This window comes from Ornithorhynchus anatinus, chromosome 11, assembly GCF_004115215.2.
Source record: "Ornithorhynchus anatinus isolate Pmale09 chromosome 11, mOrnAna1.pri.v4, whole genome shotgun sequence".
NCBI lineage: Eukaryota > Metazoa > Chordata > Mammalia > Monotremata > Ornithorhynchidae > Ornithorhynchus > Ornithorhynchus anatinus.
The window spans coordinates 8,919,947-8,989,645 of NC_041738.1; the positions used below are offsets into that span (position 1 = coordinate 8,919,947).

At 47.3% G+C, this 69,699-nt stretch overlaps 1 protein-coding gene and 1 long non-coding RNA gene across 2 annotated transcripts; one reads left to right on the forward strand and one right to left on the reverse strand.

The window, feature by feature from the left end:
• Window positions 1–25,791: 25,791 nt before the first annotated feature.
• On the reverse strand, window positions 25,792–41,654 carry C11H16orf78 (chromosome 11 C16orf78 homolog). Its single transcript, XM_007669427.3, has 4 exons — window positions 41,292–41,654; window positions 39,125–39,263; window positions 31,126–31,459; window positions 25,792–26,106 (listed from the first exon to the last, which is right to left on the reverse strand). Exons 1-4 carry the CDS (start codon window positions 41,448–41,450, stop codon window positions 25,959–25,961), a joined length of 780 nt encoding a protein of 259 aa, XP_007667617.1. The 5' UTR covers window positions 41,451–41,654; the 3' UTR covers window positions 25,792–25,958.
• A 97-nt stretch (window positions 41,655–41,751) lies between these two features.
• Window positions 41,752–50,656, forward strand: LOC103170617. The gene is made up of 4 exons (XR_486300.3): window positions 41,752–41,999; window positions 42,732–43,022; window positions 43,605–43,636; window positions 50,473–50,656. It is a non-coding gene; the product is annotated as an uncharacterized LOC103170617 (long non-coding RNA).
• Window positions 50,657–69,699: the final 19,043 nt, after the last annotated feature.

Genomic DNA, 69,699 nt, shown 5'->3' on the forward strand with positions numbered 1-69,699 from the left:
TTGTGTCAAACAGCTAAGGTTGTGTGGAGAGGCGCATACAAACGAAGAGCGGCAGTTGAAATCTCTGAAGAAGCTTAACACTGGCATTTGAGGCTTTGTTTTTCTTTTTGAAGAACCCAAGAGTGGAAATTTCACCCTTCTTTTGGATTTCTTTTTTTATAATGCCTTGAACATGGAGAGTGCTTTCATTTTTCCAAAGTGTGCCCACATAACTTACCTCACTTTGTTCCTCTAGTACCCCTGTGAGGGATGGAGAGGCAAGCCTCGTTCACCCTGTTTTATAGATATGGGAACTGAGGACCAGGAAGGTTAAGTTACTGGCCCAGCACCACTCAGCATCTCCTGACTCTCAGATCCTCATCTCACAACAATTTCTGTCAGACGACAAGCTCTGAGTTTTTTAGGGTTTGGGAAGGGATCTGCACAGAGTAGTCACACAGTGACTACAGTCCAATGGATTGAAGTGTTTTTTCAGACATTTGAATTTTCTTTTTGGGCTTTGTAATCCCCAAAATGGTTTGGAGGGATTTTTTTGTTTGTTTTGTTTGCAGTTCAATCCCTTCTAGTTTGATGAATGTCAGTCATTTCTTTGGAAGGCAGATGTGCCAAGCTGAAGCTTTGATCCTCCGTTCTTTGGTCAATCAATCAATCAATCAATGGTATTTATGGAACACTTAATGTGCATAGAGCACTGTACCAATTGCTTGGGAGAGTACCACACAATAGAGTTAGTACACATTCCCTACTCACAAGGAGTTTGCATTTTAGAGGGGAAGCCTCAGCAATATTTAGTGGAAAAAGAATGAACCTGGGAGTCAGAAGACCTGGGTTCTAATCCTGTTGTGTGTCCTTGGGCAACTCACTTCACTTCTCTGTGCCTCAGTTTCCTCATCTGGGGATTGAGACTGTGGTCCATTTGGGCCAGGGACTAAGTCCGACCCAATTTTCTTGTATCTACTCCAGTGCTTAGTTCAGTACCTGGCTCATAGTAAACCACTTAGTGAATACCACAACTAGAGGGAGAGACAGTGTCTTCAGAAGAAAGACCAAATTATGCAGCATGGCCTCATCATGTTTAAGCCGATTCCAGGGCTATATTTCACTCCTTCCACCAGTCTGCCTTCTCTTTCGGCAGCCTTGGCCATCTGGTGTAGAGGGAGAGCATTCCACATGCATTTTCCACCTCTCTCGGCTTCATTCAAAAGCAGTTTGTAGGTCAGGGGATAAACTAAGCATCAAAGTCGACTCGTGGTGTATTTCTTAAACAGAACCACGTTGTCTCCCGGCTGTTCCCTTAAAAGGAATTAGGTGACACGCCATCACCTGCAATTTTCCTGTCATTGTCCACAAGCCATTTTGAGAATGTTTGATATGGGCAAAAGTCGTGGCACAATGATAATTAACTTGTTAGTGACAGTGGCTCAGAGCCAAATTCATAGCTGGTCTGGGGTCTCAGCTAATAAATCAGAGATGACCATAAAGCAAAATAGCAGCAATGGACTCTGAAATCTCCTAGGAATACTCTCATTGAAGATGAACCGACCTGATTCCTAGTTCCTCAGACTGTAATTCGGGTAACTACTCTATCCTGGTCGGATTTTCCCCTCCGCTGGGGTCAAGAAAGTGCGTCTGATATTTTCGGCTCGGTTACTCTCCTGCCTTGAAGCGCTCAGTTCAAGCTTTATTGGTTGGACTCGTCTCCAGAGGAGCTAATTTTATTTTTATGACTAGTTAGGGCTGGCTACTTCTCTCGTTTTCTCTCACGGTGTCCCTTTCCGGTTTCATTAAACCAAGAAGTGGGCTAGGATTTGAGGCAGCTGAGCCGTGGGCCAAATCAGAGTGAAATTACTTTTGTGTCAAGTCGGGTGAGGAAGATGTTGACTTGGCAGTCCTCGGGGGTTTGGCCTGGTCCTTCAACAGACATTTCCCCTGGAAAATTCTGTTTGTTCCTTTGGTGTGGAGGAACAGGCTCCACCCCCTATGTGTCAGTAGCCTGTGAAGGACTCCTGACAAAAGCTGCCTTTTTGGATGAGCAATAGAATACTGTTATCAATCACACCTAATACTTTGGGGTTTAGAGGCTGGCAGGATCTTCACCGACTGCAAGGATTCTGGTCGGGGGCTCAAACTCGACCTGGTATTTTTCTTTGCTGCTACTGCTGCTGAAATCTCTGGGGAAGTAGTTACCCATAGGCTGTAAATTCCTCCTGAAGAGTGGAAGCTTCCTGTGGGCAGAGATCTTGTTAGTGGTATTGTATAATAAATGCAATATGGTATTGCACTGTACTTCTCCAAAGCATTCATTTAGTACAGTGCTCTTCACCCTGGAAGAGCTCAGTAAATACCATCGATTGACTAATTAGCCTGAGACTGCTCTGACTTGCCTCTTTCTGGTCTCTTCAGGGAAGCAGCGTGGTCTGGTGAAAAGAGCACAGGATTGGAAGGTGGGAGGCCTGGGTTCCGATTCTGGTGCCGCCACTTGTCTGCTATATGATCCCAAGTAAGTCATTAAGCTGTCTCCTCATCTGTAAAATGGAGATTAAATACCCTTTCTCCCTCCCCCTTAGACAGTGAGCCCAATGAGGAACCAGATTGTGACTCATCTAATTGTACTGTACCCACCCCAGCACCTAGCACGTTGTTTTGGCACATGGTAAGGGCTTAGGAAATATCACTGTCTTTATGATTGTCAAGGCTGTTCTTCATCTGTTTGGTTCATTGTGATTCAGACTCCAATATTCTGGAGGAGAGGGAAAGGGAGAAAGAGAGGAAAATGGAGTTGGAGGGGGAGAAGGAGGAGGAAGAGAGAACTGCCTTAAAGAGAAGAGGTGTTGGGCAGATCCTAGAAGTAGTCATTGCAAATTTGAAAGTGTCTGTTAAATCCAGCTCTCTGACACACTACTTCATGGTTTCTGAGCATGTCACGTCAAAGACATGTCCAATAACCTCCCTGATCCAAGGTTGCATTACTTCAGTGACATCTGGACATTGCCTGGAAGATAGGCTGCCCTTTTTGAGTTTTCTTCAGAGGTGGGGGTAGTTATCAGAGGCACCTCTGACCTGCCCCTGCCCCCGCCCTCCCAAAGACATCACACAGGGTATTACCGATCCCCAGAAGCCTCGCCTCCGGAGGTTATATGGCCTACTATTCCAGGAATTTTCCCTGCCCGCTGATCGAAGTAGCTTGACCCTACTCCCATGCAAAGGTTGGGAAGTTTATATGTAGAAACTTTCTGAAAACATACTCTGAACCAGCAATGTCACTAGCTATTCCGTGGCATCAGGGAGATCAGTATTGAGATCTGAAAGCTGAGTCCTAGATTCAGGGCCTCCGGGTAGGGTGGCCACCAGAGGCCCTCATGAATATTGGGCAAGGAGAGTCACATGAACACACACATCATCTGTTGGGAGTATGTTGACTTTGTGTGACCCTGGAGCGTTTCTCAAGGAGAGACTCCTGATTTGCTGCACAGCCATTGAATTTGTCTAGCACATCCTCTGGAACTCCAGTGTTACAACCAAGTTTTGAAACTTGGTGGCAGAAGCCACGGCAGAGGGAGGCTTTGCTGTGGAAAATTTGTAGATACAGACGAGTATCTGAAACCACAGAGGGGGAGACCAGCTGAAAACCGTCTATGCCTTCTCTGTGCCTCAGTTGCCTCAGCTGTAAAATTGGGATTAAGACAGTGAGCTCCATATGGTACATGAACTGTAATCAACCTGATTAGCTTGTATCTACCCTAGTACTTAGCAGAGTGCCTGGCACATAGTAGGCACACAACAAATACCATAAAACAAAAACAAAAGTGGGATTGTCCTTTTGTAGAACTGGATGATTGGTCACTTTACCTCCATTCGTTTTATTTGTTTTGGAGCGGGGGATGAGCTGGATGTTTATAACAGTGCTTTACAAAGAGTAACCACTCAAAAAATATCACTGGTTGATTGATTTGCATGACCCTAAAGTATTTCTCACAGAGAGACTCCTCAGTTGCTCCAGAGTCATTGAATTTGCTTACCGCATCCTCTGGAATTCCGATGTTGCAGCCAAGCTTCGAAATTTTGTGCCAGAATCCATGGCAGAGGGAGGTTTTGGTGTGGAGAATTCGTAAAATTTGTTAAAATGGGGGTGTGTGCTTTGTCGGTGGAAGCATCCAGGTGTAAGCATGGGTTTCCTGTAGAGGCCTATTCTCTGAGTACTTAATGGTTTTAGAACATTGGGCAGCTTTGTTTCTGACTGGACTCTGGATGACCAGGGTGGCCCCTGCAGATGCCCTTTACCTCTGTACTTGTGGGACTTTGAGCTTGGTCTTTGAAGCTCTTTTTGCATTAATATTTTTCCTACTGTGCCTACTGGCAAACTCCTCTCCTCTTATCTATAGGCTGTGCACCCTTGGAGGGCTTCCATGTGTTTTTCCCAGTCTTTAGTCCATTTCTCTACACCCAGGAGTCAATTAGGAAATGCTATTGCTTACTACTGGGTCTCTTTTGTATATCCTAAGTGGACATAACTCTGAACTTGGGGCTCACACTGGGGAATAAAGTTGGTGAAATGAAGACTCAATGCTTCCTTATCGTTTAGACTATGAGTCTCAAGTGGTTTCAGGACTATGTCATAACTGCTTGTCTTGCATCTTCTCTAGTGCTTATTATAGGGCTCAGCATATAGTAAGCACTTAAATGCCACTATAAGTATTATTATTACTACTATTACTTCACAATGTTGGCAGTTACGACGAGAAAGACAGGCACACATCCCCACAAGATTAACCGCTTCAAGAGATACAATCACTGCAGGAAGGAGTTGATGAGGGAGGAATAAAATCCAAGGATTGTGCTGGCGGTTTGGGGAACAGATGAGGTTCTGTCCACCTCAAAAGCCCAAATCCCAAACCCAAGCCACGTGGGTTCTCCAGGAGTGCCTGGCCTGAAACTTCCCTTCGAATGGCGACTTCAGCTCAGATGAAGTGAGACATCTATGCGGTAGCTGCCAAGACAGAAAGACGGGACTTCCGGATTCTATTCTTGGCTGTCATTCTTTGAGTTTGGCCTCGTAATCCCTCTGTAACTTGGAGCGCTAATGATTCTCTCCTGCCTGCTTGGGAGTCAGGGCTGCTCAGTGATTGAGGAGATGTAATCTCACGTGGGACAACCCGATTACCCTGTATCTACTCCAGCGCTTAGAACAGTGCTCTGCACATAGTAAGCGCTTAACAAATACCAACATTATTATGTAGACAATAATCAATCAATCGTATTTATAGAACACTTACTCTGTGCTAAGCATTTAGAGAGCCCAATAGAGGAGAATCTCCAAGGCCACTTTGAGCTCTCCTAATGGAAGGTGCTAGATGAGAGGGAAATGTTAAGTGGCTGCCTATAATGCTGGTTTGCTGCTGAGCCCTGTAACAGCCTAATAATTAACCTACCAATTAGACCAATAATAAAGACTCAATTACCTAGCCCGTTAGTAATGAGGCTTGTTCACAGAAAGCCTTTAATTGCGAGCCCCCCAATCTAAGCCACAACAAGGTCACCCATTTCTGCTCCCAGCCGCAACCCTGAATGACTGTAGGATGAAGCCAGGCCGGGGAAGATTCACGGTGGGAAAGGTTGGAAAAGTCAGAAGCCCCCCAGCTGCCACTGCGACCCTCTCCCAGCCGATTCCTCTGGATTCCTCTAGGATTTCCAGTGTGGCTGGGCTGCCCTCCCCACCCCCCATCGGCCCAAATGCTCCTGTTCTCATTCCAGTTGCCACCCCCGCAATGTGGCTATCCTGGAAACCATTAAGTTCCTTCTGGTCAGGGATCGCATCTACCAATTCTCCTGTGTTGTACTTTTCCAAGAGCTTAGTACAGTCCCGTGCACACAGTCAATCAATCAATGGTATTTAGTGAGCCCTCACTCTGTAGAGGGCACTGTACTACGTGCTTGGGAAAATACGGTACGATAGAGTTGGTTGACATGATCCCTGCCCACAGAGAGCTTCCAGTCTAAAGGAGGAGCTAACCCAGTAAGTACTCAGTAAATACCACTGACTGATTTCACCAGAGAAGTTGCCACTCAGTGATGGTTTAAGACTCAGAAACCTGGAACCTTTTGACTCCGTGCGATTCACGGACGTACCGTCCCCTAAGCTAGTTGAAGCCTTCTTCAGTAGCCCTGAGTCCTTTCCTATTATGGAAACATAGAAATTGGCTCGTCCTATAAAATCCTTCAGTTTCAGAAATGTAAAACTTAATTGCCTTATGGACATTCAGAGAATGGAGGCACAACTCTCGGGAGAGCTCCTTCTCTATTCCCCCGCTGAACCGAGAGCTGACAGAGGCAGCGTCTGATTAAAATGAGAAGCCGCGTTAACCTTTTGTTGCCGGCTAACGGGATTTCCCCCCCGCCCCCATTCTCTCCCCAGACTTTCCAGTACCCGCTTGTTGTTAATTGGGCTGTTCTCAGGGCCCGAGAACTTTTCTGAGAAATTACATATTCTCTGGGTCCACAATCGTTTGGCATGCTGAGGAGGGGCTGGAGGAGGAAGGGGGAGAAAGGAATTACCTCTTCGTCTAGCCCACTTTCCTCTTCGGCTTCAGGGCTCTTTTCTGGTCCAACTCCTCTGGAGCATGAAGTGTTTTCGATGAATGACAGTAAACCGTTTATGGAAAGAGCCCAGGGCTGCAAGTCAGGAAACCCAAGTTCTAACATCAGATCTGCCACTGGCCTGCTGTGTGACGTTGGATAAGTCACTTAACCTCTCAGGGCCTCAATTTCCTCTCCTGTAAAATGGGGAAAAGATACCTGTTCTCTCCATCTCTGAAATTAGGAGTCCTGGGTGGGACAGGCATGTGCTGATCTGATTACCTTTTCTCCACTCCACTGCTTGACACATAGTAAGGGCTTATAAGTACTATTATTGTTATTAATAAAAAAAACTGCTTTGGGAAACTGATCAAGCCTTTCCCAGCGCTTTCCCAGGAAATGATCCATCTGGTCCCAGCACTAATGTTCTAGTTTAAATATCATCCTGCCTTAGGCTTCTGCCAGTGTCTTTTTGGTGTGTTGCCGGTGATAACGTGCCGTTTTGAAACCTCCTTCATTTTCAGATCGGCCCGGTGTGTCCAGGATAATGAATCTGCTTTAACATAAATAATTTGCTTCGAAAATGTAACAAATGGGGAATATTTTTAGAAGGCCTGACTCCCTAGGGAAAGTAAATGACATATAAAAACGGGTTTTTCAAAGAGGCCGTCTATAGAAAAAAGAGCACTGTGTGATGGCCAAAATGAAATTCTGTGAATTAGTGCCACTCATTATTCGAGCCATATACACTTTTCCTGCCTCACATTTCCTGTTCTTAGCTAGAATCTAAAATAAAACCCGGCAGCCCTTCTCCCCAGTCCTCAGCGGCGACCTGTCTGATTGGATCCCTCCTACGGACGGGCAACAGCATCAAGGAGCCGGCAACCGGGAAACACGCTGAGTAACCGTTTCTTAAAGTGTGCGCCCTAAGTTCCCTTTAAATGTTTTTTTATAAGTATTTTAGGTTAAACAGACCCTCCGATTCCTGTGAACAACTAATTTAAGGAGAAAGGAGAGAAAGAAAGAAAGAAAAAGAAGCACATTCAGATCAAGGGCACTTTGACGACATGTGCCTCCGTACTTTGAATCCTTATCACATTGATGGGATGAAAGATTTCAGAAGATGCTCAGATTGGTCAATTTGAAGGAAGGGGGTAAGGGGCAGGATTAGCTAGGGAGTCGTCCTTGGCCACCAAGATAGGAGAGCCAGGAAGCTGTGTGTCAGTGATTCTATAATCTTGTCATTTTCGTGGGGAAGAGGGGCTGGGGGATAGGGCAGGGGAGGGGAGAGGAGAATCAAGATACACAAAGTACTTTTCTTGCCATTATGTGTCAGGCACGCTATATGAAATGAATAGAGATGGGCTTCTGGGGAAAGAGGGTAGTTAGCAGTGGATCCACTCTGGGATCCCACACTGCCTCCACAGAGCTTATCTAGGGGTGGGGTTTTGGCTGCCATTTTACATCGTCAAAGGCTTTAGTCTTTCTGCCTTCTGGGCTTCTGGTCCTCAGTCTGAGGAGCGAGATCAAATCTCTTTCAGTTCTTGCATGAATCTTAACAACTGGTCTCAACCTAGAAGGATCCTCTTTGTGGCTTTTCCTTCATTTCAGTTCAACCCGCTCGTAGGTCACAGGTAGCACCAAAGAATTCTGGACACCCCACTGCCAACCCCCGTCTTGGAACCTACGTTTCGGGATGTGAGTAACAAGTAAGCAGCGTTCCTTAGTGGAAAGACCATGGGCCTGGTAGTCAGAGGACATGGGTTTTAATCTGGGATCTGCCACTTGTCTACTGTGTGACTTTAGGCAAGTCACTTAAGTTTCCGGTGCCTCAGGTACCTCCTCTGTAAAATGGGGATTAAATTATCCTCCCTCCTACTTAGACTTTGAGCTCATGTGGGACAGGAAATGTATCCAACCTGATCATCTTATACTGACCACAATGCTTTAGGCAGTCCTTGGGTCATAGTGAGCACTGAACGAGTACCATTAAAAAAAAAATAGTCAGGACCTACATGGAAAGGTTCTTTGCGAAAGTTGGCAGGACCTAGATCATCACTGAGTTTGCCATTGGGTGGTCCCTGACTCCCTTCCCCCTTCTTTTTTTTAATGGTATTTGTTAAGCACTTACTGTGTGCCAGGCACTGTACTAAGTACTGAGGCAGATATAAGTCCTTCTAACTCTCAAGCCCATGCTTTATCCACTGGGCCACACTGCTCCCTTGCTCCGGAACCATTCTGTAGCCCCTCTTAGTTGCCCTTAACCATGGGCACCGCTTCTGAGTTGCAGAATTTGGTCTCGGAAGCCAAGGAAGAAAGATTCTGGGCACTTTGAGGACATAAAGGTACCTGTGCTGTTTCTTTACTAGAGAGGAGTCAGATGAACTGAAAGCCAGTAAAGGTCCAGTAAAACGTTAGATGCCTGGCCACCTTAGAAACGGACCTCAAGGAAAACCTGGGCCCACCTGCCTCTTTGGGTCATCCTGCAAGCTACTGGGAAGGTATGCATTGGAAACAGTCACACAGCAGTCAACTTGGGATCTCTCAAAATCCTCAAAGTTGTCCAAAAACCAACCGGGATCCTAATGGCATGAATACAGCAGATTCCTGAAGTTTATACTGTGTCAGTCAGCCATGCAACACGAAGGGTTTCCCCTCTGCCTTTTCATCATCATCATCATCGGTATTTATTGAGTGCTTACTGTGGGCAGAGAACTCTACTAAGTGCTTGGGAGAGTACAGTACAACTTTCCACGGAGAACAACCCTGGGAGGGAGGGAGCAGGGATTATTCTTCCCAGTTTACAGATGTAGAAATTGAGGCCTAAAGAAGGTAAGGGACTGGCCCAGAATCCCACAGAGTGCGTCAGAAATGGATCTGAGCTTGGGTTTCCCATCTTCCGTCCTCTGACCCCACTCTCCCACCTGAAGCCAGATATTCCATCCATGTGGGGTAGAAGGAGGAATATGCCTTCAATCAATCAATCAATGGTATTTATTGAGTGCTTACTGTGTGCAGAGCATTGTGCTAAGCACCTGGGTGAGGACAATGCTACAGAGTCGGTAGACACGTTCCTTGTCCACAATGAGTCTAGAGGAGAAGACAGACATAAATATAAATAAATAAATGATGGATATGCACCTAAGTGCTGTGGGGTTGAGGGCGGGGTGAGCTCCAAGAGCGGCAGAGAGGAGAAGCCTCATGGCCTAGTGGAAAGAGCACCGTCTCGGGAGACAGGAGACTTGGCTTCTAATCCCGGTGCCGCCACTTGCCATCTTGGGCAACGCACTTAACTTCTCTGTGCCTCAGTTTCCTTATCTACGAAATGCGCATTAAACACCTGTTTCCCCCTTCTTAGCAAATACCACAACTATGTTTACATAAGGGAGGATTTGAAAAATTGAAAATGAGAGAATAGGCAAGTCCCAACTTTGACGTCCGGGCTGCAGGGAAAACTCTGAGAACCGGAAGCCGGAGTTGAGGCTCAGGAAACTTGCCTCAAAACTGCACCTAGAGCCGCCCGTCTGCTCAGAGACGACTTCAGACGCGTGGAGGCCAAGCCAGGCGTGGGCCTAGCCGTGGGCCCCGGCAGCCAAGGGGTTAAGCGTCGGTGCCTTGCTGTCTGGTCCCACATGCCTGTGAACAGCTTTTGCTTAGGGCCACATTCTGCCATAGTGCAGCTGTTAGCTGGCACGGACCCGACTCCAGCCTCCTCCATATTAATGACGCGCCGGGGTGGGGGTGCGGGGGAAGGGAGGGATGCTGGGCCGGCTGCACTTTCGGATCACAAAGCCGATCCCGCCTCTCACCTGCTCGGAGCCGCTCCGGCCAACCGGGTTCGCTCCTGCAGCTCGGCTCCCTTCTGCCTGGCCAATGGGGCGCCGCCCTTCCCGCCACCCTCTGTCCGAGAACCAAAGTTCTCTCCGTGGTGGCATCCGAGGCACTGGGGGAGACACCCCTCTTCCACCACCTCGTCTTCGGGGGCCTCCTTCGCTAGCCTCCCCCGCATCGGAACGGCCAGATGCCCTTCCTGCCTTCTCTTGATTTTTCCTGTGAGAAACATCTCTCCTGGCTCTACAAGACTTGAAGCAGCGTGGCCTGGTAGATAGATAGAGGAAGACCTGGGTTCTAATCAAAGCTATGCCACTTGTCTGTTGTGTGACCTTGGGCAAGTCACTTCATTTCTTTGGGCCTCAGTGACCTCATCTGTAAAATGGGGATTAAGTCAGCGAGCCCCCTGTGGGACATGGACTGTGTCCAACCTGATTACTTTGTATCTTCCTCAGTCCTTAGAACTGGGCCTGGCACATAGTAAGCACTTAACAAATACTGTCTAAAAAACAGCAGCAGCAAGCCGAGAGCCTATTTATGCTTGGCCTCTCTGGTTTCTGAAAATCTGACTTCCTTTCTCTTTCCTTCCCAGCTCAGTTTGGCAGCTGGGGAGATAACCCCATGACATCACACGTCAACCCAATCAGTGGTATTTTTGAGCACTTACCGTGTGCAGTGCACTGAACTAAGAAGTTGGGAAAGCACAATGCAAAAGAGTTGGTAGATGTGATAGACATGATCCCTGCCTTGAAGGAGTTTGCAGTCTAGCGCTTGAAGGAGGAGGGAGTCTGGCTCTAGAGGCCAAGGTGGCTACAGTCTTCCAGCCACTCAAGTGGCTTAGACCTACTGCCCTTCCCTGCTTCCTCCTTCCTTGTTTCCATCATTTTTTGACCCTTTGATCTCTGATTCCCCTCCTCTTTTCCTCTCTCCCTAACATGCCTTCATTTTTGCCTTGTTGTCAGCTGCCTCAGTCTCTCCTTGAGTCTTTTTTTATGCCAATCGTTAAACTCTTACTAAGTGTCGAACACTGGTCTAAGCACTGGGGTAGGTACAAATTAAGCAGGCCGGACACAGTCCCTAGCCCACATGCGGCTCACAGTCTAAATTGGAGGGAGAACAGGTATTGAATCCCCAGTTCACAGTTGAGGGAAATGAGGCACAGAGAAGTGAAGTGACTTACCCGAGGTCACAAGGCAAGCAATTGGCAGAGCCGGGATTAGAACTCAGGTCCTCTGACTCCCAGGGCCGAGCTCTTTCCACTAGGCCACGCTGCTTCTTTCCCACTGGAGAGATCGACGCTCGGGGGCGTTGGTCTGGCCACGACGGGGGTACGAGCTAGCAGCTCCGGCTCCCCGTTCCCCCACCTTCTCAATTCATTAGCTCACGTTTTGTTTATGGTCGTCTCAGGAACATTACTTGCTTTATGGGGTGGCTCATTAAGCATCTGTTCCTTCTAAAAGTGGGAAAGTTGGTGCCGGGTGGGATACTGGGGTTGATAAAGGGCGGGTTCGAGAGTCTGATCACTTGCATCTCTTACACCTTTGTTTCTGTGCATGGGTTGGTGCCTCTGCCCTGCTGCCTGGGTTCTGGGTGAGTTACAAATTCTGGAGCAAAATTCTGGGCATCAAGTCACCTCCTCTGCTCTGAGGGGGACAAGTTGCCTACCCTACTAGCCACACCCCTGACTGCTAGTGCTGAGAGAGGATTTTGCTACCAGGTCCTGTCGGGCTATGGATATGTTGCTGAAAGGAGAGATTACTTGTACTATAAATTCCTGGTGGGTAGAAAATGTGAATTTGTATCTACTGAAATAATAATAATAATAACTGTGGTATTGGTTAAGATCTTACTATGTGCCAGGCACTGTATTAAGCACGGGAGGAAATATAAGGTAACTGGTCCCTGTTCTGTAAGGGCTCATAGTCTTCATCCCCATTTTACAGGTGAGGTAACTGAGGCATAGAGAAGCTAAGTGGCTTGTCCAAGGTGACACAGCAGACAGCTGGCAGAGCTGGAATTAGAATCCAGGTCCTTCCGACTCCCAGGCCCATGCTCTATCCACTAGGCAATGCTGCTTCTCTACTCTCCCAAGCACTTAGTGCAGCGCTTTGCACTAGTAGAGATTAACTCGATTAACTGATCGGTCAAGTGCTGGTCGAGTTGTCTATATAAAGCACTAATTCTATATTGCTCCCTCCCTGTCAGCCTCTCCCAGTATAGAATCTACCACACACTCACCACTCCTCTCCATTCCTGCATTTACCTATCCTCCCCCTTGCCTTTTTCTTTCATAACCTGCCGTTCCGCTCACCTCTGTCTCTGTTTACCCTTGTGAGAAATCAGCTCCTGGAAAGTGCACAGGCCTGGGAGTCAGAGGTCCTGACTCTGAGGAGAAGCAGCGAGGCTTAGTGGAAAGAGGATGGGCTTGGGAGTCGCAGGATGTGGGTTCTAATCCCGGCTCCGTCACTCGTCTGCTGTGTGACTGTGGGCAAGCCACTTAACTTCTCTGTGCTTCAGTTACCTCATCTGTGAAATGGGGATTAAGACTGTGAGCCCCACGTGGGACAACCTGATTCTATTTATTGCTATTGTTCTTGTCTGTCCGTCTCCCCCGATTAGACTGTAAACCCGTCAAAGGGCGGGGTCTGTCTCTATCTGTTACCGATTTGTACATTCCAAGCGTTTAGTACAGTGCTCTGCACATAGTAAGCGCTCGATAAATACTATTGAATGAATGAATGAATGACCTTGTCTCTACCTCAGTGGTTAGAACGGTGCTCGGCACATAGTAAGTGCTTAACAAATATCGTAATTATTATTATTATTATTAGGTCCTGGGATCTAATCCTGGCTCTGCCATTTCCCAGTTGGGTGACCTTAGGCAACTCACTTCACTTCTCTGGGCCTCAGTTTCCCCACCTGTAAAAACGAGGGTTTAATACTTGTTCTCTCTTCCCCTTAGCAACATGAGCACCATCGAGGACGTGACCTGATTATCTTGGATCTATCCAAACGCTTAGTGCAGTGCATTGTACATAGTAAGCACTTAACGAGTACTATCGTTATTATTGTAATAATATAATTTATAGTGATAATAGCAAATACCACAATTATTTTTACTCCCCCTCCTCACCCTTCTGCCTCTCCTACCATCCCACTCACCTCTGAGCTTCTTCACCTCTCCTTCAGGGGCAACCATTATTCTTCTCCCCCTAAATTAGCAGCTCCCCTAAATCACCTTTCTTCCCATAGCCCAGCTCTCCTATCATAGCACCAACCCTCTCCCAATCGCCCCTGCAGCAGGAGGCAGTGAGGGGGATCCAAGGGGGGGAGAGGGAAGTGTAAGCGGTGTGGCATAGTGGGAAGAGCGTGGGCCTGGGAATCAGGAGACCTGGGTTTTAATCCTGACTCTGTCACTTGTCTGCTGGGTGGCCTTGAGCAAGCCACTTCCCTTCTCTGTGATCAGTTACCTCATCTGTAGAATGGGAATTAAGTCAGTCAGTCATATTTATCGAGCTCTTATTGTGTGCAGGTCACTGTACTGAGTGCTTGGGAGAGTACAATACGCCAATAAACAGACCCATTCCCCGCCCACGGCGAGCTGACAGAAGGACCGTAAGACCGTGAGCCCCACAAGGGGCATTGACTGAGTCCAACCAGATTAGCTTGCGTCTACCCCAGCGCTTAGAACAGTGCCTGGCACATAGTGAGTCTTAACAAGTAGCATTAACAAATATCACTTAAAAACAAGGGAGGTGGCCTACGGTTCAGGCTCCCCCAGTTCTTGACCGAGAGGGGGCATCCAGCTGGACGACCAAGAGCGCTGCAGACCGAGGCTGGAGGTTCTGAAACGCTCTGCCAGGGCAGGGACCCCATTGGCTCAGGCGGACTGGAGGGATCCTTCGGTAGAGAGGCTAGGAGAGAGATGTCAGGCATTCAGGGTCCAGGAGGATTTCAGCCAGGGCCTGGAAATTTGGGCCAAGGACAGAGGGACGAACTGGGGGAGGCGACGAGAATGCTGATTTCCTTCCGTCTGCTCCCCGAGAGCCGCACAGGACTGCCTGAAGAGAACCACACGAGATTCACCAGCTGCCGACAAGGCTTCCCGCCCTGCCTGGGAATAACAGGAAGGAAATGGGCCGCTCGACCACTCACCTGGTCTAAATTAGTTCCTGCTCAGGCTGAAGAGCCATGGGCAAGGCTGTTTTAGGAGACGGCGGACTGGCGGGGTTTATTTGCTTGCAGAAGGGTGAATTGGGGCCATTTATCACCCCAGAATCCCCGTTCCTCCCCAAAATGCTGCCAGATCTTTAAAGTTTCCTGTTGCCATCTCATTTCTCCCTTGGGTTTCTATAAAGCCGGAGTCGACTTTCCCTGATGAGTGGTTTGGATTTCAGGATTTATCGCTTTTTTTTTTTTTAATTCTCTCTCTCTCTCTTTGATGTGAAATGGCTGCTCCTCCCGACACCAGCACAGAAGCTAGCCCCTTGAGGGGCTGGGGGGAAGGGAGGGTGAAATCAGTTCCCGGCCCCCAGGCAGCGCAGAGTTCTCCAGGGGGCACAGACCAGGATGGGGACAGGGTGGAGAGAGGGGGCCAGACCCCTGTGGTGGAAGCAAAGAGGCGAGCCCGCTGTGAGGTCTGGAGGGAGAGACCCAGAGATGATATTTGGACCCAGATAGAGGCCTTGGCTGTTAATAATGTAGTGGCCTTATGAGGGTATATCTTCATTTCTGCTTCCTCCACCCCCCAGGGTTCAGCGGGACAAGCTAGAGCTGGTATTTTCTTCATTGTTTTTGGCTTCAGCAAGACCAAGTCCCCAACCGCCACTCCCCCATCTCAGCCAGCAGCTAAGTCTTCCTTTCTTTCACCCCTCCCCCCCCCCCCCCCCACCACCACCACCCTCTCCCCACGACACAATGTCACTCCCTCCCTGGGCTCTTGATTTCCAGGGACCCCAGTTGACTCGACTTTGGGTTGGACAAGGCTGGAGCAGAAAGAACTGGCTGGTGGGGCCTCGGGGAGGGGGGACTGGACTCGGCCTCCCCACGCCCCACCTGGGGGTTTGCAGACTGATACTGGCCTGGCTCTGAAGCTGCTGTGTTTGGGAGGAAAAGGTTGCAGCGACGTCTTTAATGCGGACGAAGGAGCTGACTCAACCGGGCCCGGCGCTCCCGAAGCTTCCCAGCTGCACCGCCAGCATTTTTCCGTCTTCCCAGAAGCGGATCTCAGGGTCTCAGGGAAGCTGGGAGGCTGGGGCCCTGGAAGGAAGGAAGCTCTCTTCTGAAGGTGTTGCTCTGGATGGCCTCATCATCATCATCATCGATGACATTTATTCAGCAGTTATTACGTATAAGCGCTTGAGTACACCACGACAGAGTTGGCAGACACTTTCCCTGCCCACGATGAGCTTAAGGCTTAGATGGGGAGGCAGTTGTTACTATACCGTGGCCCTGGGCAAGTCACTTCTCTGTGCCTCGGTACTTTCATCTGTAAGACCGTGTGCCTCACGCAGGTCAGGGACTGTGTCCAATCTGATTTGCTTGTCTCCACCCTAGTGCTTAGTACAGTGCCTGGAACATAGTAAGCACTTAACAAATACCATAATTATTATTCTTATTCTAAAAAATAATTTATAGATGCGTATGTAAGTGAGATTTGTGGGATCTTCGGTGTCGCTGGGATTCGGGCCCCATTCCAGCCCCCTGGGTTGTTTCCAACCCAAGGTGGATGAGATACGCTCGCCCTAGGCCCTCACCCCACTACAGAGCTGGGGCCAGGAAACCAGGAACCCAGCCAGCATCAGGAGCCGCTACCTGAGGGGCTGGGAGGAGGTCCTGTGGGACATGAGCGGAGGCGGATAATAGTAATAATACCACAGTTATTACTGTTATGATTGGGCGGCCCAGGACCGGGACTTGCAGACTGTAGAGGAGCAGCATGGTCTAGTGGCAAGAGCATGGCTTGGGAGTCGGAGGTTGTGGGTTCTAATCCCGGTTTCGCCATCTGTCTGCTAGGTGACCTTGGGCAAGTCACTTAATTTCTCTGTGCCTCAGTTACTTCATCTGTAAAATGGGGCTTGAGACTTTGAGCCCCACATGGGGCAATCTGATTACCTTGTATCTACCCCAGCACTTAGAACAGTGCTTGGCACATAGTAAGCGCTTAACAAATATCATTATTATTATTATTATATTCAATAGTATTTATTGAGCGCTTACTATGTGCACAACACAGTACTAAGCGCTTGGAATGTACAATTCGGCACAGATAGAGACAGTCCCTCCCCAATGATGGGCTCACAGTATATCTCCTCCATCAAAGGGCCTCACGGGTAGGTAACATGCAAATTCCCCAGGGGAACTGGGAGGGGAGGGGGCTGAGAAAAAGAGAATTAGTCCCCAAACAACAGAGGGGCTTGGTACTTTCCGGGAACCTCCGGCTAGCTCGTCGTGGACAAGGAATGCCTTGAAAACAGTAAATAATAAATGGGAAGGGAGGAAGGGAGGAAGGAAGGAAGGAAAAATAATAACTGTGGCATTTAGTAAGCACTTACTACATGCACCGTACTAAGTCCTGGGACAGATACAGGATCATCAGAGCACATCCAGATCCTGTCCCACACAGGGCTCACAGTCTGGTGGACTCACAAGGGCCTACTACAGCGATCCGCACGCAGTTAGAACTCGAATACCTTCGATTGATCGTCGGGGAGGGAAAACAGGTATTGACTTCTCATTTTGCAGATGAGGAAACTGAGGCTCAGAGAAGTTAAGTGACTTGCAAGGTCACACAGCAGGCAAGTGACAGAATGGAGGTTAGAATCCAGATGCTGAGTCCCAGGCCTCTGAATTTCCCACTGGGCAACTAAACCTCAGTCTTACCCATCAGCCTCCAGTCACCCTCCTAATTTTAGTTTGGAGTTGAAGGCACCAGGAGAGGAGCCCGTGGAGGGGAGGTTTAGGACAGGATCTCCTGTCGCGGCTCCGTTGATAGTTTGAAAGCAAGTTGTTTTTCAGCTGCGGAGGAGTGGGGAAGGAGCTGCCGGGGAAGATGAGATGCTAAGGATTAGGTTCAGGATCCAGAAAGGATGATAATTGAGCCCCATCTGGTGGTTGGATTCATGAACTGATTTTTTTTTTTTTTTTCGGGGCTTGGGATGGGAGGGAGACAGTAGCCAGTTTGAGAAATGCCGTTCTGGAAATCCCACTAATCCGGTAGGATGGGCTCCTCCATGGAGCTTTGGGCGAGTGATTCCAAAGTCACAGCGAGGTGGGGAAGGAAAGAGCGCTGATTTTTCACGTCCCTCCCCCCCCCTTTTTAATGGCTTTTGTTAAACACTTACTATGTGCCCGGTACTGCACTAAGTGCTGGGGTAGATTCAGGATAAACAGGTTGAACACATGGTCTCACAGTCTTAATCCCGATTTTAAAGATGAGGTAACTGAGGGCATAGAGGGGTAAAGTGACCTGCCCGAGATCAGGCAGCAGACAAGTGGTGGAGTTGGGATTAGAACCCAGGTCCTCGGACTCCAAGTCCCGGGATCTTTCCACTAGACCATGCTGCTTCTCGGGTTTCCCGAGTCACACCCATCCCACTGCTTGCCTCTCTTCCCGCCTCAGTGTCTCCGCATCCCAAAGACAGCTCTAGCAGAGCAGGTGCTGGGAAAAAACAACCCACCCTTCTGATTCGGCCTTTCCTGACCCCACCGGAACAGGCTTTAGAAAAGGGGCCACAGAGGGAGTGATTTTCTCTTAGTTCAACCAGGGTCTTTCATGCGTCGCCATCGTCATCGTCACGTAACGTGTGGTATTTGTTAAGTCCTCACTGAATGCCAAGCACGGTACTCGGCACCGAGGTAGGTACTGGACATGTAACGGTATTTGCTAAGTGCTTACTATGTGCCAGACGCTTTACTAAACACTGGGGTAGTTACAGCTGATCAGGTTGGACACGGTCCACGTCCCACATGGGGTTCACATTCTTAACCCCCATTTTATAGCCGAGGTCTGACTGAGGTACAGAGAGAAGTGAAGCGACTTGCCCAGGATCACATAGCAGACAAGTGGCTGAGCCAGGATTAGAAACCAGGTCCTTCTGACTCCCAGGTCTGGGCTCTAACCACTAGGCCATGCTGCTTCTCAGATAATAAGGTTAGACCCAATCCCTGACTCACATAGGGCTCAAAGCCTAAGAGGGAGAACAGATATTGAATCTCTGTTTTACAGGTAAGGGACCTGAGAAATTAAGTGATTTGCACAAGGTCACACAGAAGACAGAGCCAGGGTTAGAATCAATGTCCTGAGACTTCAAGGCCTGGGTTTGTACCACTAAACCACTCTGTTTCCACAATGCAACCCTGACCGGGGGGATTACAGCCCTTCAGAGATTCCCCACAAAATCCAGCAGCCAGAGAGTGGGATGCTTGTGTTCTGTGGCCAGTCTCTCCCGTGGGTCTGTGCAAAACGGCTCCTGAAATCCTCCTTATGCTCTTACAGCCCTAGCCCATCAGCCCCCTTATTAGCAGAAGGGGGAGAAGGGTGGAGGTTACATCTCCTTCAGTTTGGCTTGTGAGGTTCCATTGATCCCTGTGGCAGAGAGCCAAACCTACATAGTGAGGAAGGCTGTGATTTGGAGGGGGCTTCTTTTTTTCTTGGCTACCTTGTCCTTGAGAATATAAAGTTTTTGTTTGTTTTTTTTAATAGTATTTCTAAAGCACTTGCTATGTGCCAGGCTCTCTACTAAGCAGTGGGGTAGATGCAATCTAATCAATTGGACACAGCTAATCAGTTGGATACAGTCCCTGTCCCACAGGGGCTTACGGTCTCGAACCCCATAACTGAGATAAAGTAACTGAGGCACAGAGAAGTGAAGTGACTTGCACAGCAGACAAGTGGCAGAGCTGGGATATCAACCCAAGTGCTTCTATTTTACCAGAGCCATGCTCTACCCACCAGGAAAAACTCCTTCTCAGGGTGGTGCTACCAAAACTATCACCAAACTGGAATCATTCATTCATTCATTCATTCAGTAGCATTTATTGAGTGCTTACTGTGTGCAGAGCTCTGTACTAAGCACTTGGAATGTACAATTCTGCAACAGATAGAGACAATCCCTGCCCATTGACGGGCTTACAGTCTAATCGGGGGAGATTCCATGACTCCCAGCAGTCTCTCCTGGACAGAAATGTTATCTCTTGGCAGGGGGGAGAGTGAGGGACTGACTCCCATTACCATTTTGCAGTATCTTTCTGGAGGTCCAAAACAGACTTACTTAACACAACCTGCCCCAGGACTGTGAGTTCTTGCAGATTGGAAACCTCTAAGTAGGGAAGAAAAAGATCTGGGTGTCACAGTGGACCACAAGATGAATGCACTCAAGCGGTGACATCCATTGAACACCCACTAAGTGCAACATACTTTGCTTCATGTTTGAAAGAGTATATGAGAAAAAAGACTCACATAATCCTTGCCGTCAAGAAGCTCTCTGTCTAAAGCAGGGAGACAAAGATTATTTACCAATAGTGGATGTAGGATAGATCAAGAAGCAGCTCATAGATATAAGAATGAAATGGAAGAATGGGTTATTGAGTATTCAAGTGAAAATGCAAATTAAAAAATATATACAAAGTGCTGACAATAGAAATAAAAGAAAATACACAAGTCAACAGGATGGCTGTTGAATTGATACGACTTGTGTGTGGTATATTCTTCGTGAAAGGCTTCCTGAAGGAGACGGGCCTTTGGGAAGGCTTTGAAAATGGGGAGACCTGTGATCTAGGAGATTTGGGTGAGGGGAGGAGTTCCAGACTGGGGTAACAGTGTGAGCAAGGGGACGAGCAGGGGAGTCGAAAGTGAAGTATGGCTAGGTAGAGGGTGAGCTTAGATGGAATGAAGTGATTGAGCTGGTCGAAACAAATAGAGCCGATATGTAAGATGGGAAGGATTACCGGAGAGCTCACTAGGAGTTTTTCGTTTGATGTAGAGGGAATATGATTTAGTAACACACTTTTGGAATTGGCAAAACTAGCACGATGCTTGGATGTATTATTAACCAGGAATGATCCTTCTGCAGTCCTCAACGTTGTAATAGCAATAGTATTTATTAAGTGCTTAATGCATGCAGAGCACTGCACTTCATGCTAGGAAAGTATATCCAGGTGGGAACTAGACTTAGTTCCTGCTCCTCAGGGAGCTCACAAGCTATGGCTATTATCCCTGGGGGGAGGGGGTTGTCCCAGTTTTGGCCTCTGGATTTTCATAGTGAATAGAGCACGGGTCTGGGAGTCAGAAGGTCATAGGTTCTAATCTTGGCTCTGCCACCTGTCTGCTGTGAGATCTTGGCAAGTCACTTCACTTCTCTGGGCCTCAGTTACCTCATCTGTAAAATGGGGATTGAGACTGTTAGCCCCAAGTGGGGAAGGGACTGCGTCCAACTTGATGTTTGTATACACTCCAGAGCTAGCACAGTGTCTGGCACATAGTAAGCCCTTAACAAATACAATCATTATTAGTATTATTAAAAGAGATGTGAAGGAACTGGAGAGGGTTGGGGGAAGAACAATTAAAATGACTACCCAGGTGGAAAATGGGTCCACTGAGAAAAGGTTAAAGAGTCGGGATTACATTGAGTGGAGGAGAAAGAGAGGGCTGACGAATAAATGTAACTTCCTTCTAGTATTTTCAGGGTTCCTATGAAGATGCCACACTACTCTCCATTTCCACAGAGGTATGAACAATGAGCCTAAATTGCAGAAACTGAAAGTTCGATTAGTTGTAAGGAAGAGCTTCCTGACCAGCAGGTGATTAAACACTGGAACAAGATACTGAGGAAGGTTGTAGGCTCTCCATCCCTGGAGATCTTTAAAAATAGGAGAGCCACACCATCTGTTTCAAGTCATTTAGAAGTGGTTCTGCTTAAGGCAGGAGGCTGGACTGTATGACTTCTCAAGGTTACTTCCAAGCCTGGGATTCCAAGACTCTGGACTGTCCTTCATCTCTCACCAGTCACGGAATCTGGGCTGGGATCGGAAAATGGGGAGACAGATAAAAAGTTTCCCGTGAGTTCATCACAGCAAATAACTCCTGCTTTTACCACCGCTTTGTGCCTCAAAAATACGTCTCTCCTGTGAGGAAAGTGGAGGTAGTAGTCTAGGTCATTGTCGGGGTCACAGGTTTTGGAACTTCCTGTTTTGGGGATCTTTTGAGTGGTAGGGTATTAATTAGGGGCACAGTTTTGGGTGGGTGGATTTGATTGGGTGATGCTTTTCAGCTGAACAGAGCTTCCCACGGTCAGCGATAGCGCACTGCACAGTTCTGTGCGGAGTGTTTTCTCAATAATATTCCTCTCTCATTGCAATTCATTTTGTCGGCAGAAACGCGATGGCTTAAATTCATAAGCTGACTAAATTTCTTCCAATGTGCCAAAGCTCTGGGTCCCTGGCTATCATTTCTGGAATCTCATAAAGGGATTCTGTGACATCTGAGAGCTGTGGTGCCCTCTGTTGGGGCAGGGGAGGGCTCAAAAATACACTATGGGGTCAGAAGGGTAAGTCTATCGGAAACAAAAATGGAGCAGTGGAAGGCAGACAAATCTAGTGGTTGGGGGTGGAGTGCAGCTGGGGGCCGGAAAAAGGACTGATGGGAAAGGCCACACTCCCAGGTGCTGAGACGATACTTTGACGAGGGCTGAGGAGACGGGAAGCCTAATCTGGTTCTGGTCCGTTGTAACCGTGGACTTGTGCCTCCTCTCCGGCTTCGTCTGGAAAGGCATCATTAACAGAATGGAAGGTGTGGTCTCCTCTGATTTCAAGGAGAAGCCGATTCCTCAGACCACCTGCCCTGAGCTCTCAGAGTGGCCGAAGCTGCTGTTCTCGTAGAGAACACAGCTTTACTGAATCTTGGGGAAATGCAAAAGCTCTATTCATTGCTCTTTAAAGGCCAAACCCTTTCCCAGGAGAGAGACCCTATGGAGCACTGTATGAACCCTCTGAAACATACTTTATCATGATCCTGAATAATTGAAAAATTTGCTCCCATTTAAAGTTGGCCTCTGGCCGTGGCTAGCAACGTGGCTCAGTGGAAAAAGCACAGGCTTGGGAGTCAGAGGACTTGGGTTCTAATCCAGGTTCCACCACTCGACAGCTGTTTGACCTTGGGTAAGCCACTTAACTTTTCTGTGCCTCAATTACCTCATCTGTAAAATGGGGATTAAGTCTGTGAGCCCCATGTGGGAGAACCTGATTACCTTGCATCTACCCCAGTGCTTAGAACAGTGCTTGACACATAAGTGCTTAACAAATACCATAGTTATTATTATTCTCTGCCTTCCAAGTTGCCGGGGTGGTGACTCAGTTTGGTTGGGGGCAGAGGGAAGGCCCGGGGGTGGGGGGTTGCCTGGGAGACTTTCTGGCAGAGAAGACATCCCTCTTCCCCATCTCTCACCCTGGGATGAGGAAAATTCACACAATTTTCCCGGTCCTTTCCCTTCCTCCCCGCCATCCCCTCAGGCTAAAACTTCTCATTTCCTCCCCTCGGAGTCAAAGCAAGAAGTGGGTCTTGGCCTTATGTTAAGTTCACAGGACTAGGAGTCAAGAGCCCGCAGTTTCAACTGTGTCTCTGCCACTTACCTGCTGTGTGTCCTTAGGCAAGTCACTTACCTCTCTGGTTCCTCCGATTCCCCATCTGTAAAATGGGGAGTGAATGCCTGTATTCTCTCCCCCTTAGATCACGAGCCTCTTGTGGGACAGGGATCGTACGTGATCTAATTGCACTGTATCTCCCCCAGTGCTTGGCACACAGTGGTTAATAACTATGTCTTATGCAATTGAGTCATTTCTGACCCATAGTGACACCACAGACACATCTCTCCCAGAACAACCCGCTCTCCATCTGCAGTCGTTCTGGTAATGGATCCATAGAGGTTTCTTGGTAAAAATATGGAAGAGGTTTGCCATCACCACCTCCCACGCAGTAAACTCAAGTCTCTGCCCTCGACGCTCTCCCGTACCGCTGCTGCCCAGCACAGGTGAGTTTGGACTTGTGGCAGATTGCCTTCCACCCGCTAGCCCCTGGCCAAGCTGGGAATGGAAGGGATAGGCCTCTGCTTGACTCTCCCTCCCGTAGCCGAGATTAGTAGAGTGTTGGAAACTCTCCAGGTGTGACCCTGAGAGGGATGATAAATACTCCACCCATTATTATACACCTGTTGCCACTCAGCTTCCCTTTGGGATGTTGGTGCCGGTTAACTGTGGGCTAATCCCACCTCCACTGTAGGAGCTCCAAGCAGATCACTGGTATTTTTGTGCCTCGGTTTATTTCTCTGCAAAATGGTGTTGAGTAGACAAACCTGTGTCAGGAAGCTAGGCTGTAAACTTGTTGAGAGAAGGAAACAAGTCCACTAACTCTAGTATGTTGTATTCTCCCAAGCACTTAGTACAGTGAGCACTCCATAAATACATTTGATTGATTGGTTGGTTGATTGAAGCGGGGCTAGGATGAATAGCACATTGAATCGATTGGAAAGTGCTTGGCAAACATGGAGGAAGAACTGAAGTGCAAGACGTTACAATCCCTAACTGCAGGTGGGAAGGGCAGAATAATGCTTCAAAGATCCAGCAGACGGAGCCTCAGACAATGGAGCGAAGCAGAGACTGCTGGGAGACCACATCGGCCGAAAGACCAGTCCGGCTCTAGCAATCTGATGGGTGTTGCTCTGCGAGCGGAGACTGTGGGAAGAAGAGGCCACCTAAGCAGCAGTCTCAAGGTAATGAAAGACCCTAAAAATAGCATATGTTACAGCTCAGTAAAGGACATGTTCTTTTTTTAAAAAATGGTGCTTGTTAAACGCTTACTACTCAATCGTCTTTATGGAGCGCATACTGTAAGCAGATCACTGTACTAAGCACATGGAAAAGTACAATACAACAGTAAACGATGAGGAGCGGCATGGCGTCGTGGAAAGAGCACGGGCCCGGGAGTCAGAAGGTCGTGGGTTCTAATCTCAGCTCTGCCACTTGTCTGCTCTGTGACCTTGGGCAAGTCATTTTGCTTCTCTGTGCCTCTGTGACCTCATCTGTGAAATGGTGATTGAGCCTGTGAGCCCAGCGTAGGATAGAGACTGTGTCCAATCCAATTTGCTTATAACCACCGCAGTGTCTAACACAGTGCCTGGCACATAGTAAATGCTTAACAAATACCATTATTATTATTATAAACGGTGATATTCCCCACCCACAACGAGCTTACAGTCTAGCTTACTGTCCACAGTCTTCTATGTGCCAGTCACTGTTCTAAGCACTGGGGTAAATACAAGCTAGTCAAGTCCAACACAGTCCCTGTCCCACATGGGGCTCATAGTTTTATTCCCCATTTTACAGATGAGGTAACTGAGGCACAGAGAATAATAATAATAAAAATAATTGCATTATTTCTTAAGCGCTTATAATGCACGAGGCACTATACTAAGCGTGGGATGGATACAAGCTAACTGGGTTGAACACAGTCCCTGTCCAACATGGGACTCACAATCTAATTCCCATTTTACAGATGAGATAACTGAGGCACAGAGAAGTAAAGAGACTTGCCCAAGGTCACACAGCAGTCAGGCGTTGGAGCCGGGGTTATGATCAACCAGAGTGGAAGAGACTGCTTATCCTGCAAAGGTCTGTCCAATCAGATTTACTTTCAAAGGGCTTAGTATAGTGCTCTGCACACAGTAAGTGCTCAATAAATACAATTAAATGAATGAATTCTCATGTTCTGTTAGTATCCTCCCCACCACAAAGAACAATAACATAAGCCTAATCTCTATTTTCCCCACAAAACCCTAAAGTAGGCAGGATTTCAGAGGGCGTGCTGGAGAATTAGCATTCATGCCTCATGCTGAGTGTTGGATGAGAAGGAAAGGTGGCTGTGATAAGGAATGTGCTGTCATTATGGTGGCAGAGAATTGAACCCAGATTGGATTTAAAATAATAATAATAATAATAATAATATTTAAGCACTCGATACATTCCAAAATCGGGGTAAATACAGGATAATCAAATTGAACACACTCCCTGTCCCATATGGAGCTGGCAGTTTAAAGGGGAGGTGAAGAAAGGCATTTCAACCCCAGTTTACTGATGAGGAAACCGAGGGCCAGAGGAATTAAGCGACTTGCCTTAGGTCACAAAGTGGACAAGTGATGGAGTCAGAATTAGAACCCAGGTCCTCTGACTCCCACTCCTGCTGTCTTTCCAAATTTGACAGGTCCTCTGGACTAGGAGTTTGCATCCCTATAACTCCAGCACTTTCACTTTTTTCCTAACAGGGCAGCTTCCTTTGTGTTAGAGGGAAAAAGCCGTTTCGCTAAATCGGTCCTTAGGACAAGAAATGATGTGAAAGGCTACAGTAAAATACTCCGTTCATTTGGTTGCTGCTGTTTATCATTGTGGAACAGAGGTTCCGACGGACGGGTACGGGATGGAGGCAGGAGTGCAATGTGCTGGTGGCAGAATGTTGCAGGGGGCAGGTGGGCCCGCTTGCCTGGTGAAGCGGGCAGAGCCTGGGAAGTTCACAAGGATACGCTGGGGTTTCTGTTGAATATGGTCTTGGCATTAAGTTCGGATTCCGTCATGTGCGGGTGGATCTCTATATTCATCCCTGCATCCTTACACAGCTTGACCAAAGTCTTGATGTTGTTCTTGGAGAGACGTAGGTATCTGCGGGGAAGAGAGGAGTCAGACGGAGAGGTTAGGCATCTGATGGGATGGAAACTGGGATCTGTAATTCCTCCCTTGAATTTCACTCAGGTATATGGGAGTCTCCTATCCAGGGGCACCTCGGTCTTGAGACTTCATCATAATCAGTGATATTTATCGAGTGCTTACAATGTGCAGAGCACTGTACTGAGTGCTAGGGAGAGTGTAACGGTGGCAGGCACATTCACTGCCCACATCGGGCTTACAGTCTGGAGTGACCTCAGGTCCGAGAATCAGGATCCTCGATCTCCATCCGGTTCTTCAAACGGGCTGGTGGCAGGTAAGGGCGAGTCCCCAATTCGGAGCAGCAGCGTGGCTTAGTGGATAGAACACGGGCTTGGGAGTCAGAAGGACTTGGGTTCCAATCCTGCCTCTGCCACAGGTCTGCTGTGTGACCTTGGACAAGTCACTTAACAACTGGACCTCTGTTATCTGATTTGGAAAATGGGGATTAAGAGTGTGAGACCCATGTGGGACAGGGACTGTGTCCAACCTGATTAACTTGTATCTACCCCAATACTTAGAACAGTGCTTGGTACATAGTAAGCGCTTAAGGTGTACAATAATAATTATTATTATTATTAGAGTCTGATGCTGCTGGTTTATGTAGTTTCCTCATTGCTGACAGGCACATGTCCCTGGGGCTGGAGTGCAACAAAGAATGTAGGTGGGCAGGGGTGCAGCATACTGAGAATGATAATTGCGGTATTTGTTAAATACTTCCTATGTACTATACGCCGGGGTGGATAGAAACTCGTCAAGTTGGACGCGGTCCATGTCCTACCTGGGGTTCACGCTCTCAATTCCCGTTTTACAGATGAGGTAACTGAGACACAGTGAAGTGACTTGCCCAGGGTCACACAGCAGACACGTGGCAGAGCTGGGATTAGAACTGACTTCCAGGCTCTTGCACTTATCCATTAGGCCAAACTGCGACACCGGTCTGCTATGCCCCCAAGCTCAGGGGCTGGAAACCAACTCCCTGGGTTAAAAGGAAGCCTATTAGAGGGACCGTTTCATGGGGTTTGCTAGATCAGAGTAGCCCCGACAACCTCGGCTCCAGATGTCTCAGCCAACACTGATTTCTCCGGAGGCTAGAATGGAACTGTGGCCTTTGCTTTGTCTCCGGTGCCTTTCCGGAGCCTGACGGGCCACATAGCTAATTACAGTGCGGAAGGCTTATCTGCCTTCTCGGATTTGCTCTGTGGAGGCTGAGCGGACCCAAAGTGAAGAACAGTATTTAGCACCAAGGAAGAGGAAAGTGGGGGCGGCCGTGACCGTCCCCTCCACCTTTGAGGGAGGCGGAGGGAGATGTGTGGGAATCTCTATCACTAGCATCTTGAAGACCAGCATCCAGTGGCTTCTTTATAATAATAATAATGTTGGTATTTGTTAAGCACTTACTATGTGCAGAGCACTGTTCTAAGCACTGGGGGAGATACAGAGTCGTCAGGTTGTCGGGCTCACAGGTAATCCCCATTTTACAGATGAGGTAACTGAGGCACAGAGAAATTAAGTGACTAGCCCACAGTCACACAGCTGACAAGTGGCAGAGCTGGGAGTTGAACCCATGACCTCTGACTCCGAAGCCCAGGCTCTTTCTACTGAGATTTCAGCATAGTAGGCACAAAGATGTAACCTGAGAGAGTACCTGAATAATCAGGGGGATTTTAAGTGGGGGTGAATTAATAATAATAGTGATGATGGTATTTGTTAAGCACTTACTATTGTCAAACACTGTTCTAAGCACTGGGTAGACGCGATCTAATTAGGTTGGACACAGTCCCTGTCCCACATGGGGCTCACAAGTCTTCGTCCCAATTTTACAGATGAGGTAACTGAGGCCCAGAGAAGTTAAGTGACTTGCGCGGGGTCTCACAGCAGATACGTGGCAGAGCTAGGATTAGAACTCAGGTCCTTCTGACTCCCAGGTGCGTGCTCTATCCACTAGACCATCATGCTGCTTGGGTCCCGGTGGGAATCAGGATGGGAAGGCAGTGAGGAGGGTGGTGGGGGAGGATGGTGAGCAGTCTTGGCTCTAGGGCCTAGGGAAGCAGTGTGACCTAGCAGATAGAGAACACATCTGGGAGTCACGGGACCTGGGTTTTAATCCCGGCTCTGCCACTTGCCTGTTGTTTGACCTTGGGAGAGTCACTTAGCTTCTCAGTGCCTGTTTTCTCCATCTGTAAAATGGGGATTTGATATCTGTCCTCCCTCCCTCTTAAACTGAGAGCCCCCTGTGGGACAGGGACCGTGTTCGATCTGCCTAGACTGTTGTAACGCCAGCGCTTTGTACAGTACTTGCCACATAGTATTTGAAAACCACAATTATTATTCTTTTCATTACTATTAAGGGCACAGATTACCTCTGCCTGTCCCAGCAACAGTGATGGAATAGAATCAAGAAATTAATCACTGGAATTTATTGATCTCTTACTATATGCAGAGCATTGTACTAAGCACTTGGGAGAGTTCAACACAACAGAATGAGCACTTACATTCCCTGCCCATAATGAGGCTACAGTCTAGAGAATGTCTCTCTCCTCCCTCAGTGGCTTCAAAGAGGAGAGGCACAAGGCGGAATGACTCAGGGGTCACTGATTGATCTGGATAATTGTTGGTATTTGTTAAGCGCTTACTATGTGCCGAGCACTGTTCTAAGCGCTGGGGTAGACATAGGGGAATCAGGTTGTCCCACGTGGGGCTCACAGTCTTAATCCCCATTTTACAGATGAGGGAACTGAGGCACAGAGAAGTTAAGTGACTTGCCCACAGTCACACAGACGACAAGTGGCAGAGCTGGGATTCGAACTCATGAGCCCTGACTCCAAAGCCCGTGCTCTTTCCACTGAGCCACGCTGCTTCTCTATTGGGAGATATCAGGAGCCACACCCAACAAAACAGAATCAACAGGGAATTTAGCATTAACCTTCCATCTTGAGCCTATCTGGGCAGCGGCTGGGTCACTAGTCCATGATGTATCCCAAGCCCCTCAGGCAGGGACCTTGGATTTTGTGAGCGTTCAGTGGCCGGTTTCCTCAACATGCAACGTGAAGTGGAGATGGTTGAGTTGACAGTGTCAGTAACACCACTATCCTCCCTGTCCCAAGAGCCCACAACCTTGGTATCATCTTTGACTCCTCACCGCTTTTCAACTCTCACATTCAAACTACTGCTAAATCCTGTCAGTTCCTCCTACATCTCTCCACCCAAGCTGCTCCTGTTAGAGTCCAAGACTATTTTTCCGGCGTCCTCACTGGACTCCCAGCCGCCAGCTACCCTCTCCTTCACACTCCACACTGCTGCATGGATTAAGACTGGGAACCCCACGTGGAACCGGGGCTGTCTCTGATTAGATAGAATTGTATCTACCCGTGGCATAGCACAGTGCTTGGCACATACTAAGCCCTTAACAAAATACCATAATTATTCTCATTATTGAGTCACCTTCTGCAAATCTACTCTGTACACTCCTGCTATTCCCCAACTCATTCTCTTCGCTCCTCCCAGGTCAACCTTCTCACTGTACCTCCCTCTTCACTCTTCCGCTTCTATATCCCGGTGCAGCCTCTTCTCCCTGCCTGGAACTCCCTCCACCCCCGGTCATTATTAATCCAACAGTCTGTCAGTCACTCAGTCAATCGTTTTTATTGAGTGCTTACTATGAGCAGAGCACTGTACTAAGCACTGGGGAGCGTATAATACAAGCTAACAGACACATTCCTTGTCCACAATGAGCTTACAGTCTAGATAAAGACAGACATTAATACAAATAAATAAAATCACAGATAGGTATAGGAGTGTCATGGGGCCAATAAAGGGAGCGAAACAAAGAGGTGCAGAAGGGAGTTGGAGAAGAGGAAAGGGGGGCTTAGGGATGGCCTCTTGGAGGGGATGTGCCTTCAATAAGCCTTTGAAGGTGGAAAGAGTAGCAGACCTTAACTTTCCCATTAACAGCCACCTGCTGCATGAACATAGTTCTTTTTACTGTCCTCAGCACTCAGGTGTGCATATAATAATAATAATAACAGCATTTATTAAGTGTTTATTATATGTCAAGCTCAGTTCTAAGCACTGGGGTAGGTACAAGTTAATCAGACAAGACCTAGTCCCTCTCCCATGTGGGACTCGCAGTTTAAATAGGAAGGAGAACAGGTATTTAATTCCCATTTTGCAGATGAGGAAACTGAGGCACAGAGAGTTGAGGGACTTGCAGACAGTTAAGTGACTTGTCCAAAATCACACAGCAGACAAGTGAGAGAGGTGGGATTAGAACTCAGGGCCTCTGACTCCCAGGTTCGTGCTCTTTCCACTAGTACATCCTGTTTCTCATTTACATTATATGTATAACCAATTGCACAATCAGTGGTACTAAGCACTTGTACAATCAGTTATTCATTCTGATTATTCTTTTTGTAAATATTCTTGTGTCTGTCTCCCCCATGACAGCATATCCCACTGGACAGAGAACAGGTGTCAAGTTTCTGTTACACTTCCTCAAGCACTTTGAACAGTGCATTGCTTTGTAGGTTCTCAATTAATACCATTACTATCACAAAATTATCTGCGAAGTCTGAATTAAGGGGCTGGGGTATCTAATTGGAGCAAACGAATCAGATAATAGCACATTTTCTCCTTCACCTTGTGAAATGTGGGCTTCCTCATCGTAAAAATGAGGATTAAATAAACACCTGCTCTCTTTCCCTCCTATCTGTGGCTCCCTGTGTGATCAAAGGACTGTGTCCAATCTGATGAACTTATATCTACCTCATGCTTCGTACAGTGGTTGGCACTCATCGAGTGCCTAAAAAATGCCACAATCATTATCCGACTGTTTGACTGACTGATGGAATCATCAACTGAAATGAGGCCACAGGAGACCGGCCCTTCCCTCATCCCGGGGAACCCGGGGGGCCTTTCAGGACCGGCAATTGGAGCCCTCCTCTCCCACCCGTGTGTAACGGCCTCTTCCGTCCTCACCGGCAGCTCAGAATCTCTTCCGGCTTCATCTGCACCTGAGCCGTGGCATCCTGATGCTTCTGGGCTTCTCTCTTTTCCAGGATGTCCTTCAGCCTCCGCTCGAACGTCGGGAAGCCGCTGGTGGAATCGGGCAGCACGAAGCCCCTCGTGCTCCTCTCTTTCTGGGCGGCTTTGCGGAAAGATGGGAATCCCAAAGTGGCGTCTTGCATGAGCAGCATGTTGGGGTCTAGGCCTTTGGAGAAACTGCATCTGCCGCAGCTCTGAGGGCGGGTGGAAGACTGCCTGGGGGAGCTTGCCTCGTCTAAGCTGTCTTTGATGGATCGCTGATCTGAAACTGAGCAGAGACACCAAGCTAGGACGCCGGCTCCAGCTCGACCCACCGGCTGGCAGGAGGGATCGGGATTATAGACCACTGGTGGACACATGGGGTAAGCGATGAGGCTATGTGAAGGTGAGGTCTTGGTCTTTTTTAAGGGCTTACTATGGTTGTTAAGCAGTGGGGTAGATACAATTGCAATCAGATCGGCTACAGTCACCCTCCCCGTTCCACCTGCAGACCCTGTTCCATGTGGAGGTCCTGGTCTAAGAGGGAGGGAGAACAGGTTTTCAATTTTTTTATTTTTTTGTTAAGCACTTACTATGTACCGAGCACTGTTCCAAGTGCTGGGGTAGATACAAGCTAATTAGGTTGGACACAGTCCATGTCCCACAAGGAGCTCAAAGTCTTAATCCTCATTTTATAGATGAGGTAACTGAGGCCTAGAGAAGTTAAGTGACTCACCCAGGGTCACACAGAAGACACGTGGTGGAGCCGGAATTAGGACCCAGGTCCTTCTGACTCCCAGACCTGTGCTCTGTCCACTAAACTATGCTGTTTCCTCTAATAGAATCCCCATTTTAAAAATGAGGAAACTGAGGGTCAAAGATGTGAGAGGATTTGTCCAAAGTGACCCAGCAAGCAAATTGTCGGGGTGGTATTAGAGCTCAGGTCTTCTGTCTCCCGGTTTTTGTGTGATATCCATTAGGTCAAGGGGCTTCACTGGTCTTTCCACAGAATTCCAAAGTCAGCCTAATTTCCACAGTGCCTTGCTGGCTTTTGTTCTATAGGGCTCTAGCACTCAGTACAGTGCTCTGCTGAGTGTAGCTGCGTAGCAAAGGGGGAGTCAGAAGGTCATGGGTTCTAATCCCGGCTCCGCTACTTTGTCTGCTATGTGACTTTGGGCAGGTCACTTCAATTCTCGGGGCCTCAGTTACCTGATCTGTAAAATGGGGATTGAGACTGTGAGCCCCACGTGGGACAGGGACCATGTCCAACCCTACCTGCTTGTGTCCAATCTGGCACTCAGTACAGTGCCTGGCACATAATTAAGCATTTAACATATACCATAATTATTATTATAATTATTATTAGTGATCGATGGATCGTCAGCCTTCATCTTTGCTTTTTTTGGTAATCCTTAAATGCTTTTACTATGGGCCAGGCACTGTAGTAAGCACTGGGGTAGATACAAGCTAGTCAGGTTGGACAAAGTCCACAACCTACACTGGGCTCAAAGCCTTCATCCCCATTTTACAGATGAGGTAACTGAGATATAGAGATGTGAAGTGACTTGTCCAAGGTTACACAGAAGACAAGTGGTGGAGCAGGGATTAGTACCCAGGTCCTTCTGACTCTCAGGTCCAGGTTCAATCCACTAGGCCTCAGTGCTTCATAAATACCATAGAAGGCCAATCTGGACCAAGCCTCGTTGCTCAGAAAATTGTTCAGAAATGGGTTAGGCTCTTTCAGATGGGCACTTGGCCAGTTTTGATGTTACACGGTATTTTTTTATATCCTATTTAGTCACGGTTTTGATCGCCGATCCATTTAGCTGACAGATGTTCGGACACTTGTCTTTACTGTGCTAGACATTTTCAAGTCCTTTTTTTTAATTTGAGATAAAATCATTGTGCTGTAGTATTTTTTTTTCATCTTTAACTCACTGTATGGCCAGGGAAAAACAAGCATTGGTAAGGACATTTCTATTCCAAAATTCTTTTCTGGAGCACGTTGCTTAGAGAATTGAAAAGAACAATACTTTCTGTTTGGATGGATGGAAAAGGGGTTTCCATCGCCTGGATGGAAAAGGGGTTAGGATAACAGCTAGGACTAGGGCTAAATTAGAGGCAAGGCTGACAATACAGTAAGGCTAAGGCTTTAATCTTGGGGTTATGGTTGGAGTAAGGTTAGAGTTAATTGGTTTTAGGGCCAGAATGAGAATTAGGGTTATGACTGGATTGGGTCCAGGGCCTGAGCTAGTGTTAATAAAACTGTGCCGTAAGCTTGTTATGGGCAGGGAATGCGTCCACTAATTGTGTTGTATTGTACTCTCCCGAATGCTTAGTACAGTGCTCTGCACATAATAAGTGCTCAATAAGTACCACCGATTGATATATAGCTAGGCCATGAGGGACCTAAAGGTTAGGGTTTGATTTAGGTTTAGAGTTTACCATGGGGATAGTTACAATTCAGGGGTTCAGATCAGGATTAAGATTGGAGTTAGAAGAGCAGCTTTGTCTAGTGGAAAGAGTCCAGGCCTGGAAGTAACAAGACCATTAGATTATATACTCCTTGAGGGCAGGGACCATGCCTATTAACCCTATCGTATTGTACTTGGACTATGAGCCATATGTGGGAAAGGGACTGTGTCCAACATAATTTGTATGTACTGCAGCGCTTAGTACTGTATTTAACACCTAGTTAGCACTTAAGACATAACACAAAATAAAAAATTAAAATACCCTCTCGAGCTGTTAGTACAGTACTCTGCACAGTGTCAGCAGTCAATAAATTGCAATGATTGAATGAGCCCTGAGTTCTAATTTCAGCTTCATCACCACTTGCCTGAAATGTGACCTTGGGCAAGTCACTTAATTTCTCTGGGCCCTAGTTTCCTCATCTATAAAATGGGGATTAAATCAATATCTGTCCTCCCTCCCTCCTAAAACGTAAGCCCTATGTGGGACAGGGACTGTGTCCTATCGGCTCACATTGTATTTACTCCAGCACTTAGTACAGTGCTTGGCACAAAGTAAAGGTTAGGGGTTAGGGTTAATGAGCCATGAATAGATTTTGCCGGGGCGTAGGACTCCTGGGAACTGAGATTCTGTTCAAGGTTAGAGTGAAAGAGAGAATGGCTGCGTTCAAGCCAGTGTGGCACCTCTCCTTGTCATAATAATAATTCTAACTATGGTATTTGTTAAATGCTTACTGTGTGCCAAGCACTGTACTAAGCGCTAGGGTAGATAGTAGATATTCAGATTGGATGCAGTCCCTGTCCCACATGGGCCACAGTCTAAGTGAAGGGAGTGATTGTTCAGCACCTACTAGAGGCCAAGCCCTACACGGAGCACTGGGTAGTTGCAAGATAATCAAAGGAGACTGAGTCCCTGTACCCCCCACTTGGAACGATTTGGAGGTGTCAGGGGGCTGCAGCATGATAAATTAAGAGTAACTGGTGGTCTAGTGGATAGAGCATGTGCCTGTGAGTCAGAAGGGCCTGGGTTCTAATCCTGGCTCTGCCACTTGTCTGCTAAGACCTTAGTCAAGTCACTTTACTTCTGTGCCTCAGTCACCTCATCTGTAAAATAGGGATTAAGACCGTGAGCCCCATGTGGAACAGGGACTGTGTCCAACCTGATTGGCCTGTACCCACCCCAGCGTTTACTACAGGGACTGAAAGACAGTAAGTGCTTAACAAATACCACAGTTATTCTTATTATCATTATTTCTTCCTACCCCCAGCATCCCCTAGAATCGCTCAATCTGGGTCTATTCCCTTTCCCATTTGGTTGCACCCTGGATCCATCGGGGACTGAGAACCCCCACCTCCAGTGGCTGCCGGATGAGCTGAGAGGATGCCTAAAAATGGGGTCACCTCCCACTGGGGTCAGCCTGGGTCTCTTTCAGCAGGGAATGTGTCTAACAACTCTAATATTTGGTACTCTCCCTAGCACTTAATACAGTGCTCTTGAACATAGGGAGCATTCAATAAATAACACTGATTGACTTTAGAATCCCAGCCCCCAGGAGATACCAACCATGAGGCCCTCCAGAATAATATTTGTGGTGTTTCTTAAGCACTTACTATGTCCCAAGCACTGTTCTAAGCACTAGGAGGCCTTGGACATGGCATAAAGGCATTATGGGTCATGGCATAGTGGCTAGAGCATGGGCCTGGGAGTCAGACTGTCATGGGTTCCAATCTCGGCTCTGCCACTTTTCTGCTGTGTGGCCTTGGGCAAGTCACTTGACTGCTCTGTTCCTCATCTGTAAAATGGGGATTACAGTTACCTCATCTGTAAAATGGGGATTAAGACTGTGAGCCCTCTGTGGGACGGGGACTAGGTCCAATCCATTTTGCTCGTATCCACCCCAGCGCTTAATACAGTGCCTGGCACATGGTGAGCGCTTTACAAATACATTATTATTATATAAGATAACCATGCAGGGCAAAGTCCCTGTCCCAGATTGGACTCGAAGTCTAAGGAGAAGGTATCAGATCCACATTCCACAGATGCCCGAACTGAGAAGTAAAGTGACTTTCCTAAGGTTACACAGCAGACAAGTGGAGGAACTGGGATTAGAACCTAGCATTTAGAATGGTGATTGACGCATACCAAGCACCTATTATTCATAACTCATCATGGGAGGGATCATGCCCACCAATTCTATTATACTGTACTCTCCCAAGCACTTACTACAATGATCTGCATGTAGTAAGCACTCAATGAGTGCCACTGATTAATTGACTGATTAACAAATACTGTAAACAGAAGGTCCTCTGACCCCCAGGACTGTACTCTTTCCACTAGGCCACACTATCTGTGGCTCCCTGCCTCCACTTAGTCACTGACCCAGAATTTCCTGGGCCTCAGATCTCAGAAAAATCAATGTAAATAGTCCTCTAAAAATCCCAGCCCCTCCCCTCCCCTTACTGGCAATAGATTTTCTCCATCCACTTTGGATGCTACTCATACTCTCCTACAACAACCAAGTCCGTATACTTCACTCCTCTAAGGCTAACCTTCTCACCTTATCTCCAACTCATCTATCTTGCCACTGACCTCCTGCCCACCTCCTACTTCTGTCTGGAGCACCCTCCCTCCTCAATTCCGACAGACAATTACCCTCCCCGCTTTCAAAGCTTTACTGAAGACATGTCTCCTCCAAGAGGCCTTTCCTGGCTGAGCCCTCCTTTCCTCTTCTCCGTCTCCCTTCCGTGATGCCCTGACTTGCTCCTTTCATTCATCATCACTCCCTCGCCCCCAGCCTCACAGCACTTTTGTACATAGTTGTAATTTATTTATATTAACGTCTGTCTGCACCTCTAGACTGTAAATTCTTTATGGGCAGGGAATGTGTCTATTGTTACAGGGAACTCTCCCAAACTCTTAGTACAGTGCTCTGCACACAGTAAGCACTCAATAAATACAATTAAATGAATGAATGAAAACGATGCCCCGACCCCCAACCCCCAACTTTGAGGCTCTTGCTTGCAGAGAGGGAGGACAGGCTGCAGGGGTCTGAACAGCCCTGGGAAGGGCACAGGAACCAGCTCAGCGAAGAGGGGTTGCTCTCCCTTCCTGGTCATGAGAGTGGACCAGGATCCCCCACCTAAGTCAGGCTGACAGGGCCCTGCCTCTCTCTAATAATAACAATTATTATTATCATTATGGTACTTAAGTACTTACTATGTGTCAAGCACTAGTCTAAACACTGGGATAGATACAAGTTAATCAGGTTGGACACAGTTCCTGTCCCACACGGGACTCCCACTCTTAATCCCTATTTTACAGTTGAGGAAACTGAGGCCTAGAGAAGTGAAGTGACTTCCCAAGATCACACAGCAGACGTGTGTTGCTCCTTCATTCATTCATCCAACCTCCCTCCCATCCCCACAGCACTTATGTATATATATCTGTTATTTATTTATCTATTTATATTAATGTCTGTCTCCCCCTCTAGACTGTGAGCTTGTTGTGTGCAGGAATGTGTCTATTATATTGTACTCTCCCTAGCGCTTAGGACTGTACTTTGCACACATTAAGTGCTCAATAAATATGATTAAACGAATGGTTGAATGGTGGAACTGGGTTAAGAACCCAGGACCTTCTGACTCCCAGGACCGTGCTCTATCCACTAAGCCATGCTGCTTTTCTGCCCAGCCTTCCCCATTCCCCAACCCCCACCCCAGGGAGCCTCTGGGCTCCCAGCCATGTCGGTAGGACCCCCGTCTCCCCCTGGAAACTCAATCCTTCAATCCAATGGCCCTTCGCTGCTCCCAGCCCATCCCCTGGTAACCAGCCTACAAGCTGCCTTCCTTAGCTGCAGGCTACGCACTTCGGTCCTGCATCCTGTCCTCCGAGATGGGAGAATTCCCTTCCTTCATTTATACTGTTACCTCGCAGGTATTTATAGAGCGCCACAATGTCCCCTCCCTCCCCGTCCCAGAGACTCCTCCTTTGAAGACAGGAGCAGTGCAGGCTTTCCCCACTTGGGAATCTAGAGCTGTCTCTCTGTTTCTGGCTCCGTCTCCATCTTTCTCAATTCTGTCTCTCTCGGCCTCTTGCAAAGACTCTCACCACTTCTTCCTCTTCCACTCTCTGCCTCTGAACCAGCTTCTTCCTCTCTCTACTACTGTCTCTTCCTACCTGTTTCAGCCCCAGTCCATGACAGACTGAGTCCCTTGTGGGCCAAGGACTGTTCTGATCTGATTATCTTGTATCTACCCCAGCTCCTAGCTCAGAGGCCTGCCCATAAAAGTTCTAAACAAATATCTCAGGAGTTATTATTATCATTATTATTATTATTGTTATAATCCTCCATCTCTGTCCCTACCCATGTTCCTCCCAGCTGCCGTTGATCCCTTGATCGCTGCCTCTCATTTAATCCTGATGGTATTTGTTAAGCGCTTACTATATGTCAAGCGCTGTTCTACGTGCTGGGGTGGATACAAGTTAATCGCTTTGGTCACAGTCCCTGTCCCACATGGGGCTCACAGTCTAAGGAGGGGAGAGACAGGCATTGAAATTGAATCCCAATAATACAGATGAGGGAACTGAGACCCGGAGAAATTAAGTGACTTGTCTGAGGTCTCACAGCGGGCACGGTCACACAGGGGTCGATTGGCAGAGTCAGGATTAGAGCCCAGGTCCTCTGGCTCCCTGTCCTTCACTCTTTCTGTCTGGGATGGGACTTGAGATTATGCCACGCCTTCTTACCCTGAATTCATGGCGTCTTCTAAACCCACTGTACTCTCATAGGCACGCAGTGCAGTGCTCTGCACACAGTGATCTGCACACATAGTTGCTCAATATTAGTAATAATAATACTTGTGGTTTTGGTTAAACGCTTACTCTCTGCCAGGCACTGTACTAAGCACTTGGGTAGATACACACTAATCAGGTTGGACAGGGTCCCTGCCTCTCACAGGACTTCCAGTCTCAATCCCCATTTTACAGATGAGGAAACTAAATTAAAGCACAGGAAAGTGAAGTGACTTGCCCAAGGTCACACCACTGGCAGGTTGTGGAACCGGGATTAGAACCCAGGTCCTTCTGATTCCCAGGCCTGTACTCTATCCACCAGTATCTTCATTATTATCATTGTTATTATATTTACTAAATGCTCACTGAGTGCCAAGCCCCGTACTGAGCGCTGGGGTAGATACAAGATAATCATGTCCGACACAGTCCCTGCTTCACATGGGGCTCACACTCTAAGAGCGAGGGAGAACATGAATTGTACCCCCATTTTACCGATGAAGAAATTGATGCCAGTGAAGTGAAATGACTTGCCCAAGGTCGCAGAGCAGTCAGGTGGCAGAGGCAGGATTAGAACCCAGATCCTCCCCCCTTCTGTGGGATTTATCTTCTCCACAGAGCTGGAAAAGCATTAACTTTGTGGCGGATGGAGGGGATTGTTGGAGCAAAGGCAGATCTGGGCAGGCTCTCTTACCGATGCTTGCTCTCTTAGGGGACCGTGGATCGCTGATCCGGGTTTCCCGGCTGCAGCTCCTGGACAAATCCGTGCGGTTCCGGTCCCGGGCCCCTGAAGTGTCCTGAAGTGTCCATTTCAGAGAGGTCTTCCTGTTTGACTTGGTGAAAGAGAAAACGGGACTGTGGGTTTGGGACTAAGAATTCATCTTCCATCAGAGCTGACCAACACCCACAGAGGTGACTCTGACCCTTGGTTACTTGACCACTTCTATACCATACCCTCATCATCCTTTAGACTGGAAATAGCTCAAGGGCAACAATCTTGTCTTCCCACTCTACGGCATCTCCCTGCCTCCATCCTTTCCCTGCCAGAATCTCTAGTTCAAAGCCATGCATTCGCTGGCTTAGTCTACACCGGCAAATTATCTGTAGCCCCAGTGCCTAAAAATACACTGGCTCCCAATTATCCAGGTTTTCGTTGGATTATTTTTTAACCTGAAATGGCTGGATATCTTGAGCCAATGTATTTTAGATTTTTTACTAGTGGGGTAATTGACTCATGTTGATCAGGCTGATATTCCAGATCCAACAAGGCCCAGGGAATCAGCATGATCTAGTGGAAAGAGCATGGGTCTGGGAATCAGAGGACCTGGGTTCTAATCCCGGCCCCACCACTTGGCAGCTGTGTGACTTTGGGCAAGTCACTTAACTTCTCTGTGCCTCAGTTACCTCATCTGTAAAATGGAGATTAAGACTGTGAGCCTCACATGGGGCAACCTGATTACCCTGTATCTACCCCAGCGCTTAGAACAGTGCTTGGCACACAGTAAGCACTTAACAAATACCAACATTAATATTATTATATGTAATACTTCTAGACTATGAGATCGTTGTTGGGTAGGGATTGTCTCTGTCTGTTGCCGAATTGTACTTTCCAAGTGCTTAGTACAGTGCTCTGCACACAGTAAGCACTCAAATATGATTGAAAGAATGAATGAATGTCTACTCAGAACAGTGTGTGGCATATAGTAGGCACTTAGCAAGCACTCCAGTGATGATGATGATTGATTAAAGCAGCAGGGCTGTGGCTGTGCTGTGGCTATCTTGGGCCACAGATATCTTGGGCCGGTGGGATGGAGAAAAGACACCACAGTCGCATTCTGTGGGAAGAATTCAATCACATTCTATGCCCATGGAAGGCAGAGATGGGAGGGGGAGAATTGGCTATTTCCCCTGAAGCTATCTCCAGCCCATTCTTCCCCCTCTCCCTGAGCTACTATGATAGAATCAATCAATCATATTTATTGAGTGCTTACTGCCTGCAGAGCACCGGACAAGAGTTTGGGAGAGTACCGTATAACAATATAACTGGCACATTCCCTGTTCACTTCTCTGTGTCTCAGGTATCTGTGAAATGGGGATGGAAACTATGATTTGCTCGTACCCACCCCAGTGCTTAGAACAGTGCCTGGCATGTAGTAAGTGCTTAAAAAATGTCACAGTTATTATTATTATTTATTCCTAATTGTAATCTTAATGGTACCGTGAATTATTATAGCACCTTTATTTCTCTCAAAGGCTTCGACGTTACAGATCTCATTTTGACCTCACAACATCCCTTTGAGGGAGGCAGAAAGGAAGGTGGTTATTCTACTTATTTCACAGGTGAGGACATCAAAGTCCAGAGAGGTGAAGTGACTTGCCTATGCTCACACAGCAGGCCAGCAGCAGTGCTGGGTTCCAGCAATCAGTGGTATTGATTGAGCACTTACTGCGTGTAGATCATTATTCTGAGTAAGAATAATCACTGTGGTACTTGTTCAGCACTTAATATGTGTTAAGCACATGGGAGTGTACTAAAGAGATCGTGCCTGTTTTTTCCCTGGGCCTCGCCAATTCTCCAGGTGAGTAAGTCGGGCTGCAGTGGTCACTTCCTGGCAGTTCCCATCCTGTTGCATCCTCTCATCCAACGAGGTAATTCTTTTCATGGATGCCAAGGGGCAATGGGGACATTATGCTGATTCTTCCCTCAGAAGACAGAATCCAACAGAATCCCCTGGGACAGGGGAAATTCTGCAGTAGCAGGGAGGACCCCACTCCTCCCCCAAGTAGCTGGTTCAGAACCCCCTGCCCAGCCCCCAGACCAAATCAGGAGATACCAAAGCAACGCCCCTTAATGAACATACATTCACTACTGATTCCTTCTTGTTGGAGTTGAGCATGGCCTTGTTACGTCTCCTCTCAAACCACTCCAGGACCCGTGTTGCATCCGAGAGCCTACGCTCCTCCGAGGTCCTCCGGCTCCGCTCGGTCATTTTGATCCCTGAAGACCCTCCTCTGCTCATTCTCTCTCCTGTCTCACTCACCAGGGGGGTAGGGAGTTTCTGTTTTCTCAAGATTGTCCAGACCTGGTAAGTGACCCCTGGGTGGATGGGGAATGGGAGGGGGGGAAGGAGGGAGGGGGGGGAAAGGGGGGAGGAGTTGGATGACCGAGCAATTCCTGGAGTGAGGCAGCCAGCTCCCTGTTCCTCAAGACCCCAGAGGTCTCATGGGAAAGGAGTCAGGTTGTCACCTGGCAAGGAATTATGAGGTCACCACAGTCTGAAGAGAGGGACAGAGGGTGTGTCTTCACCTGCCCCAGGCCCCACCCCCAGGACTGTCAAGGAGGGAAAGGGGGTCTGGGCAGTGTCCCTGGCTGGACTCTGAGACCTGATGAAGCCATCCCCCTCCAGTTCCTGGAGTCACATCATGCTGGTCTCTGAGGAGAACTTTCTCTCCGTGGTTTCTTCCTTCCCGATATCACTGGGATGCCTTCGTGCAGGGTCCGCCACTCAGCTCATCGAGACGGGCCCATAGAATCCCAACTGAATGGGCCTGCTCCACCCCTGACACCGGTTCGTTGCTATAGTTACATCGATCGATCAGAACGGGCTTTCTCTGTTTAGAAAATGGGCCTGGTGGGTAGGGGGACTGGGGCGGTGTCTAACCAGACTCATGTCTCCTGCCCTCCCGGAGTTCAGCCCCTAGATCACAGCCTGCCCTGCTGGAACCCCAAGGACTAGGGAGTGGGTGAGATTTGTGAGACCTACCGCTCCCGCGCTTTTGCGCTAGGATTCTCCACTGCAGCAGCCCCCAGTTTCCACGTGGGGAGATAACAGGTTCAGAAAAGTTAAGTGATTCTTTTCCAGGTCCACAGCATGTCAGTGGTAGAAGTGCTTGGGAGAGTACAGTATCACAGAATTGGTAGACACGTTCCCCGTCCACAACAAGCTAATAGTTTAGAGAAGGAAGTGCAACAAAGACAAGCGATCAAAGCACACAACCTCTACCATGGTGGCATGTAGGCAGAAACACAGGTCAATCAATCAGTGGTATTTATTGAGCCTTACCGAGTGCAGAGGACAGTACTAGGCTCTCACCAGTGGCTAACTCAGACTGTGAAGATCTCTGCCCAGCACCATCTATGTCAGCCACCTCTTTGGCTCAAAATGGGAAGATGAATTTGGACACAACCTACAGGGATTTGCTACTCAGCTCTGCACCTCTCCAGGAGGAACTGTGGTTTGTAGTCTCTATTTTGTCCTACTTAGGCATACTTTGATATTCGATATTATTACTATTCACAGGAGCCATTTAAAATATATATCATCGAATTAGAATGAAGCTACTTCTCCACTGCTGGTCCGAGTTTCGATGAAAACCCGTTAAGTTCCAGAAGGAGGCTGATGTTGCTGACACTCCAAGCACCAGACTTGCCCTAGATTTGAAAGACATCTGCAAGTATCGCAATTAAGTGGCCGAATGGGTGGGCGAAGAATGCTCCATAATTTGCTTATGTGAAAACCTGCGGTCCTAGGTCATGACCACCTCCTGGCCCCTTGTTCAGAGGGAGGCTGAAGGTGACAGATTGTGGCAAGGTTAGTTGGGAGGACATTTCTGCTCCATGAGATTCAGGGAGAGGATGAAACTGGGGCTTAAAGAGAGTCTTCCCCCTAACCCAATGGGAGTTAAAGAAGAGGAGTTCAAAGCCGTCTTAATGAAGTATTCCCATTTCATCGTCATCATCATCAATGCTACTGAGGGTTTTCTGTATCGATGATGTAGTCAGGGATCGCACCTACCAACTCTGTTGTACTTTCCCAAATGCTTTGTACAGTGCTCTGTATACAATAAGAGCTCAATAAATATCATCGATTGATTGTTTGAAAGACGGGAAATGTTCACAGCGGAAGCTCTTTCCTATAGATCATGGAGGCAGGACGTGGCAATTGATGACACAGAGAACATTGATTTTAGGCAGGTGACATCTTGTGAACACTGCTTGAGAAGAGAGAGACAATCCCTGCCCACACTGGGCTTACAGTCTAGAAGGGGGCACAGAGCATGGGGCTCACAGTCTAAGGGGGAGAGAATAGAGATTTAATTCCCACTTTCTTCTTTTTCAAATGCCGTCGAATCGTTTCTGACCCGTGGCGACTCCATGGACACACCCTCTCCAGAACATCCCATCTTCTTCCATAAAGTCATTCTGGTATGTATATGCACAGAGTTTTCTTTCGAAAGATACGGAAGTGGTTTACCACTGCCTTCTTAAGCGCAGTGAAAACTTGAGTCTCTGCCATTGTCTTTCATAAACATTTGGACCACTTGATCATCCAGTTTTGACACTTTCCCATGCTGCTGCTGCTTCCCGGCATAGGTGAATCGACTTCGTCCGATGCTTCGGCTTAGACCTTTCCATTACGGGTGACCCTATATGGCATAGTTCTAAGCTCTGTCAGTGTACAGAAACTCTCCTGCCAAGATAAGGCGTCGATTCACAGGAGAGAATTCCCACTTTACAAAAGAGGGAATGGAGGTTCAGAGAAATCAAGTGTGGAAATATCCTCATATTCTACTATTTTTCCTATCCACAATTTGGTTTGTCTCCCCCCCGTAGATTGTAAACTCATTGTAGGGAGGGATCGCGAATACCAACTCTGCTATATTGTATTTCCCAAGTGGTTAGTACAGTGATCTGTGCACATAAGCACTCGATCAATCAATCAATGCATCAGTGGTATTTATTGAGGGCTTACTGTGTGCAGAGCACTGCACTAAACGCTTGGGAGAGTATAATACAAGAGAGTTGGAAGGCACTTTCCTTACCCACAAGGAGCTCAGTGGAGAAGCAGCGTGGCTCAGTGGAAAGAGCACGGGCTTTGGAGTCAGGGCTCATGAGTTCGAATCCCAGCTCTGCCACTTGTCGGCTGGGTGACTGTGGGCAAGTCACTTCACTCTCTGCGCCTCAGTTCCCTCATCTGTAAAATGGGGATTAAGACTGTGAGCCCCACGTGGGACAACCTGATTCCCCTATGTCTACCCCAGCGCTTAGAACAGTGCTCGGCACATAGTAAGCGCTTAACAAATACCAACATTATTAAGGAGCTCAAAGTCCAGAGGGGGAGAAAAAATAAATACCATTGATTGATAAAGTCAAGTGACTTACCCGAGGTCACACCATAGGCAAGTCCTGTGCACTTTCCACTAGGCCACACTCCTCCTCAGCTGGATTTTTGCAAAACAACTCTGGGCCAGTACTGTGGTGTTAGGATGTTTACCTAGAAGCATCAATCAAGGGCTCACCCTCCTAGTAAGACTGTGAGCCCTGGGTGGGTCAGGGACTGTATCCAGACTACTTATAATGAATCTACCCCAGTGCTTAGTACAGTGATTGACACATAGTGAGCACATGACAAATAGCACAGTGAATTAAGGGCACAGTGAATTGAGACCATTAACCATTTGGAAAGATAATGACCAACGGAGGGCCAGGAAGAACTGGTGAGAGTGACAAAAATGACTTACTTTTTCGTTGGGGATCCAGACTGCCAGAAAAAAAGGTGGCTGAGGAATTATTTACCTTGAATTGGAGCCCTCAGAAAGTTAGAGGCTCCAAGGATTCAGACTCTAGGGACCTGGATTTCCTGACCCCAGAGTTGAAAGACTCGATTAAATGGAGAAGTTTAGAACTGGTCATAATGAGCTAGCACTAAACTATGCCTCCAAGGCTCTGTCTCGCACACTCCATCCCCCCTTCCACCCCCTCCAACTCCCACTTCCTTTTCAGCCTAATTATTATAATGGTAATTTAAATAGGAATAAAATCCTAGCTCTCAAGGGAGCCCGGGAGGGTGATTGTGGCTTCATCGTAAAGAGGACACACCACATTCAGAGAAGGATAATTAGAGACGATTTAATTTCCTTCTGTCCAGAAGGAGACTGTCCTAACTATATCCTCATTCTTAAAAATGGAGAACCAAACAGACTGTTCAATCTAGGAAAAGACTGTGTTCGTTGGATATTGGGTTTTTGGTAGGATATGACTTTGGTGGGGAAAAGAGGCCAGGTGTTCGATGCTTTTCCTACAAATTAGGAATGGATCTTATCAGCAATCAATCAGTTTGTGGACAATTATTTTTAAGGGCTGGAACTGGGTCTCTTTCTACTCTGGGCTATTACCTGACTCCTTGGAATGCCCTCTGTCCAGAGTAAATGAACATTACATACTGTTGTGTGTGGTCTTGAATATAGGCTCAGTGGCCTTATGGTGCACTGCTTGGTGGCTGGAATTATTTTCTTAATCAAAAATCTTAGGAAGCTTGTGAGGGAGCCTAGGGAAGCAGCATGGCCTAGTAGAAGGAACCCAGGCCTGGGAGTCTCTGGCTTCTAAACCCAACCTTGCCACTTGCCTGCTGGGTGGCCAGTTACTTCACTTCTTGGTGTCTCGGTTTCCCAGTGACCATCTTAATAGACTCCCTATCTTTCTGACTTCCTGACTTAGCTCTGGACTAGACTAGCTCCCCTCTAGACTGTAAACTCCTTGTGGGCAGGGAATGGGTATAACTCTATTTATTGTACTCTCCCAAGTACTTACTACAGTGCTCTGCACACAGTAAGTGCTCAATACATATCACTGAATGATTGATTGGAGTTCACTTCCCTGCTGCACACACACATACCCTTCATACTCTTCACACTTTTCCATTATTCACACCCACACACTTCACACCTTTCCAACGTACACACCCACGCCTCTCCCACACACCCTTCCAGTATTCACACATATAGGCACACCCTTCAGGCCCTTCCAACAGGCATACCCCCCCAACACAAACACCCACTCTTCACACCATTCCAGTATACACACCCACATCCACCCACCCTTTCAGTATTTACACACACACCCTTTCTAGTATACATCCATCCATCCAGTATTCACCCTCACATACATGCACGCACAATTCCTGCTGACTTTCTCCTCGGAGACCCCCAGGCTACCTATAACCATTTACAATTTCATCCTTCTCGGTGGGCAAGGGACATGGATCCGAGCTGTACCAAAGTGAGCAGGAAGCAGGCAACAGTTGTATTATTGAAGAGCTCCACGGCCACAGACTGGGAAAAGCGTGATCAAACGTGATGCGGAGAACAGATGCCCGAGCAGGGCTGGCGGTTAATTAAAAGCCCCATGTACTTAATGATTAACTAATCACAGCATGATGGCATTCAACAGTGATGCAAGAAACTTCTCTGCTGGATTCAACAGAGGAAGGACTAATGTCTGCCTTCGGGGTAGCTACAGCAGTTTGCTTTTGTGGAACCAGACGAGACAAAACAAGCAGTTCGGCTGGTGGATTTCAGACTGCACTCACGGCATTCAAACTTTGGAAAAGAGGGGACTTGTGTGAGCCCAGGACTCTGTAGACAGCCACAGTAGGAACTGTGGGATTTGTTACACACTTACTATGCGCCCAACACTGTACTAACTCTGGGAGAGATACGAGATCATCTGGTAGAATCATGAGAAGCAGAGTGGCCTAGCGGAAAGAACACGAGCCTGGGAGTCAGACGACCGGAGTTCTAATCCCAGCTCCTCCAATTACTCACTGAGTGACCATGGGCAAGTCACTTTATTTCTCTGGACCTCAGTTTCCTCAACTGTAAAACAAGGTTTAAATACCTGTTCTCCCTCCTACTTTGATTGTGAGCGCCATGCGGGAGGGGGACTGAGTCAAACCTAATTAACTTGAACCTACTCCAGCACTTAGAAAAGTGTTTGACGCGTATTAAGTGCTTAACAAATAGCATAAAAAAAGCACAGTCCTAAGGATCACAATATAAAAGGGAGGAACAGCGGGTATCGAATCCCCATTTCACAGAAGAGGAAACTGAGGCCCAGAAAATTTAAGTGACTTGCTCAAAGTCACACAATAGAGCCAGGGTTAGAACCCAGATGCTCTGACTGCCAAGCCTCTGCTCTTTCCACAAGAACATGCTGCTTCCGACTCCAAACTCTGTGCATTCTGGGGCCGAACTGGGACTGACATCATGGTTGGTTCTCAGATTCTGTTCTGATAATAATAATAATAATCATTGTGATCGTATTTATTCAGCACTTCCTGTGTGCAGAGCACTGTACTAAGCTCTTGAAAAGTACAATTCAGCAACAGAGACAATCCCTACCCACGGGCTCACGGTCTAGAAATTTATTAAGCGTTTACTATGTGCCAGGAACTGTTCTAAGTGCTGGTGTTGATATAAGGTAATTAGGTTGGACACAGTCCCTGTCCCACATAGGGCTCACAGTCTCAATCCCCATTTTACGGATGAGGTAACTGAGGCACAGAGAAGTGCAGTGACATGCCCAAAGTCACACATCAGATACATGGCAGAGCTGGGATTAGAACGCATGACCTCCTGACTCCCAGACCCGTGCTCTAACCATGCTGCTTCTGTTATACTGTACTCTCCTAAGTGCTTAATACAGTTCTCTGCACATAGTAAGTGATTGATAAATACCATTGATTGATTGATTGGTTATTGTCAGCTCAAGTTTGACTTTGGAGGTCTTCTGCAGGTGAGCTGGAAGATTCCAGAACAAAAAGCAAGGCAGGGACACCCGGCCCTGGTCTGTAACCAGAAGCTGCTGGAACAGAGAGTCAGCAAGGAAAAACTGTACAGCTTTGAAACAGAGAGTCCCAGTGGGAAGAGCACAGGCTGGGAGGTCAGACCATCCAGAATCTAGTCAGACTACTGCCACTGTCCTGCTGTGTGGCCTTGGCATAGCTACTAACCTCCCTGAGCCTCAGTTTCCTTATCTCTAATATGAGTCTAAGATCCCTGCTCTTCCTCCCTCTTAAACTGGGTGGGTTCCTGGAAGGTGACCCATCTAAGAGAAGCGGCATTGCCCAGGGGAGGGGCCCGAGAGTCAAAAGGACCTGGGTTCTAATCCTGCTTCTGCCATTTGTCTCCTGAGTGACCGTGGGCAAGTCACTTCACTTCTCCATGCCTCAGTTCCCTCATCTGCAAAAAGGGGGTTAAAACTGTGAGCCCCATTAGAGATGGGGACTGTGTCCAACCCAATTTGCTTGTACTCCCCCAGCCCCCTGCACTTAGTATAGTGCCTGGCACAAAGTAAGTGCTTAAATTCATTATCATTATTATCTAATCATCTTATATTTACCCCAGATCATAACAGAGTGTATGACACTGAGTATGTCATCATTATTATCATTATTCATGGCAGTTCATTGCGCTCTGAGGAAAAGCCAAGGCTATTCTACAAGTGGTGGTCCTCGGGGCAGCTTTCATTTCCTGCTTCGCTGCTTCTAGGGTAGTGGGGTAGCTTCTATCGGTTTCTAGAATGCCGTACCCACCACGTAGCCTAACTTATATTGCATAATGTGGCATGAGGGCACACACCAAAGGTTCGCTGTGGAGGTTGGTAGAACCTACGCAGTTGCCGAGAAAATTGGCGTGCTGTGTGTGGCTGTGCCGGTCATCTGTGAGTCCAGGACTTGGGTGTTTTTTGTGTTAGGAGGGTAGCCACTTGCGGGCATTGGAGGAAGGAGTAGGTGTTTTCAGAGAGTAAGCACCAGGGCAGTTTTGGGCCTGGCATAGAGATGGTGGCACAGAATGGGGATCCTCCAGCCTCACTCCCCCTACCCTCTTGCCAGCATGGAGGTCCTGTCCAGCTGGCTGGTTGAGCCCTAAAAGTGAGGAGCCTCTCTCTCCCTCTCCTTCCCCTCTCTCTTCCTCTTTTTCTCTCTCCCCCTTTTCTTCTCCCTTTCTCTCTCTCCCTCTTCCTTCTCTCTTTCCCCTTTTCTCTCCCTTTTCCTTTCTCCTCCTTTCCCTCTCTGCCTCTCCTTTTCCTCTCTCCACCTCTTTTTCACCTTCTCTCCTCTCCCTTTCTCGTTCCCCCTTCCCTCTTCTTCACTCCCCCCCCCCCACACTTTCCCTCTCATTCCTCCTTTCTCCCTCTCCCTCCTCTCCCTCTTCCTCTGTCTGTCTCTCCTTCCCCTTCTTCTGCTCTCTCACCCTCTCCCTCTTCTTCTCTTTCTCGCCTCCTCTTTTCCTCCTCACATCCCAAGTGTCTGATGCAGGGGAACGGAATCTGGGATTAGGTCTTTCAACTCCCAACTGCTGTCCTCCTGGCTTCCCTACTCTGCTTTTTTTTCTCATCATCCTGATCTGGGGAGATGTCTGCATCACCCTCCCCCCCCCCCCCACACCAAGCCCTTACTTTCCTTGGTGCCCCCTGCCATGCCCGGGAAGCAGCTGCCTGGCAGACAGTGCAGACAACAGTGCGAGCAGCTCTTTGTGTGAGGGACAGTGGCTTGGGAAAGTGGTCCCAGCTGGTTGGATCTGGGCTGCTCTTTCACAGCAGGAAGGTTCCCTTTTCCTGGCCTCTTTCCCACTCCCTTCCCCCTGCCAGGCTCTGAGACTTCCTGCCTGCATGTCTGCACAGAGGAAGTCGAGCTGGGAGGCTGTGGGCACAGTCAGGTCCAGGCTGGCAGCAGGAGTGAGAGGAGGGCACTTGGGAAAGTTCAATATGGTAAAGTTGGTAGATGTGAACTCTGCTCACAATAAGTTTACCATCCACAGGGGAAGACAGACATTAAAATAGATTGCAGAGGGGAAATAAAACAGTATAAGGGTATTTACATACTACAGTGGGGCTGGGGAGAGTATCAAAGTGTTTAAAGAGTACACGGCAAAGGATAGAGTCGATAAAGAGGGGAGACCGAGAGAGGAAATGAGGGCATAGTAAGGGAAGGCCTCTTGGAAGAGATGGGATTATAGGTGGGGGAGAGTGGTAGACTGTTAGAGATGAAGGGGGAGGGTGTTCCAGGTCCGAGGGAAGACATGGACAAGCGGTGATGGAGGGAGAGACATGATTGAGGTCTAGTGAATGGGGTTGAGTTAGAGAAGAGGAATACCACTGCCATCTTGTTTCTTCTGAGTGTGGAAGACAGTTGGAATTTAGGAATGATTGAGTCAGGGTGAGTGTTTCCTCTCTTGCTCCAGAAACTATTCTCTTTGCAGGACTTTGCAGACCTTGGATCCCCCAGGAGATGAGGCAGTGACCCAAAATTCTCTCCTGGCAGGATTCTCTCTCCTGGATTTCTAGTGGAAACCTGGTGCCTTGATCTGCACACAGTGGACACTCGCTCATCACTGACTGATGATGAAAACAAAGACAGCGATATCAATGAAGATGATGACCGTATCTTTCTGCCTGGGCCTCAATCTTTTTGGGTCTCTCTCCCCACTTTCTCCGTCTCTCGGCCTCTATCTTCTCGTGCCGCTCTTGGAGGTCTTCGTTGGTGTTTCTAAGGGGGTAGTCAGACTATCTCACTGCCAGTCTCTTCCCAGGATCTCCTGAAAATGAGAGGGCTGTTTGCAATTGGGTGACTGGGGTGGGGAGGGTGGACTGGGGAGAGGGGACAGGTGTGGGAAGTGGGGAGGGAGTGTGTCAAAGTGTACGGTGTTCTTGGAGATGGGTTGGTGCTTTGATTGCTCTCTCTTTAATTAATTTGGCCTCCCCGCTGTCGGTGGGGAGAACTCAGATTCAGTTCACAAAAGTCTGGTGGGTTAATGAGAGTCAGGTTAAGGAGCCCAAAGGTGAATGTGTGCCATTCAAATCAGTGGCTAAGGGACTTTGGATGGATTCCCATTCCACAAACATCATTTCCTCTTTGCCCTTATTTTTTTAATGGTATTTGTTAAGCGCTTACTGTGTACCAGGCACTGTACTAAGTGCTGGGGTAGAAGCTAATCAGGTTGTTAAGCACTTACTCTGTACCAGGCACTGTACTAAGTGCTGGGGTAGAAGCTAATCAGGTTGGACCCTGTCACTGCCCCATGTGGAGCTCACAGTCAATCTCCATTTTACAGATAAGGTAACTGAGGCACAGAGAAGTGAAGTGATTTGATTTGACCAAGGTTGTGGAGGAGGGAATACTGGCTCTAATTTTTCACCTTCATTGAGAGATGGGGGCAGAAATCTTGGCTTGCATCCTAGGGTCAAAAAGCAAGAATATCCCCCGGCCCCCAAACACTCCAGACCACAGGTTCCTGGCAAGGGATAGATTCCAAAGAAAAATCCATACCAGGATTTCATAATTCCCCACCTCCAGAGTGTGTGTGTGTGTGAGAGAGAGACAGAGAAAGAAAGAAAGGGTGTTAGCTAGTAACTTCTTCCAGGTATTCCACCCATCCTTTACCCCGGAGCTGAGAGGGCCCAGAAGGCTTCAATGAGAAGGAGATAGGGTGTAGGGAGGGGCCATCTGCCATCTCCAGGGGGTGGGAAGCAGGAGTTCCATTTTCAACATAGCATGGCCTAAAGGAAAGAACACAGGCCTGGGTCCGTCAGAGAACCTGGGTTCTAATCCTGGTTCTGCCACTTGTCTGCTGTGTGGCTTTGGGCAAGACACTTCACACTTCCCTGTGCCTCAGTTGCCTCATCTGTAGAATGAGGATTAAGACTGTGATCCCCATGTGGGACAGAGACTGTGTCAAACCTGATTAGCTTCTATCTACACCAACACTTAGTACAGAGCCTGGAACACAGTACTTTAAAAAAAAAAACACATAACTCAAGGTGAACATTTGTACCTAGATGGACCAGCTTTATACTCTAGCCTCTCCCTCCTCCCTCCCTCCTTCCCCTCCTCCGTCCTGCTGTTCTGCTTCACATTTGGGGTGGCTGATTTGACCTGGGCCAGGACTGCTGACTGTGGCAATCTGGAATTCATTCTTTGGCCTTGTCAGTTCATCTTAGCCTAGAAAGGAGGTGATGGGCTCCCCAGCATCAGCAAGTATTTGTTCTGTTTCTTGCACGAGGTAAAAATTCCTTGGCTCCCGACACGGAGCCTGCCGATTCGAGGTACATCATCTGTAGAGTGTTTCCAGCCTGTTTCCAATTGGCAGCGTGACTTTTATCTATGGCAAACATGCCCGGGGACGGGAGAGACATCAGAGAATCAACCTATCAATCAGTAGTATTTACTGAGCGCTTACCGAGTGCAGAGCACTGCACTGTATTCTTGGGAGAGGGCAATACAACAGAGTTGGTAGACACATTTCCTGTCCATGAGGAGTTTGCAGTCTAGAGGGGGACAGGCATAAAAATAAATGAAAATAAGTAAATCACTGATATGTACATCCGTGTCATATGGCTGAGACACTTAATAGAGTGCTCCGTACATAGTGCTCAATAAATACCACTGATTGGTTGATCGAGTGAATGTCAAGTGCTTAAAGGGTACGGACTCTAGACCGACTGTAAATTTCTTTGGGCAGGGAACTTGTCTACCAAGTCCGTTGTACTCTCTTAAGCACTCAGTACAGTACTCTGAACTTAGTAAGCTGTCAATAATATGATTGATTGTTCGATGGATACATATTCAAGTGCAGAGGTGACACAGAAAGGAGAGAGGGTAGAAGAAATGAGAGCTTTGTCCAGGAAAGGCCCTTGGAGGAGATTAATAATAAACTTTTAATAAGAGTTTGAATGTGGGGAGCGATGGTGTGTCGGATATTCAGGAGAGGGAGTTCTAGGCCAGAAGGAGGACTTAGGCAAGAGGTTGGTGGAGAAATAGGTGAGATCAGAGTACAGTGAGTAGGTTGACATTAGAGGGGCAGTGTGTGGGCTGGGCTGTAGTAGGAAATTAGAGAGGTGAGATAGAAGGAGGAGAGCTGGTTGAGTGCCCTAATGCCAATGACAAGGAGTTTCTGTTTGATGTCCAGGTGAACCGGCAACCTTTGGAGGTTCTTAAAGAGTGGGGAGTGGGGACTGAATGCTTTTGTTAAAAAACTGATCTGGATGGCAGAATGAAGTATGGACTGGAGTGGAGAGAGATAGGAAACAGGGAGATCAGCGAGGAGGCTGATGCAGTAGTCAAGGCAGAGGAAAATTGGCATGGCTTAATGATGAAAGGCTAGATTTTCTTCAGTTGCAGCTTAGAGGTGTTTTTTAAAGGTTTTGGAACACAAGGGATCCACAGGCTAAAGTCCTCTATAGGCGGGATTAGAGGGCGGGGGGTTGGGGGTGGGGGTGGGGGAAGAGAAGAGGATCTTGTCTTTTTTTTGTTTGCTAAATATGCAAACACTTCACTGTTTCCAAAGTGGGTCAGAAAGAGTTTGTCCCTGTCACCGAAATTACTCTCCACTCAACGCTCCATTATCCACAGATAGTTGAACTGCTCTGTGGATTATGTGTATATATATATATCTAATGATAAATACTGCAAATAATAATTATAGATCCATACTGCATAAAATCCACAAAATGGATCATCCAATTAAGACAATAGAGCTTCGCCTATGGTTTTTTCAGTGTGAGATAAAGAAATGGTAGGCCCATTATACATTTAGTGCTGCAGTCTTTAAGGAAATAATAATGATAACAATAATAATTGAGCTGTTGTTAAGCACTTACTACATGCCAAGCACTAAGCACTAAGCACTGGGGTAGATTCAAGTTAATCAGGACAGATACAGTCCCTGTCCCACCAAGCATTCCCCAAACCCCCAGAGAAGCGGTATGATCTAATGGATAGGGGCATGGATCTGGGAATGAAAAGGACCTGGGTCCGAATCCTGGCTCCGCCACCTGTGTGTTGTGTGATCTTGGACAAGTCATTTCAATTCTCTGTGCCTCAGTTCCCTCATCTGTGAAATGGGGATTATGACTCTGTAAACCCCATGAGGGACATGGACTGTGCCTATCCTGATTGTCTTGTATCCACCCCAGTGCTTAAGTACAGTGCCTGGCACAGAGTTAGCACTTAACAAATACAATTAAAAACAAAATTTTCGTCAGACCCAGCATCCCTTGAACAGCTAGCATGGACGGCACAGAAAGGAGACACAGAATGGTTCCATGTCCATCTGACGTGGCTTCTAATCTTGCTTGCTCCACTTGTCTGCTGTGTGATAGTGTGTCACTTAACTTCTCTGTGTCTTTGTTCCCTCATCTGAAAAAGGGAGATTTGATACTGTTCTCCTTCCTACTTAAATTGTGAACCCCATTTGGGACCTGGTACTCTTGCTTGGCCCATAGTAAGTGTTTAACAAAACCCAGTGTTGTTATCATTATCACTGTTATTATTATTAGAAAAACAGTGTGGCCTGGTGGAAAGAGCACAAGCCCCCGGGAGTTATAGGACCTAGGTTCTAATCCCAGCTCTGCCACTTACCTGCCATATGGCCTTGGGCCAGACACTTTCTCTGTGCCTCAGGTCCCATATCTGCAAAATGGAGATTCAATAACTGTTCTCCCATTTACTTAAATTGTGAACCCAATGTGAGATCTGATTAGTATGTAAATTGTATTTATTAAGCACTTATTATGTGCAGAGCACTGTAATAAGCTCTTGGGGAGTTCAATATAATAACAGACACGTTCCCTGACCACAACGATCTCTTGGAGGAGAGGTGCCATCAATAAGGTTTTGAGGGTGAGGAGAGTAAGATGATGATGATGATGATGATGATGGCATTTGTTAAGCGCTTACTATGTGCAAAGCACTGTCCTAAGCGCTGGGGAGGATACAAGGTGATCGGGTTGTCCCATGTGGGGCTCACAGTATTAATCCCCATTTGACAGTTGAGGGAACTGAGGCCCAGAGAAGTGAAGTGACTTGCCCCAGGTCACACAGCTGACAAGTGGCGGAGCCGGGATTAGAATCCATGACCTCTGACTCCCCAGCCCGTGCTCTTTCCACTGAGCCATGACGCTTCACTCCAGGCCAGAAGCCAATGTCGGCCAGATAGACGAGACCAAGGTCCAGTAATCTACCTTAGTGCTTAGAAGAGTTCTGGGCACGTAGTAAGCACTTAGCAAATTCTCTGATTATCAATATTATTGTTGTGATCATCATGATTAGGACTGTGATTATTGTCTGTGCCTCGGTGACCTCATCTGTGAAATGGGGATTAACTGGGAGCCTCACGCGGGACACCCCGATGACCCTGTATCTACCCCAGCGCTTAGAACAGTGCTCGGCCCATAGTAAGCGCTTAACAAGAGCAGCAGAGAACCAGCGTGGCTCAGTGGAAAGAGCCCGGGCTTGGGAGTCGGAGATCATGGGTTCGAATCCCAGCTCTGCCGCTTGTCAGCCGGGTGACAGCGAGCAAGTCACTTCGCTTTTCTGTGCTTCAGTTCCCTCATCTGTGAAATGGGGGCAAAGACTGGGAGCCTCACGTGGGACAACCCGATGACCCTGTAAATCTCCCCCAGCGCTTAGAGCAGTGCTCTGCACATAGGAAGCGCTTAACAAATACCAACATCATCATCAATATTATTGATTAGGATTGGCGGCGGCTGCTATCCCAGGTCGCGCCAGGAGATGGCGATAGCGCTCCAAGAACCAGGGCGGGAAGCGGCAGCGTGTTGGGCGGCGGCGCTGCAGGCCCAAATTTGGCTCCGGGGACGACGGCCTTTCCCCCCTTTCTTTGCCACACAAACACCCAAAGCCCCCAGCCCCTTAATGACTCTGAAGGTGAAAATCATAACGATTAATAAAGGGATCCCGCCCTGGCCCTCCGCCCACCGGCAGAGCGGGAGAGATCAGAAAAGAGTCGTCTTGCTTAAATGCTCCAAGCCTAGGGCACTAGTGAGGAAGGCAGCCGCTCTCCGGCAAGGGTACGGTTCAGCAGCAGCTTCCAGAAACCAGGCTGTAAATATTGCCGAGAGGGCAGCGAGTGGCAACAGCCGTAAATCTGGCCGTCCCAGCGTGGCTCGGCGGCCAGAGGACCGGCTCGGGAGTCGGAGGATGTGGGTTCTGATCCCGGCTCTGCCACTTGTCCGCTGCGTGACCTTAGGCAAGCCGCTTCACTTCTCTGGGCCTCGGATACCTCATCTGTAAAACGGGGATTCACAATAATGATAATGTCGGTTTTTGTTAAGCGCTTACTATGTGCAGAACACTGGTCTAAGCGCTGGGGTAGATACAGGGTGATCAGGTTGTCCCACGCGAGGCTCACAGTCTTAATCTCCATTTACAGGTGAGGTAACAAGCACAGAGATGTTAAGTGACTTGCCCACAGTCACACAGCTGACAAGTGGCAGATCCGGGATTCGAACCCATGACCTCTGACTCCCAAGCCCGGGCTCTTTCCACTGAGCCGCGATTAAGAGTGGGAGCCCCACTGATTACCTTGTATGATGATGGTGATGATGGTATTTGTTAAGCGCTCTCTATGTGCCAAGCACTGCTCTGAGCGCTGGGGTAGGCAAGGTAATCAAGTTGTCCCTCGTGGGGCTCACAGTCTTAATCCCCATTTTACAGATGAGGTAATTTAGGCACAGAGAAGTTAAGTGACTTGCCCAAAGTCACACAGTGGACAAGTGGCAGAGGCGGGATCAGAACCCGCAACCTCTGACTCCCAAGCCCGTGCTCTTTCCACTATCTACCCCAGTGCTTAAAACGGAGTAGCAGAGTAGCAGCAGCACAATGTAGTGGATAGGGCAGGGGCCCGGGAGTCAGAAGGTCATGGGTTTGTAATCCTGGCTCCGCCATTCGTCCGATCTGTGATCTCGGGCGAGTCGCTTCACTTCTCTGTGCCTCAGTTACCACACTGGTAAAATGGGGGTTGAGAATGTGAGCCCCACCTGAGACATTTGTGTCCAACCTGATTAGTTTGTATCTACCCCAGTGCTTTGAACACTGCTTGACACATAGTAAGCGCTTAACAAATATCATTATTTTTATTGTAGCAAGCCCTGTACTAAGTGCTTGGGAGAGTATGAGATAATAGAGTTGGTAAACACATTTCCTGCCAATAAGATGCTTACAGAGGACAATATAACGGAGTCAGTAGATACATTCCCCTCCCACGGTGGAAAGGAGGAAGAGGGAGGATGAAGCTGGGTTACTTCCTTTCAGGTGTCCAAACAGAGAAGGGGAAGTCTGTCTCCCCCTCTAGACTGAGAGCTCATTGTGAGCTGGAATATGTCTTTTTGCTGTTATATTGTACTCCCTCAAGCTCTTAGTACAGTGCTTTGCACACAGTAAGCACTCAATAGATATGACTGATGGATTGACTGAGGAAGGAGGGGGAGAATGATAATGACCAGTTATTCTCAGCCACAGAGCTGACCAAGACCTATTAGACGTAAACTGCAACAAGATATATTTACTAATCTTTCTCTCTCTCTCTATATATATATCTATACACACACATACATAATGTATGCATTGTGTATTATGTATTGTGTATTATATATGCTGCATAATCTTCCAATTATATATTCTAAAATATTTATTTATATTAATGTGCTTCCCCCTCTACTCTGTAAGGTTGTTGTGGGCAGGGAATGTGTCTGTCGACTCTGTTGTACTGTTCCAAGCACTTAGTAGAGTGCTCCGCACATAGCAAGCACTAAATTAATACATCTGCTTGATTGATTGACTATATGACAGCCTATGGTAGTCCAGACCCCACAGTCTGGAAGTGCATTCTTATGCTCCCTCTCAATCTCTCTTGCTGCAGATTAAGTCTAATAGATCTTGGTCAGCTCTCTGGCGGAGAGCAACTGGTCATTATCATTCTCCTCCTTCTCCTCCCTCCCCCTTTCTCCTCTTTATTTAAACACCTGAAAGGAAGTAACCAACCTTCACCCTCTTCCTCTTTTTTCCTTCTAGTCACCTAGGGCAGGAAATGTATCTGCCCACTTTTTTTATACTGCAGTCTCCCAAACACTTAGTAATAATAATGTTGGTATTTGTTAAGCGCTTACTATGTGCCGAGCACTGTTCTAAGCACTGGGGTAGATACAGGGGAATCAGGTTGTCCCACGTGAGGCTCACAGTTAATCCCCATTTTACAGATGAGGTAACTGAGGGCACAGAGAAGTTAAGTGACTTGCCCACAGTCACACAGCTGACAAGTGGCAGAGCCGGGAGTCACAATGCTCTAATAATAATAATGTCGGTATTTGTTAAGCGCTTACTATGTGCAGAACACTGTTCTAAGCGCTGGGGGAGACACAGGGGAATCAGGTTGTTCCACATGGGGCTCATAGTCTTAATCCCCATTTTACAGATGAGGTAACTGAGGCCCAGAGAAGTGAAGTGACTTGCCCACAGTCACACAGCTAAGTGGCAGAGCCAGGATTCGAACCCATGACCTCTGACTCCAAAGCCCATGCTCTTTCCCCTGAGCCACGCTGCTTCTCCACACACAGTAAGTGCTCAGTAAATACCATTGATTGTAAGCATCTTGTTGGCAGGGAATGTTTCTACCTGGCTCTGCCACTTGTCTTCTGTGTGACCCTCGGCAAGTCACTTCACTTCTCTGTGCCTCAGTTACCTAATCGGTAAAATGGGGATTGAGACTGTGATCCCTAGGTGGAACAGGGATTGGGCCCTGCCTGATTTGCTCGTATCCACCCTGGCGCTTAGAACAGTGCCTGGCACACAGTAAGCGCATAACAAATACCATAATCTTTATCATTATTACTGTATTGTACTCTCCCAAGCACTTAGTACAGTGTTCCACACACAGTAAGCACTCAATGAACATCGTTGATTGTTTGAGTCTTCCACTGTCCAGAAGCTCCAACTCCTTGATACACTATGGGAAAACCCCATTCCTCTGAATCCAAATGAAGCAATCCTTCTCTTCTTCCCACCATTAGTCAGAAAGCTTTCCACCGGCCCAGGGCTTCCCTTGGGAGACAGAACAGTAGGTACATTAAGAAGCTATAAGCTGGAATTAAGTACTGAACATTAACTTTCTGATTAACTGATTGCTCCTGGATTCCAAGAGCCCACAGAGTGACTAAAGGCATGGGAGGGAGAGGAAGGGAGAGAGGTAGGGAACAGGGCTTTTGCTTGTGTGTTTCTGCTTCTGGCGAGTCAGAGAAAAAAAAGGATACCCCTGAGGCCAATTTGGGTCTAAAAGCTGGTCATTCCCTCAGGGCGAGTCTAGTACATAGCTGTAATTTATATTAGTGTCTGTCTCTCTAGACTGTAAGCTCGCTGTGTGCAGGGAATGTGCCTGTTGATTGTCATATCGTACTCTCCCAAGGGTTTAGTACAGTGTCTTGCACAGAGTAAGCGCTCAATAAATTTGATTGAATGAATGACCGAAGGAACTGGCAGGTTGGGCATGGATGACTTGCTAATTAAAGGTCAGATTAGGGGAGAGAGGCATGGCCCTATCCCTTTGGCTTAGTCCCGTCTGGGGATGCTTGTTTGCTGGATCCGAGAAGCCGTGCTAGGAGCCAGGGCTGAGATGGAGGCTGGAGATTTTGCAGGGCTGGGGGCTGGCTTCCCTCCCTGTTCCCCGTTCAACATTCATTCTATCGTATTTATTGAGCGCCTACTGTGAGCAGACCGTTGTACTAAGCACTTAGGAGATTGCAATATAACAATAAAACAGACACAGTTCTTTACCTCCTTCCCCAACAGCGCATTCAGACACATCTCCCCTTTTCTATTTTTTCCTTTTACAATTAGAAGGCTATAAAAATAATGTTAGCGATCAGAGGAAAAGGACATTAGCACATAATTGTTCAACCCACCTGTGCCGGGGAACTCGGATAATGAGGCAGAGACCCAAGTCCCACTTTTCCTCCGCTGGCAATGTCTGAATCTTCCCTAATTTTCCCAAAGATATTAACCGTGAGGTCTGGAGAAGGGGAAGGACTTGGGAACTGGGGTGAGGTGAGGGGCTCGGAGGAGGGGCTGAATGAAGCAGCTGGGTTTGAGAGGAGGAGAAAATCCTCATTCTTGTCTTCAAGTAGATGGGCCTAGGAGATCTTCATTAGTCCGTCAATCAGTCTGCTTGTCAACCAGCCAGTCAGTCATTCATGGAGTTGCGTTTCTGTGCATTCATTCATTCATTCAGCCAGTCAGAAAGAGAGGTATGTAACCATTCATTGATTGATTGATTCATTCATTCTTTGTTAGTCAGTCAGTCATCCATCCACAAAGCCAGTCAGGCAGCCATTTAATCATCTAGCCCACTAGCCAGCCAGCCAACAAGCTAGTCACTCACTCATTCACTCACTTGTTCAATCAGCTAGTCTGCTAAACAGACAGCCAGTCAGCCATTTGGCCAGGTGGCCATTCATCCAGGTAGCCAGCTAGCCAGCCAACTAGTCATTCATTCATTCATACATTCATCCAACCATCCATTCACTCAGCTCCAGTCAGCCAGCCAGCCAGTCAAGCCTCTAGTCAGTATGTCAGTCATCATCCATTCATTCATGCATCCATCTATCCAACTCGTCATCCAGCCAGCCAGTCACTCAGTCAAGCCTTTGGTCATTCATTCATTCATTCTTTCATTCTTTCAGTTTCCCAGTGAGCCAGTCAGTCTATCAGTCCATAAGTCAATCAGTCAGTGAATCAGGCATTCATTCATTCATACATTCATTCAGCTAGTCATTTAGCCTATGAGCCAGCCAGTCAGTCAGTCAGTCTGCCAGCACTTCAGAGCTCTGCAGTAAGTGCTGTGGAGAGTGAGAGAGTAATCAAACATGGTCCATACAGGGAGGGGAAGTCTGAGAAACAATTAGACAGTTTTGCCACAGACACAGTTCATTCAGTCGTATTCATTGAGCGCTTACTGTGTGCAGAGCACTGCACGGAGCACTTGGAAAGTACAGTTCCAAAGTACAATTACAGTGGTGGAAGGTTACCGCCATTTTAGTGGCCTTCGCCCAAGACTCCAAGACCGAGAGGGAGAAGATCCCAGAGAGGCTAATGGCCTCTCTAGCAGCTGCCGGTCGAACCCTTAAAACTGGTGACCACAACCTGTTCTGTTAAAAGGGTCTTGCTCACCAGGTGGTTCCCCTCACAGGGTCTGTCCCTTCTCTCACCTGCCACCTTTGCTGGGGAAGGAGAGTCCCCAAACGCTCAGTCCAAATTGAAAATGCCAGGGTTTATTTCCTTCCGCAGACTGGAGCTTGCTGTATCGCACAGACTAATAAAGTTCTTTGTTTCGCCTTTAGGTAGAACGCCTTCGGTTTATGTTCTGTATGCAGAGAGGAAAATAAACTCCTACCATCTTGGAGGCACACGAGGGACAGTTAAATCTAATAACTTAATCTAGACTTCTAGAAACAAGATTAAATTTTCAAATCAAGGCAGGCACTGACAGCTCAGGCATAAATCTTTTATTTAAAATAGAAAATAAACCCATTCAAATGCAATCAAAGAAGACAGATGTAGATAAAAACAAGTTGTGATGGAATATAGAGTGTATGAATTTGTTGGGTCCGTATGATAGATCAGAAAGGGTGACCTTAAAAACGTTCTTAAGACATCAGCAGAAATGGGGGTATTTGCATACATTTAAATACTGCTTGTTAGTCCAAGCTGGACCGTGAGGAAAGTGAGCACAGAGAGGAAGATTTAGATGCGGGCCTGAGCAGTCCTGCTCCAAGGTCACCACCCTGATTAAAAAACATCAAGGAGAGAGGGCTGTTGAGTTGGCTGTTCTCCCCCTTACTTAGACTGCGAGCCCCATGTGTCTAACTTGTACCTACCTCAGCACTTAGAAGCGTGTTTGACACAGAAAAAGAGCTTAACAAATACCATTTTTTAAAAAAAAAGGTCCTCAGAAAGGTATTCATTTTAGGATGGGGGTGGAAGGGAGAGGAGGAACCGTTTGCCTCTGTTGAGAAAATAACTCCGGGCATGGAGGCTTCCAATTGGAGCACCCCTCCCCTGCCACACCCCAGCACTCAGCGGGGAGTGGATTTTGTTTCTATCTGGCACAGGGGGCTGAAACGAATGCCTCATCACTGGGTAACATGGACTGCTCAGAGACCCCACTGCCTTCAGCCACCATCCTCTGAACAGCAGCCTCCTCTAGGAGACAGGAAATAATAATAATAATGGCATTTGTTAAGCACTTACTATGCACAAAGCACTGTTCTAAGCACTGGGGAGATACACGGTGATGAGGTTGTCCCACGTGGGGCTCACAGTCTTAATCTCCATTTTACCGATGAGGTAACTAAGGCACAGAGAAGTTAAGTGACTTGCCCAAAACCACACAGTGGACAAGCAGCAGAGTTGGGCTTAGAACCCATGACCTCTGACTCCCGAGCCCATGCTCTTTCCACTGAGCCACGCAAGACCCAAGGAGGGCAGGTAGGGACCAAGTCCCCCCGTTCCATAGCAGGCCTCGCTCCCTGCCTCTCCCTGCGAGGGGTTGGGATTTGTCGGTGATGTTTGTGAGAAGCAGTGTGGCCTTCTGGAAAGGGCACAGGCCTGGGAGTCAGAGGGCCTGACTGACTCTGAGAGAAGCCCTGGGATCGCAACAGGAAGGCCCAGCCCTCCAGTGTCCTCTGGATGGCTTTGCCTTTGCAATAATAATAATAATAATAGTGGTATTTGTTCAGCACTTACTGTGTGCCAAGAACTTTACTAAGTGCTGGAGTAAATACAAGATAGATCAGACACGATCCCTGACCCACGTGGGTTTCAAAATCCAAGTAGAAAGAAGAAGGGGTATTCAGTCCACATTTTACAGATGAGGAAACTGAGACTTAAAGAAGTGAAGTGACTTGCCCCAGGTCACATAGCAGCAAGTGGTAGTGCAGGGATTAGAACCCAAGTACTCTGACTGCCAGGCCTGTACTCTTTCCACTAGGCCACACCGGCAGAACAACCGATGGAGAATTAGCAGAAGAAAAGGCTGACTGCTCAACTTTGTTCAGAGAGAAAGGAGGAATAATCCAGAACATTATGGTATCTCTAAGAGGGGGAAAGGGTGAAGGCTGCAGCATCGAAACATTCTGGGAAAATATGCATTTTCTTTTTTTTTTTTAAATGGTATTTGTTAAGCACTTACTATGTGCCAGGCAACATACTACACAGTACTGTTGTAGAAAGGAGATCATCAGGTTGGACACAATCCCTGTCTCACATGGGACTCACAGTCTAAATCCCCACCGACAGAGGAGGTAACTGAGACCCCGAGAAGTGAAGTGACTTACCCAAGGTCACAGAGTAGACAAGTGGTGGAACTGGGATTAGAACACAGGTCCTCTGATTCCCAAGCCCGGGCTCTTTCCACTAGGTCACGCTGCTTCTTCTGGCCATCTCCTGGTAGGACGTGAAGAAATGGCAGTCCTCTCTGAGGAGATGCGGCACTCCTCTAGGAGGGACAGCCCTGGAGATGCTAGTGAAAAAAGCCCAAACTGGTTACTTTTATGGGCTACCTGAAAGTTTTTACTGAAAAGCAAATCACTCCATGATCACCTCGTAGATCGTCAGGTGTAAATGGGTTTTAAATAGGGCTGTGATTTTTGGCGTAAATCCCACTGAGGACCAGAAGAGCTGCTATTTACCAGAGAGTTTCCGGTCCCTTCCGAAGAGCCTCCGGCCGGCGGGGCCAAAGCCTGAGGTGTCACTCTCTGCTAGTGGATCCGGCGCTTCCTGGTCCAGAGGCCACAATCAGCGCCTCGATGTGTTGATGGGAAATAGGGTTCCGCGGGCCTGAGATTGCAGGTGTCAGGATGTCTGCACAGGATCCTCTTGACACCTGAAAATTGCAAACCTGAAAGGTTCCTTCTCACCCATCAGCGGCCCAGCCCACCCATGCCTACTGAGAAATTGGGGCTCTGAGCTTGGGGGTGGGGGGCACAGGGAGGGAGGGAAGAGAGAGGGAGGATTGAGAGGAGCAGGAAAAGGAAGAGATCAGCAAGGACTCTGGTGGATGGAGGTCTCAGGATTTCCCCTGTCAGGACTAAGAAGTCAGGGAAATGGATTTACCTTCCCAGGTTGCTTAATCTCTGTTTGAAGGGGCCATTAGCACTCTCAGCTATGAGGCAGGGGGCTGCTCCAAAACAGCTCCTGGATCGATGCACTTTTCAGATTATTAATCGACATCCAATCAACATAATTAGTGTTGCCTAGTGGATAGAGCACAGACCTGGGAGTCGGTAGGACCTGATTCTAATCCGGGCTCTGCCACTTGTCTGCTGTCTTCACTTCCCTGGGCCTCAGGTACCTCAGCTGTAAAATGGAGATTAAGACAGTGAGTCCTATTCATTCAGTCATTCAATCGTATTTACTGAGTGCTTATTGTGTGCAGAGCACTGTACTAAGCATTTGGGAGAGTACAACAGAACAATAAGCAGACAAATTCCCTGCACGCAACGACCTCACAGTCTAGAGGGCCCTATGTGACTGTGTCCAACCCGTTGAACTTGTATCTTCTCCAGTGCTTAGCACAGTGACTGGTTCATAGTAAACACTTATATACCATTTTTAAAAATCCTCTTGGACTGGTTTTGGGGATTTTTTACACCCTATGTGGTCTTTACTTGGAGGTGTGGGGTCGGGGGGGAAGGCAGAAAAGGAGATAGGATGAGAAATAGTGTGGGGAAAGAGAGAAATACAGAGACAGACAGACACTGAATACTGTCTTCTCTCTGTACCCTATTTCCCTTGAGAGCTGCTAATTATATGTCACGTATCTCACAGCATCTCAATAGTCAATAATCACGTTTACCAAGAATATGGACCAATTCAGTATTTACGATATTTCCAGTAATGCAATTCCTATAGAATTTCTGAGATGACTCTTTTAGATACAGTGGGGGTAACAAGAAAACAGGAGAGTAATATCTTGTTAGAACACTTCAAAAGGCTCTGCTAATGACTGTAATAAAGCTTCCACCAGATTCGCTTACGGGTGATGTTTGCTTTCATTCAGCAACTGTCTCATTTTAGGAGTGGGAGTCTGTGGGCCTGGTGCCAACCAACAAATCCCAAGGCATTTCCCACTGAAGAGTGAAGGAACACTGAGTTGCGATGGGAGCTGCCTGGTTGGGAAACTTTCCTCAAAGCTTGGGAAGAGGAATAGGATAAAATCCTTGGTAACTGCGTGCCATTGAATGTCAATTTCTAGTCAATCAATCAATCCAGGAGTGGCTCCTGAATAAAAAACACTGTACCTGGCTGTGTACTCTTTGGGCATTTGGTATTCACTCCACCCTCAGCCCCACGGCACGTATGTACATGTTTGTAAATTATTTCTGCGTATTAAGGTAGGTCCCCTCCTCTAGACAGTGACCTCCTCGTAGGCAGGGAACTCGTCTACCAACTCCATTGTACTGTACTTTCCCAATACTTAGTACAGTGCTCTGAACACACTAAGTACTCATTAAATACCACCACTGATCTATCCATCAATACTAGGCACTTGGGAGAATGCACAGCACCCTAGACAAGTGTTCTCTTCCCTTAAGGAAAGCTATATTCCTTTGTCCCTAGTTGAACTGCCAGGAAAGATTGATAAAAGAGGCAGGGTCTAAGAGCAATAAAAAATATTTTTCTTTGTCAGAATCACAATTCCTTGACATTTTGTGACTCTGGGACCGAGATCCAACCAACACTATCACAAAACAAGAGTAGCAGGGAAACTCCTTGGAGTTGGGGCCACAGTCAATCATTTGATCAATCAGTGGTATTTATTGAGTACTTACTTTGTGAAGAGCTCTGTACTGGATGCTCGGGAGAGTACAATGTAACAGAGTTAGAAGACATGTTCCTTGCCCACAGAAACTTACAATCAACAGCATTTATTGAGTACTTTCTGTGTGCACAGCATTGTCCTAAGCATTAGGGAGAGAAAATATAACAGAGTTGGTAGCCATGTTCCTTGCCCACGAGAAGCTTACAATAATCAACAGAATTTATTGAGCACTTACTGTATGCAGACCACTGTACTAAGCACTTGGGAGAGTACAATATAAAAAAGTTAGTAGACACGTTTCCTGCTTACAAGGAGCTTTCAGGCTAGAGGGTGATACAGACATTAACATAAATAAATAAATTATTTACAGAATGTACAGAACTGCTGAGCATCACTATCCTTGGGGCTGGACTTACTGGTATAAGATGTTGTCACACTATTCAATAAATATGATTGATTTATTAATTGATAAGAAATGCTTCCCTCTGGCTAGTGAGGCGTTTGCATAGCTTTGGTTGTCAAATAATTCCTCAGTTATTATTGAGCTAGTCTCAGTCCTTAATCCATTTATTTTTTTTTTCGGTTACACTAATCATTCTGGCCCTAAAGAGACGAAAGCAGCCCACTGATGTTGCTTTTACCCGATTGTTCTATTTTCTTTCATTACCAGACGAGGAGGTGTTTTCGATTCCATTATGCTTATCTTTTTTTTTTTTTTAGCAAGTTATCCACTCTCTTTTTGAACAACTCATTCTCTAAACATGTGGCGATGTCAACAAAATAGCTTTGGTGGCAGTTGTGAAAATTTCTGAAGACCCTCATCAACTGGTAGCAAATTGTAAAATCCCGGGGACAGAGACAAAGAGACACATCCTGACTTGCGAGGGGCAGTTGCCGTTGCTAGTGTCAAACAATGTTTCTGCATTTGAATTGTGGGTGAAAGTATCACTGGATCCTCTCCACCTTTGATAATGAGTTGATGGGCACTTCTCAAGCAGAGGACTTTTAAAGCATTTTTATTTATTTCTTTTATGGTATTTGTTAATCCCTTTATTAAGTGTCAAACACTGTTCTAAGTACTGGGGTAGAAACAAATCAATCAGGTTGGACAGAATCTCTGTCCCACATGGGACTCACAGTCTTCTTAGTAGGAGAAACAGATATTGAATCCCCATTTTGCAGATGAGGGAACTGAATCCCGGAGAAGTTAAGTGAAATGCCCAAGGTCACACAGCAGATAAGTGGCACAGCCAGGATTAGAACCCTGGTCCTCTGACTTCAAGCCTGTGCTTTTGCCACTAGGCCATTTTTTTAAGGTATTTGTTAAGCACTTTCTATGTTCCAGGCACTGTACTAAATCACTGGGGTAGATACAAGATGTCCCACATGGAACTCACAGTCTTAACCCAAATTTTACAGATGAGGTAACTGAGGCCCAGAGACCTGAAGTGACTTACCCAAGGTCAAACAGCAGACAAGTGGCAGAGCTGGGATTAGAACCCAGGGCCTCTGACTTTTAGGCCTATCTTTTTCCATTAGGCCACCTCGCTTCCCTGATGTTTACCATCTTAAGTTTCCAGAGAGTCCACCCCAGGGAGAATGTATCTTAAAATCTCAAGGAAATAGCAACTGAGAACAACATTTTAGCATCTATAGCATCATCCTAATTTGCCCCGCACAATATGACAATTGGCCTAAGCCTGCTTCCCAAACTTAAAGCTTGACCCACAAATAGCTGATTTTTATTGAATTATTTTTCTACTATCTACTTTTCATTTCCAATATTCAGTCTGGGTTAGTATGGGCAGACAGTTGTGAATTCTTTTCTTAATCACACTGCAGGAACATTCTGACCTTTCAAAATCATCTCCCGGTATGTGGCTCCTCTCTCTTTTTCTACATAATCCTGGAGCTTTTCTTCTCCTGTGCCTGCTAATTAAGAAAGTCCCATTGTTCCCGTTGGAGCCCTCACTTGAAATAAGTAGTATTAATAGCATCTAATAGATGCTTACTGGGTGCACAGCACTGTGCTAAGCACCGATTAGACAAATTAGCCAAAAGCAGATTATTGAGCTTTGCAGTTCCTGCAGGGACTTACTTTAAAAATATAGAAATATACTGAAGGAGAATTGCAGCCTCAGCTCTTCACTTTATACCTTTGGAGCCAACCTCCAAGAAATCCTGAGGTTCAGTACTATCATTCTAAAGTACAACCTTGGCTTTAGAGCTCTGTGGTTGGACCAGTGGAAAGATCAATTGTTTGGGAAGCAGAAGCCATGTGGTCTAGTCTCAGTTCATCCTGTAGCTGGCTTGACCCAAACAAAAACCTGCACGTGCTTCTACCCAGCCCACCCGTTCACTTATTGCATCGGGAGTTTTTCTACAAAAAAATTCAGTCCATGTTTTCCCACTCCTCAAGAATCTCCAGAAACTGCCCATTCACCTCCACATCAAATAGAAACTCCTTACTGTCAGCACTTAATCATCTCCCCCCCTCTTACCTTATCGCCCTGTTTTTTTTCACCACCATTCGGCCCTCACACTTTCCTCCTCTAATGCAAATATACTCACTGTATCTCAGTCTCATCTATCTCACTGTCAGCTTCTCGCCCTCATCCTGCCTCTGGCCTGGAATGCCCTCCCTCATCATATCCAACAGACGACCACTCTCCCCACCTTCAAAACCTTATTGAAAGCACATCTCTTCCAAGAGGCCTTCCCTGACAAAGCTCTCATTTTCTCTTCTCCCACTCTTTTCTGAATCATCCTTGCACTTGAATTTGCCCCCTTTACTCACACCTCCCTCAGCCCCAATGCACTTATGTACATATCTGGAATTTGTTTATTTATATTAACGTCTGCCTCCTCCTCTAGACTGTAAGCTTGATGTGAGCAGGGAACATGTCTACACTCTGTTATAGTGTTCTCTCCCAAGCATTTAATACAGTAACCTGATTTGGCTGTATCCACCCCGGAGCTGGATACAGTGCCTGGTACATAGTAAGTGCTTAACAAATGCTACAATTATTATTATTATTACAGTGCTCTGCACACAGTAGGTGCTCAATAAACGTGACTGATTTCATTGATTAGTGAAAGTGGCAAACCACTGGCCCTACAATCAATTGCTGAGCACAGGATCTCAGTCCTGAAGTCCCGAGATGGAGGCTCATCCACTATTCCTAACGGAACATTTCATCACTACCACCTTGGCTTCACCTAGTACCTCTCTTTCCCAGCTCTCAGTGGGGTTGTCAAACAGTTTTCTCATTACATATATATGTACTTACCTGTAATATATTTACTTAAATTAAGATCTGCCTCCCCCTCTAGACTGTAAGCTCACTGTGGGGAGGGTACAAGTCAGTTATATTGTTGTGTTGAACTCTCCCAAGTGCTTAGTTCAGTGCACAGCACACAGTAAGCAATCAATAAATATGATTGATTGATCGATTACATTGGGGGTGCTTGTATTCTTGCACAAGTCTGCATTAAGGAAAATCCATGCTGTAGTTTTTGCTGGGTTCAAAACCACACACATCCACACAACTGTTCCTTCAAAAAAGGTTTTGCTGTATTCAGACACACTCACGTTGCAGGGAAGAACACGCCATAATTCTGTCATGTGTTCTGGTCAGAATACATAGAGAAAATGGCCACTCTGGCAAAACTGAGTGTACTATCAAATAAACAACACAATGATCCCAAGAAGCATCTGCAAACAGTAGCTGGCAAAAATGAATACATAGTAGTGGTAAAGAGGTTTTTCAAGCACCTACTGTGTATAAAACACTGTTCTCAGCACTGGGAAAAACCACACAA

Excerpts from the sequence above, each read along its gene's own strand:
- C11H16orf78 (XM_007669427.3), bottom strand. The coding sequence starts at position 41,450 with ATGAGCAGAGGAGGGTCTTCAGGGATCAAAATGACCGAGCGGAGCCGG. Across the intron at positions 31,460-39,124 it reads CCCTAAGAGAGCAAGCATCG|TTTCAGATCAGCGATCCATC; the intron begins GTAAGAGAGCCT and ends GTCTCTGCTCAG. Across the intron at positions 26,107-31,125 it reads GAAGAGATTCTGAGCTGCCG|ATACCTACGTCTCTCCAAGA; the intron begins GTGAGGACGGAA and ends TCTTCCCCGCAG.